Source organism: Octopus bimaculoides, chromosome 9 (genome assembly GCF_046866305.1).
Source record: "Octopus bimaculoides isolate indiv1 chromosome 9, ASM4686630v1, whole genome shotgun sequence".
NCBI lineage: Eukaryota > Metazoa > Mollusca > Cephalopoda > Octopoda > Octopodidae > Octopus > Octopus bimaculoides.
In genome coordinates, this window is record NC_142936.1 from 16,187,842 (window position 1) to 16,259,930 (window position 72,089).

Sequence of the window (72,089 nt, forward strand, 5' to 3'; positions counted from 1 at the left end):
GACATGCTATATCTTATGATCCAGCATGGTTTGCTTCCTTTCTCAATTAACACTATATCTGGTTTCTTATTCTCTATCTCATGGTTGCACTGAATTATAAAATCCCAAAGGATCTTTGCATTATCATTTTCGATGATGCCTCCGGGTTTATGTTCGTGGACAATCCTTGCTATGTTGTCATGACGTCTCTTATATTCTTTCTGGGATAGTGGCGTACATACTACTACTACTACTACTACTGCTACTACTACTACTACTGCTGCTGCTGCTGCTACTACTACTATTATTATTATTACAAAATCTTCCAAATGTGATATTGTATGATATAAATCTGAGATGGTAGGATGCCAATAAATGTTTTATTATTGTTCTCTTCAGTTTTGGACCGAACGCCCAATTAGCGCTCCACAGGAGCTAGCCTAAAAGTCCGCATGGAGTTCAGCTTTTACGCTAGTATTGTATAAAGCCTAAAAAACAATAAGCAGTTGATCGATACAGATTGAAATGTGTCTGGTCTTTAAAACAAATTGGTGAAAATAATCATTTACGGTCTCACTTGATCCCTTCAGCGAAACATTCTGTTCTGCTCGGTTGGTAAGATTTTATGGGTGGACAATATAACGGTTTCGAATTTTGGAACAAGGCCAACAATTTCAGTGGGGGGGGGGGGTTAAGTCGATTACATTGATCCCAGTGTTCAACTGGTACTTATTTTATTGATCCCCAAAGGATGAACGGCAAAGTCGATTTTGACAGAATTTGAACTCAGAACGTAAAGGCAGATGAAATGCCGCTAAGCATTTTGTCCAGCGGGCTTACCTCGCCGCCTTAAGAGTGATCAATATAACGACAGCGTCTAAGGTAAGTAATATAAGGATTTTTCACAGAGAACTGCTTGGATTTTCGTTGTGACTTCTTTTTGGGGTGTAGTATACGTTCTCCATTGTCATTAGGCAAACCAGCTAAGTGGAGCTTCTTAGAGCCGGACTGTCTGCAAACTGTACTTATTAAATGTCTTCAACTCAGCGCTGCAATTTAACCAGTCAATATTATTATACGTGACAAATAAAAGATCCTCACATATTTTGTGGTATCTTGATTTACTAGTTATAGCAGTCAAATCAAACTACGTTGTCTTGAACAAGGAAGACATTGAATACATCTATAAACAGTGAATTGGCGAAGCCATAACCTCGAATAGAGTGCATTTGTTCCAGTTCCTAACGGACTGAGTTCAAATCCAGCCGAGGTCCACTTTGCATTTAATCCTTCCGTGGGCATTAGTAATAACTGAAGTTTCTATCTATCTATCTATCTATCTATCTATCTATCTGTCTGTCTATTCTCTGCTCAGTTTTCCCTCTCTCTCTTTAGTAATCAACTACGTCACGAGAGAGAATGGTTGTTGTGTGTGTGTGTGTGTGTGTACGTACTACGTATCTGTCATTGTCCAGTTTTATTTCAAGATTTCTTGCCAATAGAAAAAGACGGTTTCATTGGAAATTCAACATCAACAACAGTGTATTTTTGCTTGTATATATGTATGTATGTATGTATGTATGTATGTATGTATGTATATGCTACTGAAACCGTCTGGGGTGGACCGATCTCCAGCATAGAACGGAAATAAAGAAGAGATGGATTGCTTATGGCAGAAATACTTTTTGATGTATTTATGCTAGATCAAGGTCGATATGAGCCTAAACAACAACAAGAAACCAAGCAATCACAGAAGCAAGCAAAGGAACCTCAAACCAAACCAGATAATGGGTTACAGAAGGATAAGAAATGAATAGTTTCTCTGAAGATGCCATGTGACCAAGAAGCTCCATAGTAGTGGTAAAAAGGGTGAAATAAGGAGACAGTACGTCTGACATGCCTAGTTATACTATATGCAATGAATTCTCTCGTCGACGTCGACAAATGTGAATCTAAGAAAGATTTGTCTGGTTTCTTAAGCAAGTGCAACAGCCATGTCATGGTTCTTACTATTTATCTGCAGCATTTTTTATTTACATTTCTAGTTTTTTTCTTCAATTTTTTCCCCCATTTTTGTGATTAGCGAGAGAAAATAAAGTTATCAATCAAAATGAACATGCACTCGTTGACTTGCAAATTGCATGCCCGGTCATAAATTGGTTTAAGTGCATTTATGATAAATTTACTGAATAAATTCTTTATGAATGCTGCCTAATGCTGAATAAATTCTTTATGAATGCTGCCTAATGCTGAGCTTAGAATACATATTTTCGATGCATTATGTGTATTTTTTTTTCTTTACAGAAAGGACTGTATATTTTTTATTGATTGATTGCAGTGACTCAACTGTTTTATTTAATTTTTGAATAAAATGCTATATTTAACAGCTAAAAGTGGAGGGATCAAATACAGATAGATTGCCATGATAAATTAAAATGTGATGTTCTCTCGGTCAAGAAAACATTCACTAAATAAATAGTTATATAAATAAATATCATAAATTTTGTTTTCGCTCATTATGAATTTATTCCATATCACATTTTGTGAAGAGCGTCGTTGGTTACAAGTTTCGAACGGGGAAATCACTGATTTACTACATTGCTGATAGCGTGAATGACCAGGGAACATCTGGTCAACTCGGGCGGAACAGATATCATGTGAAACCTCGATCGAAAAGTCCAGCTGTTTGGCTTTCAAACCGAAGATTGTATGTATGTATGTATGTATGTATGTATGTATGTATGTATGTATGTAATACAGAACCGTATTTTACCCCCATTTAAGAAATTTATTATCAATTCAGTTAATCAACATATAACTGAGAACCAAAAATGCAAGTCATATGCTTCCATTTGAGCAGCAGACATTTTCTCTTCAGATTTAATCACCAATAGAAATATTGGTGTGCGATTACAAACTCAATTAAAAAGGGGAAAAAAATCGAAAAATGGTAGCGCAGTATATGAGATCAGGATTGATTTGCATTAGTTTTATTTTCCAAAGTTTCATATAATATTGAATTGTAGGAGTATTATATGAAGATTTCTTCCCTCTAACAATATATATAGTGGAAACTGATATTACCTAGAAATACATCACTTTCCAAAATATAGCATTTTTTATCTGGATCACCTCACATTCAGCTAAATTTTGTTTAGCTACAAATGGACACATTCCCCTGCGTCTTCATGGTACTTTGCAAGACTGGTAAAACTACATGGTTATTACATTAGAGACCATCCCAACAAATAATGCATAATGTAACTCATGGTTCTGACACGTTGTTCTTTTTGAGAAGCTGTCTTTCCATTTGCTAGGTGGTTTTCGGCTTGTATCCGCACCAGAAGGTAGCTGATCATATTTTCGCCACTGTGTTTCTTTCATCTCATAAGTTAATTGTTCCTATGTCGAAAGTTAATTCTGGATTTGATTGCATCAAACAAAGAAGTGATGAACATCCTACTGTAGAGGATGCACGTCATTATTTGGTGACAAAAGTATGCCTACATGATTCAGATATTCTTTTTGCAGTCATTGAGATCCAGGTTCAATCCCACTGCTCAGCATCTGGGAAAAGTATCTTCCATCAGAGACTCAGATCGACCAAAGTTTTAAGTGAAAATGAATAGACATTGATTAGACTATACCTGTTTATGTGTGGTAGACTTGATGCTCCGATCAGTTTAGCAGCGTCACCAGACCCCTGGGTGACCTATAGCAGAGGCACATAGACCAGATCACGTCTGAGGACAAATATGGAGATGCAGTTTCTTCCACTAGACCTAACACAACAATCAGTCTCAAAGATCTTTTAACTATCGTCATGGGCATTGCTCTTCCTCCGCTGACCAGGCCATCGTTTTTATATTTTTAATGGTAACATTGTCATGGGAAGAATTTAAAATTGCACATTCTTCAACAAGTAAAACAAAATGCTTCGAACTTATTAGTAGATTTAGTTAGGATCTTAAATCGATAACTGATCCCCGTCGTTGGAATCGTAACTGGTAGATGATCGCTATGTCGGTTACCTGTGATCGTCGGGCGTGATCATCTGTTTGTGATGCGGTTGATTCACTAATTGCAGCTGTCTCTACTCATCTCGGGTAAATGCCAACTTAAGTACAAAACTAAAGTGTTGTCTATATACACCGAGACTTTTTTTATCACCTGGTCAGCTTTATAAACAGACATTCCAGTTGTGAACAACCCACCTTTTTTTTCTAAACATGATGCGTCTCCGTTTATAGAGCATTGTCGGTTAATACTGACCATGCATCTACACGTGTTTCTTTTATCTTTTACTCGTTTCAATAATTTGAACTGTGGCCATGCTCGGGCACCGCCTTGAAGGCTTTAGTCGAATTCGATCCCAGTAGTTAGTTTTAAGTCTGGTGTTTATTCTATGGATATCTCTAGCTGAACCGCTAAGTTACGAGATCATAAACAAACCAGCACCGGTTCTCAAGCAGTGACACACACGCACGCACGCACACACACACATACACATCTTCTCGGCTTGGCTTCACAAGCGAAGATTTACAGAAAGGGATGTCCATGTCTGTTGTAGGTTTACTGATGCCCAACAAGTCTGATTCGGGAGAAACAAATTGATCACAGAAGCTGCGTGGGAAGGTAGGCTGCTCAGGATTGGTTGTTTCGACAAAGATCCTCATCAATCAAGGAAGAAGAATCGCTCAGAAGATAAAAAAAAAGAGCAAAGGGAAAGGACAAGAGACAGAAGAGACAACTGATTTTAAAAGCATGCCTATCTAGCGTTTCCGTTTTGTGAAGAGGAATGGTCTTAGTCTAAGGACTAGAACCAAGTTTGCTCAGAAGATGCTTGATGCTTATGAAGAAAAGATTCTTAAGTTTCCTCCCCTGCGCAATGATGACACGCAAATTTGTGAAGCGTTCCATATTTTTCAGGCGCAGGAGTGGCTGAATGGTAAGTAGCTTGCTTTCCAGCCACATGGTTCCAGGTTCAGTCCCACTGTGAGGCACCTTGGGCAAGTGTCTTCTACTATAGCCTCGGGCCGACCAAAGACTTGTGGGTGGATTTCGTAGACGGAAACTGAAAGAAGCCTGTCGTGTATAAATATGTATGTATGTATGTATGTATATGTTTTCTGTCCAGAAAACGGAGGTTGGGGTACGGTGGAACCCACAGAAATTTCACCCCCACCCCCAACATTTTATAGAAATACGTTTTTGAGAGTGGGAATTACATAAGATTGAAAATTCAAACAACTTTAAAAAGAAGAGGACATACTAAAGTTATAGAAATTAGCGGTAACAACAAGAATGTATCTCTTGGAGAATTTTGTGTTTGTGTGAAACAAGTAAAAGTATAATTTTAAAACAAAATATTTTACGTTTAGTTCAAATTCCGCCGAGGTCAACTTTGCCGTTCATCCTTTCAGGGCCGATAAACTAAGTACCAGTTGCATGGTGGAATTGATCTAATCGACTAGCCCCCTCCCTCAAAATTTTGGGTCTTGTGCCTGGAGTAGAACAGAATTTTAAAACAAAATATCTTTTTCATACCTCTTAAAATCACTGGATATATTAATCCCAGATTGTAGAATAGATTCAAATGGTATTGAGTGTTTTAGATAAAAAAAAAAAAAAGCTTCACTTTCCCTTTGCGACTCTAATCGAAATTGAGAGAATCAGTTTTCTCTATGTACAAAGAATCGATTTAAAATAACTATATCTTAAATGTTATGTGAGAAAAGAAATATATTCTAATGGGAAAATATTGTATCTTTTAAAAGCATCCTTAATTTACATATTATATCTTGGGTGTTTAACAAAATAAAAAAGAAAAGAAAACATTTATCTTCCCTTCATAGTACTATGCATTTGTTTGTGTGTGCATGAGAGAGAAAGAGAGAAAGAGAGAGAGAGAGATGAAAAACATATCGTAAGCATCATCATCGTCGTTTAATGTCCGCTTTCCATGCTAGCATGGGTTGGACGATTTGACTGAGGACTGGTGAAACCAGATGGCTACACCAGGCTCCAATCTGATTTGGCTGAGTTTCTACAGCTGGATGCCCTTCCTAACGCCAACCGTTTAAGATATTTTTAATTTCATTTATGTCTCCCCTCTCTTTCATAGAAGGCCTTTTCTTTCTTACTATATCCATAGTCTCATCTCTTTCTCCACACAAAAATTAAAAGCATTACCCGATACGTGCGGGTGCACCTATCAAAATTTACCATATCCATTACAAAACCTTTTTCCCAAATTTTAAGCTCCAAAAAGTAGGGGGTTCCTTATACACGTTAAAATATGGTATTTATTACTGTTTACCATCAAATCAAATTTGATGCAACATACCTCAATGACCAAAAGCGTTAGTTGTGATTTGGGTTTTATAATAATAGAGATGCAGAAAGTACATCGTACTTAAGCCCTGAAACTTTCTGCATCTTAGTAAATGTTTGCATATATTCAAGACAAACATTTATAAAAAGTAACTTTGTTCCCATTAATAAAATTCCTCTCAGTATATCTTGTTCCACTTTTTAGTAAAAGAGCAGTGTGTGTTTTGAGGGAGATTTCACTATTGTTTCTTGCTTAGTTGAGTGAACGTCTAGAGTGGCCGTGGACAACCTGCAAACCGCAGGACTTTCTGAATGGTACACCTAACGAAAAGTTAATTTGAACTTCTTTGGTTGTGCAGACCATATAATGATGCATTATGTTTCATGTGGCCCACTTCTCAAAAAGGTTGACTCTTGAGATTCCTCCTTCACATAGATGTACATATACATAGTCAACTCCAGTTACCAGAAGTTTTAGTTTTGTATTCCTTGTTTAGACTTAACAGATTTATAAAACTAAAGGCAATTCAATCATGATTATCCTGCATTACATTAAGAGATATATCCAGATCTACATCATCCTATATGTTCTTAAGACAATAGAGTGATTTGAAGATTTGATTGTCATTTGTAGCAACTTGGGAAAATATGTAGAGATCCCCTCATTCGTTCATATCTACTATGGTAATGAAAGATTCAACGTTTGTGTCATAGATGCAGTGCCCCACTAGAAACCAGATACATTATCATCATCTAATATCCATGTTCCTTGCTAGCATGGGTGGGATGGTACCACACGAGCCGGCCAGGCTGAAGTCTGCACCAGACTTCTGTGACTTATGGCAGGATGCCCTTCCTAACACCAACCCCTCAGCAGACTGGATTTAGTGCTTTTATGTGGCACAAGCACAAGCGAGGTCAGTTTTGGTAAGGTTTTTACAGCTGGATGCCCTTCCGAACACCAACCACTTTACAATGTGGCCTGATACAAATTGCTTGTATGAAATACTCCATCTCCTCAGACACATGGTGTACAGTCGAAAATTTTCCAATTTATGGCACATGGCCAGCAATTTTGAGGAGGAGGGAAGTTGATTACATTGACCCCAGTACTCAACTGGTACTTATTTTTTGAATACAGGAGTTAAATGCAAAAACAACCTCAGCAGTATTTGAACTCAGAACATGAAACTGTAAGAGAGGCTGCTAATCATTTTGGCTAGCATGCTAACAACTCTGCCAGCTCACAGCCTTTCCGAGGTAGAAAATATTTAATTCACATTTTTGTTACAATAATTTTATTGAAATACACTCCCTTGCCTTTGCTTCAATTGAGAATAATGAAGAATTGATTAAAACAACTTGGTCAATATTAAGCTAATGTTTGGAATATAAATTAACATGAAATTCTGATAAAAGATTTTAATTTAGATCACATTAAAAAATAAATTTGTATTGGAGAAGCAAAAGTGGCCTCAAACAGATTGGTATCAAAAGATTTCAATCAAGGGGTACCGACATGGCATGTACTTAAAAATGCATCTCAGAACTATGTGATTTTTGGGCCCTGACCAACCTCACAGTACATTGGCTAAATGGCTTCTCTACTGGAAATGAAATGCAATGAGCTAATAAAGAGCCCATTAAAAACTCATAAACCAACAACAATATTATTTTGAAAAGAAAAAAAAAAAAAACACAAACTGAATTGCATTTTTATTCATTGTTTTTTATTTATCATTTTTTTAATTTCATTTTTTTTTCTTCTTTTTTTTTAAATTTATATTACAAGAAAATAGAAACATTTTCTGAAATTGGAGCATTAAAAATCCAGGATGAACCAGCAAATGGGAAAGTAAATATGATTTTAAAAAAACAATTCTATAATATTAGTATGAGTATTACTACTACTATTGAGAGAACAATGGATTTGTAGAATGGTTTGAATGTCGGATAAAATGCCTTGCAGTATTTCTTCCAACTCTTTACATTTTGAGTTCAAATCCTGCTAAGGTCAACTTTGCCATCCACCCTTTTGGGGCCTATAAAAGGTTGATGTAATTGACTTACTTCTGACCATCCCCTCAAATTTGCTGGCCTTGTGCCAAAATCAGAAATAAAAGTTTAAGAAAAGGGTAAGTCGATTACACTAACCCCAGGGATCAAATGCCACTTTTATCAAACCCAAAAGGATGAAAGGCAAAGTGGACCTTTGGCAGAATTTGAACTAAGAATGTAAAGAGGAGGGAAAATGTAACTAAGCATTTTGTCTGACATGCTGATGCCATAACAACAATTAATAATTATTATTATTGGCAGAAGACCACAAAATACCAGGCAATATCTCGTCTGGTATTTATTGTTGTTGCTCTCTAAGAACTATGCTGGCTTTGTCAGACCTAAGTTTTCCAGCCATAACCATCCAGCCTTTCAGACATTTTGTTTTGTCTTTTTTTTTTTTCCCCCCCAGACAACATAAAATTGGTTGCTATTTTCGACATATTGAATGCCACACAAAGGCCCTAACCAGAGAATCTTGGTAGTTGAGCCAGAGATGAGATGACGTCAGTGGCAATTGAAATGAAAGCTTTTGCATTCACAGCAGCAATTAGTAATATTAATTGAGAAATGAAATGAAATGAAATGGGAATTTAACTGAAGAATGAAAGTAACAAATGGAAAACAACCTTGGCTTGCAAGGAATTTCAACTACACCACATTTCTGCTGCACAACATTTCTAATAAATTAATAAAGTAAGAAAGAAAGAAAGAATATATATATATATATATATATATATATATATATATATATACACACACATATATATATATGACTGCATATATAAAATTATATACAATGTGACTAATAAACATACATTTAGTCTGGATGTGAAGGAGTGATTCAAAGTTTCCTTTAGCATTAAAACAATATATAAAATTTATATTTTTTTTGCATTTTTAATACTATCTTTGTTGGGAATATCTTTTGATATATATATATATATATATATATATATATATATATATATATATATATAAATATATAAATATATATCAGAGTAAGCACATAAAATGTGCAACAGGGTGGAAAAAAGAGTACTCAAATACCAGAGGTAGAGTAATATGCTTTATTTAAAAGCAGCAGAAATATAACAAAAGACTGTTACTTGGAGTTTCACGTTCCCGTTCATCGGACAGTTTTGTTAGAAAACTGTTCGATGAACGGGAACATGAAACTCCGAGTAACAGTCTTTTGCTATATTTCTGCTGCTTTTAAATAAAGTATATATATATATATATATCAAATGATGAAAGAATGATGTCCTAAAAATGGCACCACAAAATGGTAACCCTGTCCAATTGTCCAGGTATACCTAGTTCAACTGCCAGGGTGATTTGGACGGCTGGCTGTTTGAACAGCAGGGTAGTAGACCAGCTATCATGAAATCCCTGAGCCGTGGTGGAGTAAGGGTTGGGGGGCAATGAATGCAGTAGGGAAGTGAATGAAAGCAGTGGCAAACAAATAAGAGGTGTTTGGGAGGACAGAAACATATATAGTTCAGCTGACCCCAGATTATATTAATGCTAAAAGGATTTTCAAATCTCCTTTGTAGCAAAAATTCTGTAATTGGTTCACAGTGAGACTAAACAGGTTTTTGTAAACATTATGTATATGAATTCATATATGCAAGTATTGAAAACAACACTGTGTTGAAACTTTAGTATATATATATATATATATATATATATATATATATATATATATATATATACATATATATATATATGCCATCAAAATATCTCTAATATAAATAAATACTATAAAAAACTGAGGTGAAGTCATTGTTTTTTGGGCTTTTTTTGTATTTCCATTATTTTTGTGATTTTTTAAAAAATTATTAATTTCTTTTAACATTTTTATAGTAATTAAATAGAAATTTTTCATTTTTTCTTTTTTTTTTTTCAAAAATCATTTGTTTTTGCCCTCACACAATTTTCTCACTTATATAATAATACTGGTTTCTTGCATGCATGCATGCACACACATATATATATATATATATATATATATATATATATATATATATATATATATATATATATATATATATATATATATATATATATATATATATATATATATATATATATATCTTAGCATATGGTTGAAAATTTGTAGATCATCTAAATCAATATCTATGTTCCTTTTGCTTTCCACTATCCATTCCACACATCAACAATATATTTTGTAGAAACAAAAGTGAAAGTATTTTAAGACATTTACCCAGGAATTCTACCATATCTGTTAAATCCACAGACCTCGTTATTATATATTATTTTGATATCATTAAACAGTTGTTACTGTGGTAGAAACAATAATTGCAGTACACTAAACATCTTTAAGTATTTAATTCCACTCCTTTGATTCAAAGCTCAAATTTGATGTATGTCAAGGTCAAATGGTTGAATTTGACCCCCACATGTAAATTCAAATTTAACTTCTAGGTCAAGGCCAAATATGACTTTCCTAACTATGTTTCACTGAATCTGACTTTCATGTCAGGGTAACATTGAACATTCATATTGAAATTAAATTTGCCTCATGTTGAGATCAAAATCAATTTTGATATCAAAGTCAATTTTGAGCTTGGTACCAAGATTCAAATTTGACAATTACACTTGAAGGTAAATAAAATGGAAGTTACAAGCATGAACTGGTATAGATTCAAACAACTATGCATCCATTAGCACAAATTTTCTAGCCATATGCCAATATAATAATATAAAATATTTTACATACAGTTCTTCCCTTCCAATTCTGACATGCCAGAGAAGGAAAATATTTTAATTAAAATGGATTTTTTTCTCTTTCAATTTTTTTTTTAACTCTTTTCTTCTGCTAAAACTAAGCAAGGCTTGTGGTTGATGATGACCAAAATTAAAGCAAATTTTAGTTCAGGGTGACACAAACCAGGGTAGAGAAAACATCAGAAGATTCAGACTAACTTCAAGCAAGACTTAATAACAATGCTGAGTGTAAGTCAGTGTGCGTGAGATTTATATATACCCATATCTATGCGTATGTATGTTTCTATATATATATATATATATATATATATATACATATATATACACACACTTACATAACTATATACATAAATATATATACACAATGTATGTATACATATGTATGTATACATAAGTGCTCATGTTAGTGTGAATATATAAATATATAAAATTACATACATATACACAGTCATGTATATATAAATAGGCAAAATATGTGTATGTGCATATATATATATATATATATATATATATATATATACACACACACATACATATGTATGTATGCATACTTTTTTTATGAATTTGTTTGAATGTGTGTGTGTGTGTGTGTGTGTGTGTGTGTGTGTAGAGGGTACACCTCAATTGCAACACAATCCTCAACCATGCACAGATACACACACTCCCTCACACATACTCGCCCATCTACAGTCACATACAAAGCAATCACTCAGGCATCACCTTTCATGTTTCCATCTCCTGTTTAACATTAATGTCGCTGTCATCGGCCAAGAGATTCGCAGCTGCCACAGCAGCTTCTTCAGACTGTTTACGCACCAATTCTTCATTTGTTTCTTGACTGGAATACTTGTTGCTGTTTGGTATTGGTTCCTTCACTCTTTCATACATGTCATAGTATACCTGTTATTTTGGTTTTTTAATAAGAAGCATAAAAGATTGTCTTTTTAATAAACAAAGTCCAAGAACCACAAAACTATGCAAAAGAGAAATACCAATATACACAAAAATTCAAAATTGTATGGATCTTTCTCTAACCCTCATCACCGTTTCAGTTATTCCAGGTCTCATAGTAAATATTTGTTGTTCCTATTTTTTCCCCTCAGAACTTTCCACTTACATAACCACTCCCACACACAACACCAGCGTTTATGCTCAGAAGTGCAAACTAAACATCAGCTACACCAGTCAAACAGTTCATCATCATCATCATCGCTTAACGTCCGCTTTCCATGCTAGCATGGGTTGGACGATTTGACTGAGGACTGGTGAAACCGGATGGCAACACCAGGCTCCAATCTAAATTTGGCAGAGTTTCTACAGCTGGATGCCCTTCCTAACGCCAACCACTCAGAGAGTTGGCAAAGGAAAACATAAGGGAAAAAAAATGTAGTCTTCCCTTATTCCTTCAGTTTATTAATAAAGACAAAGACAACGAGCTGGCAGAAACGTTAGCACGCCGATAAATTGAGTACCAGTTACACACTGGGGTCGATGTAATTAACTTAATCCCTTTGTCTATCCCATCTGTGTTTAGCTCCTTGTGGGCAATAAAGAAATAAGAAACGTTAGCACGCCGGGCGAAATGCTTAGCGGTATTTCGTCTGCTGCTACGTTATGAGCTCAAATTTCGCCAAGGTAGACTTTGCCTTTCATCCTTTCGGGGTCGATTAAATAAGTACCAGTTATGCACTGGGGTTGATATAATTGACTTAATCCATTTGTCTGTCCTTGTTTGTCCCCTCTGTGTGTAGCCCCTTGTGGGCAGTAAAGAAATAAGCAACGTTAGCACACAAAGCAAAATGCTTATTGGCATTTCATCTGTCTTTATGTTCTGAGTTCAAATTCTACCAAGGTCAACTTTGCCTTTTGTTCTTTGGGTGGGGTCGATAAAGTAAGTACCCAATTGCATTGAACCCCAGTGGTCAATGCAATCGATTTACCCTTTTACCCCCAAATTGCTGGCCTTGGGCCAAAATTTGAAATCAATAAAAAGAAAGACAGTATGAATGTCATACAAAGACTGAAGTTGTTTCTGCTGTAAATGCTGTTATAGAAATGATAATAGTAGTAGGTGGTTAAGCCTAGGTTGAGCTTGATTCAGCAGAGCTATGATCAAATGCATTCCTGCTGTTATTCTAGCTTTCCCTTTACACAATGCATTGCAAATCACATCATACAAGGTGTCCTTGCTTTAGTTTTCAAAACAGTAAGGAGTGATTTAATGGGGGATTTAGCTGCTATACATAGCAAGTCAGGTAAGCACACAGGAACTCCTTCCTTGGTGCACATAATATGAAATTTTCACAACTCTGTAAATATCTAATACCTGTGAGGCCTAAAGTGTCGTGAAATGTATACCATTCAAGAGAATATTATTAACTGAGAAAAATAAAATAGCTATTAAAACCAGAGGAAAGAGTGGTGTTAAAAAACTTGATTAAGGAGTGCTTATCACTGACACTACAGTACCTCATACTGAAAAATGTATTCACTCGATAGGCTGTGTCAGTAAGAAATTCACTTTACAACCACATAATTTCTGGTTCAGTCCCACTGCACAACACCTTGAGCAAGTATTTTCTACTACAGCTCTAAATCAACCGATGCCTTGTGACTGCCTCCAGTTGACAGAAACAGCGTGAAAGCCTGTTCTACATGTGTGTGTGTACGTATGTACACACACATCATACATATGGGGCCTGGCATCTTTGTGTTCATCCTACAGTGACTGAAAACTGTTCACCACAACAGTTATGTAAAAAGAGAACGATAGACTACTATCAGGTTTTTAAAAAGTATTGTAGCTGATTTGCCCAACTAAATTCTTCAGTGCATGGTTGGAGTCCAATGACTGAAACAAGTAAAATGAAAGAATATTTCATACATACAACGTATACTATATCACCTATGACTAAAGTACTTCACGTACAAAATACAGAGTACTTCACACACCCACTGTATTGTATTTTATGTACTTCATAGTTAAAAATGACTTGTTAATGAAACAAATAAAACACAGGGGAGATAATTTGAAAATGTAAAAGGTTGCTGGTATACTGTACAGTTTTAAGACATTCAATTTGTAACCATGATTCCAGGTTTGATTCCAAAGTGCAACGTCTTCGGCAAAAGTTTACTACCCATAATATTGGTCAATGAAGTCCTAGCGAATGATGGAAACTGGTTGATGGAATTTGGCAGATAGAATCTGCAAAATTCTTTTGAGTGTCTACAAATCAACATTGATGTGAAAAAACAAAATGCACATTTAGTTCCATCTGAGTTATGTCCCTTTATGAGAAGATTGAAACTGTACCAAAGTATTCAGATCGATATTTAATCAACTAAACACCCAGGAATGAATAGACCCAACATGGCTGCAAGACCAATGAGATAATGTAGTACAAGAAATATAAATAAAATCAAATTAGAAATTTACCTGTTTCTTCTCTGGCGTCAGATTATGCCAGTTATCTGTAACTTTTGCGATTAGTACATGATGTGGAATTTCTTCACCAGTCCTCTGTAGAATAGCAATTTGGTTAAATTAAAATAAAAAAATAAATAATAAATAAATTATTAAGATTATTATTATTGCTCATTATTGTTGGTAGAATAGTTTGAGTCTTAGACTTGCGTTGTAGCATTTGTTCTGGCTCTCACAATGTCACCATCATATAATAATAATAATAATAATAATAATAATAATAATAATAATAATTAATTCGTTTTATTGGCCACAAGGGCTAATATCAATTAAAAACATAAGGACAAAGACAGGACGAAGGTTACAAAAGGTTTTGTCCGAAAAGGTAGGAAAGTTCGTCTAAACAGAGGAAGAAAACGGAGAAAAGATATGATAAATAAATAGATAAATAAATAAGTAGAACTCCCAAAGGGGGAGGCGCTTCGAAAAAGGAAAGGTTACACGTGGAAAAACCCATAAAACCACGGGAGCCTGGTCAGAAAAAATAAGAAAGGGGTATAGAGCCCTTTCTCCTTTTACATTACCTTTTTTTTTCTACAGGTGTATTCTCAGAATTGGTCCGTTTATACTGGCCATTCTTCCAACAGTCACCCATCTTTCAACGGATTTGCTATGAGACAGCACTTCCCTCTCTACTCTCATCTTCCTTTTCAAGTGGAACTTGAAAAAGTTGATGAGGCCTTGGCCAAAGAGGAAAGTGTCTGTCTTTAGCCCTTTCAAACGGGTCCACCATATCACCTCTTTCGCTACAGCCAAATAATAATAATAATAATAAGAGCCCTCAGAGAGCACAAGCCTCTGCAAAGGCAACACCAACATCCTCTCAACGATTAGCCAGAGATGATTTTTAAAATGAGAATATCTGAAATAAACTTGACTGCTCTCACAAACAAGAATACTAAAAATGAACCTGACCACTCTCAAAAATTTTTTAAAAACAGGAAAAATAATCCAGAATCTTTGTCCGTTATCAGATCAATCCCAAAATCTAATCAGTTTGTGCCAGTCATGAGACCAAACAACCCTGAAAGTTTCATTCGAATCCATCCAGCAGTTCTTGAGCTATCTTGTCTATGGACAAACAAACAAGCACGACTAGAAGCAATGCCTCTACCTTTGCTAAGGTGGAGGTAGTAATAAATTGTCTATGTAATCTCAAATTTTAAAACAAACTTATAATTTTCTTGTTTTCTTAAACATTCTCTAGAACAATACTATGTGCAAAACCAAATATATGACACCCTAGGCATAACACCAACTTGAACTTTTAACGTGTTGTCTCTTGATGCTCCTGAGTGAGACTTGGAGTCAAAAGTCAAACATAATAACAATAATAATAAAACCCCGTTTTTACTGTAAGAAACTCAAATATATCTTAAATGGATTCAGAAGTTAAATTAATAGACCACTAAATGAGGATAGCTGCGTGAAAAAGTGTCACACCCTAACAGTTGAGGGAACCCGTGGAAGAGGTAGGCCCAGGAAGACCTGGGCTGAGGTGGTGAGGCAAGACCTTCGAACATTGGGCCTCACCGAGGCGATGACTACTGACCGAGACCTTTGGAAATGTGCTGTGCGTGAGAAGACCCGGCAAGCCAAGTGAGATCGTTGCCAGTGCCCCTGGACTAGCTCTTGTGCGGGTGACACATAAGATGTTCCATCTTGAGCGTGAGCGTTGCCAGTACCGCCTGACTGGCCTTTGTAGGGTTTTCGAGCGAGATCGTTGCCAGTGCCCCTGGACTGGCTCTTGTGCGGGTGGCACATAAGATGTTCCATCTTGAGCGTGACCGTTGCCAGTACCGCCTGACTGGCCTTTGTAGGGTTTTCGAGCGAGATCGTTGCCAGTGCCCCTGGACTGGCTCTTGTGCGGGTGGCACATAAAAGACACCATTTCGAGCGTGGCCTTTTCGTGCGGGTGGCACGTAAAAGCACCCACTACACTCTCTGAGTGATTGGCGTTAGGAAGGGCATCCAGCTGTAGAAACTCTGCCAAATTAGATTGGAGCCTGGTGTTGCCATCCGGTTTCACCAGTCCTCAGTCAAATCGTCCAACCCATGCTAGCATGGAAACCGGACGTTAAACGATGATGATGATGACGACTACTACTTGCACTATTATTCTCACTGCACGAGTCAATGAGAAAGCCTCTACATGATCAACTGATAAGAAATAACAACCAAATATTACTAAGATATTAAATAGCTATTTTATCACAAAAAAGAAGGACATCTTACAAAATATAATTGTGTGTGTGTGTATCACTTATATCTTAATGTCTTGTTCTTCCTTCCAAGGTATACAGGTGGAACTTTGCTTGACAAGTGCATCCTGTCAATAGTGAGCTGGTTATCATTCCACCATGATATGTATAACCAACCTCCGTTATTTCAATTACAACAACCTACAAGTGAGCTTCCTCATTCCCACTCCATTTCTTGGAATTCAGGGCACAGCAAATAAACCCAGCCACAAGAAGAGTATCCAGCCAGTAAATCATATCAAAATCATGAGCCACAAGTGTAAAGATAAATCCTAAAAGTGTATACTGGACTAACACATATCTTGATAGTACTGCAAAACACCAGTGGGTTGGTCAGTCAAGAATATCTCGCTGGCCATTTGTGAAAGCCTCTCATCTATCAGCAAACAATAGCACGAGCTCTTTCTTTCATCATCATCATCGTTTAACGTTCGCTTTCCATGCTAGCATGGGTTGGACGATTTGACTGAGGACTAGTGAACCAGGTGGCTACACCAGGCTCCAATCTGATTTGGCAGAGTTTCTACAGCTGGATGCCCTTCCTAACGCCAACCACTCCGACAGTGTAGTTCAGATGCAGAAAACAGCATGTCTACTCTAGTATACAGGGAGGCTATAGATATGATATGAGGAATGAAGATAGACTAAGGCTCTTGGAATTCTGAGGCACAAAATGTAAAATGGACAGACCTTTTATTTATTTGCAGTATTAAGATACATTACAGTGTCACTTGAAAAGGTGATGGTGGTAGTGGTGGGGATTGTTGTTGTTGGCACTCCGTCGCTTACAACGTCGAGGGTTCCAGTTGATCCGATCAACGGAACAGCCTGTTCGTGAAATTAATGTGCAAGTGGCTGAGCACTCCAGACACGTGTACCCTTAACGTAGTTCTCGGGGATATTCAGTGTGACACAGTGTGACAAGGCTGGCCCTTTGAAATACAGGTACAACAGAAACAGGAAGAAAGAGTGAGAGAAAGTTGTGGTGAAAGAGTACAGCAGGGTTCGCCACCATCCCCTGCTGGAGCCTCGTGGAGCTTTAGGTGTTTTCGCTCAATAAACATTCACAACGCCCGGTCTGGGAATCAAGACCGCAGCCCTAACCACTGGGCCATTGCACCTCCACGATGGTGGGGATAATGCCCAGCTAATTTGCTTGATGTGATTAAAGCAGAAATGTCATAAAAAACAAATATTGCTTAACCCTTTAACATTCAAGATTATTGTCACAAGTAATGCTTATTTATTCACATTGTTTTGAATTAATCATGCATCATCTTACAGCTTTGAGATTTTCATGACGTGATTGCTTGTTTTTAGAAGGACATTGTAGGGTAGGAGTGAGAGGTTGCATCTGGCTGGCTTGAACATAAAACTGGTAGAATATTTAGGTTGGATATGGCCGGTTTGAATGCTAAAAGGTTAATTCAAGATGTAAGTCTGACAAGTTTCACAGCCCTAAGAAATCTCCTATTTGACTGAAAGGGGAAAAAAGAAAGAACAAATCTTTATAAAAAAACATACAAACCTGGAAATACTCATCCTGAACAATATTTTTATGATGCTCATAGAATGTCAGAAATGCATTTTTCGATGGGTGCTTCTTGCTGCTGTCAGCAACACCATCTTTCTTGTCAGCCTTCATTTTACGCACTTTAGCAAGTGCTGAGGGCAGTGGACCTTTGCCCGTCGTCTCTAGTAGACTACTGAAACCGAACGACCCTTTAGCAACTCTGGAAGGAGGCTCCTCTTCACATGATTCCGGTGGACTCTTTACCTTTGTTTGGTTAGCATTGAGGTATATCTGGTCTTCCTGTAATGGAGGAATAAGATAAGAGAAACAATGCCACACCAACAGTGGGAAAAAAAGGTGCAGAAAGATGACTATGATATATATATATATATATATAGAAAAATAATAAATGCGCCCTTTTAAAGCCTAGCCAGGCTCATGGGCCCGGTTTCCTGGTTTCAATGGCGTATGTGCTCCCCAGCTGGATGGGACGTCAGTAAATCACAGCGTTATTCATTTTTGCCAGCTGAGTGGACTGAAACAACGTGAAATGAAGTGTTTTGCTCAAGAACACAATGCATCGCCCGGTCCAGGAATCGAAACCACAATCTTACGATCATGGTGCTGACACCCTAACCACTAAGCCACGCACCTCCACATATATACATATATATTAGACAAAATGAGATAACAAAGCCAAGGCTGTGAGGAGTTTTCAGGACATTTATAAGTAAAAAAGATATGGATATAGTCTTACAGCTGTTTCTGGGATATTATGGATATCCCTTCATCAGAGACGATGTGAGATGGTTAAATAGAGGTTAATGTTTGAGTAAGAAATAAGGAATTATGATGGAAAAGGAGGAGATAGGGAATACAGAGGAAAATAAGAGAATGAAAATAGAAATAAAAATATAAAATATATAAAGATATTGTAGTTGCAGTTCCATTATTCAAGGAAAGTGGTGTATAGAAGGGGTAAAAAGTTTCCTATACAATTTATGTAAGTTCCAATAGTAGTTCATGTTTAGTCATTTCAAAGTATGGAGCCTATATATATATATATATATATATCTTCGAAACGTCTAGTTAGAATAAAGGCAGCTGACGAAGGATTAATTCCAAGTGGCTCTCTGTTTTCCTATGTGTTCGTTCCGTTGTCTGTAGTTCATTTTTCTAACGTCCTGTACCCTGATATGCATCTATATACACATGTAGATGTAAGTATGTACATATATGTGTGTATACATGCATACATATTCTTTGTATTATTTATTTATATATATATATATATATATATATATACACACACACACACATACATATATATGTGTATATTACCGTCATTATTTAATGTCTATCATCTATGCTAGCATGGGTTGGGCAATTCAGCAAGATCTAAGAAGCCAGAGTATTGTGTCATATTCCAGTATCTCCTTTGGGATGTTTCTATGACTGGTTGCCCTTCTTGATGCCAACCACTTTATATTAAAAGAAAAAAAAAAACAACAAAAAATGGAAATACCCATTAGATAATGAATGTTTAGTTACACTATAATGAAACAGTACAATCCTAGGAGACTAATGATGGTCTGTTTCAGTAAATGGTTACACCAATTGTCCAAACGGTGGAGTAAATGTTATGCCATGAGGAAGAACAGAAGTTTGTTTCGGACAGAATTCTTCGCCAGAAAGTGCAAAGTGTTTACTGGTTTGGTAGGATAAATAAAGTGGAAGAAGTGAGAGAGAAGAAAATTATTACAACAGGAGGAATGGAGAGGGAGTAAGTTTTGATGGAAAGCAGAGGTTTAGGAGTAGCATCAAAAAGAGAGGAAAAAAAAAAAAAAAAGAACACCAGCAGATATGGAGGATATTGAAAAAAGGTAACAACAGGGGAACACTGTACAAACTCACACGCACAAACCTGCACATATATACTCATATATACAAATACAAACGTCATCTCCTTCATTGGGACATGAAACTCAGCTTGCGAAGACCTGTTGGGGCAAGCAAAAGCGAAATCGTCATGGCACCTGTGCCCAGCGTAGCCTTCCTGGCACGTGTGAAGGCATTCGAGCGAGATCGTTGCCAGTGCCGCTGGACTGGCTCCTATGCAGGTGGCACGTAAAATACACCATTTTGAGCGTGGCCGTTGCCAGTACCGCCTGACTGACCTTCGTGGGTGGCACGTAAAAGCACCCACTAGACTACTCTCAAAGTGGTTGACGTTAGGAAGGGCATCCAGCTGTAGAAACTCTGTCAAATCAGATTGGGGCCTGGTGTAGCCATCTGGTTTCACCAGTCCTCAGTCAAATCGTCCAACCCATGCTAGCATGGAAAGCGGACGTTAAACGATGATGATGATGATGACAAATATACACAATACAGACACGATTGTACAAACACATCATCATCATTGTTTTAATCACTTTTCCTTGCTTCATTCGGTCAAACAGATTTGAGGCAGATTTCTGACAGCCTTCCTGTTGTCAACTCTTGCTTGTTTCCTAGCAAAGTAATATTTTCCCATGGCCAGACATGCTTTTTGCAGAATATATTGGAAAGGAATAGCATTTATATGCAATGTCAAGCTAGGGTGACAAGCATAAGCACACTCAAATACACATTTGTTGTTGGCACTCCGTCGCTTACGACGTCGAGGGTTCCAGTTGATCCAATCAACGGAACAGCCTGCTCGTGAAATTAACATGCAAGTGGCTGCGCACTCCACAGACACGTGTACCCTTAACGTAGCTCTCGGGGATATTCAGCGTGACACATTGTGAAAAGGCTGGCCCCTTTGAATTACAGGCACAACAGAAACAGGAAGTAAGAGTGAGAGAAAGTTGTGGTGAAAGAGTACAGCAGGGTTCGCGACCATCTCCTGCTAGAGCCTCGTGGAGCTTTAGGTGTTTTTCGCTAAATAAACACTCACAACGCCCGGTCTGGGAATCGAAACCGCAATCCTATGACTGCGAGTCCGCTAACCTAACCACTGGGCCATTGCGCCTTTGTATGTGTTTACAATGTATGTGTTTACAATTGTATGTGTTTACAATGTATGTAAACACATACATTGTGTTTAAATATAGCAAGAGTTGGTCACAGTTTCAATGCTCTTGATTGAGGCCTGCTCAATCAAGGGTGACCAAGGGCTACACAACTCAATAGATTAGAAAGAAAGTGGAAGTTTTATGCTTTGTTTCAGTGGTTACAAGTGCTAGAAGACCAAGTCCTGCTTTTACAGAAGAAAAATAATGAATGAATACAACCACATCATAGAAACATACCTCCCACATAACAGGAACAGATGCCTCTCTGTAGTTATCACCATGTTCGTCCAGTTTATTGGATAAAAACCTAAAATATATAAATATAAAGTAATAATTAAATAAAGACTGGGAGGAGATGAAATCATTAATAAAAAGCTACAGAGTAAGTAATTAAGAAATGAACACTGGTCATGGATGTGTAGATAAGAAGTAAAACTTCATAACTGCAAGGCTCCTGGTTCAATCCCACTGCACAGCATTACTTTGAGTATCTTCCACCATGGCCTTTGATGGGCCAATGTTATGTAAGTGGAATCTGAGTTATGAAAACTCTGCAAAAGCTAATTAGATGCCTGTATGTATGCATGTAAAGTAGTTTCACAAACAATCAAGGTATGAATAATTTTTACAATGCAGTAATTAGAGGACTTCTAAGTTTCATGCCAACAGAGGCAATGATCACACAAATTTTTGGTGAAGAATTTTATTTGATAAATTTTATTGATTATATAATTCTGAAAAATCATCTGCTGTTTGCCTTTGTCTGTATAAATCTTAGTCATCTACAACCAATATATTATAATATATGAGTCTGTATTTGAATGTTATCAACCATTAACATCATCATCTTCACACTGGCACAGGTTGCACCTGTTTTCTGAGGTAATGTTTTATGGCTGGAAGTCCTTCCTGTCACCAACCCTTTTAGCTGCCTTTTATAAGACAGCATGAAGTATGATGTGCCTATTCTAAAACTAGGATGCATACAGTATCTTAACATCTGTTTTCCATGATGGCATTAATTGAGCAGTTTGACAGGATCCGACATTGGAACATGATGCAGTTGAAGGACCACATCATGCTCCAGTGGTCGCTTTGGCATGGTCCCTATATAGCTGAATCTCATAATATTAGTGGTGGAAGGGCAGATATAAAAATTTTTATTTTAATGTTGGTTAATTCTCAATAATCACAAATTTCCTGCATGTTTATCAAGGCCACAAGATATGTTTCTCACTGAACCTGTGCTCAATTGCCACAGGTCACTAACTTCCAAGGAAAATACCATAATAGCTGGAGGGTAAATAAACTGTGGAAAGAAGTGTATAGCCTGTTGAACACCTGCAGCAGATATGAATTAATGAGTTACTTTAAATGTGAAATTAAAACATAGTTCTGTATAAAATACAAACTAGAGACACAGATTCTCTAATCAAAATTATTATTACCACAACCAATAATACACTCTTCCCAGAAATATACAGAAACTCACCGTCTTTCTTTCTTGAATCTTTTTATGAGTTTTTTCACATGTTGAATGCGGTTTACTATCCTTTCATTTGACTGAAAAGAGATAACGATATTATAAAAGTTGAGATGAAGAGTGATGAAGAGGGTTTTTTTTTTTTTCTTTTGCTGTATGAGTAGTTAATGAATTCCCTGTTACTTATGTCAAAATTTCATCCTGTGACCATCATTCCAGGTGTGAGCATATCTATCATACCATAATATATTTGATATAAATGTATCCTGAATATTTAGCCATTTTGAAAAGGATGTATTTCAGGAAGATTTGGCTCCAATTTGTTACAGATCAAGCAATGTAATGCTGAAAAATACTTGGTAAGAGCATTGGTTTTGTGTTGCAATGTGAGCTAGCTTCCTCACAACAAAAGAAAACAAAAATACAAAAATGAAAAATATGCACCTTCCAACAAGACTATTATTTTGACCCTTCCTTTCCTAAGACACTAAAAACAGTCAATAGGGAAATCTAAGATTTCAAAAGTTTTAAAACCAAACAAAATCACAAACATACATACAACTAAATTCCCAAGAGCCTGAACCACTTACCCATGTCTACATTTTAGATTCTAGAAAGCAAGGTAAAATCATAAAATTTTTAAAGCAAGTGAAATAACATTAGTACCCTCTTACATACAAACCAGAAAATTTTCAACATCACTAATCCATGTATTCTTGTCTCCGAACTGCAACATGGATTCAACCTATTTCACTCAATCACTATTCATAGGATATACAAAAATCAACAACATAAGCGTCAGTAGTGGTGTGCAAGAGAGACGATTGCGCTGGTTTGGACATGTGGTGAGAATGAATGAGGATAGCTGCGTGAAAAAGTGCCACTCCCCAACAGTTGAGGGAACCCGTGGAAGAGGTAGACCCAGGAAGACCTGGGCTGAGGTGGTGAGGCAAGACCTTCGAACATTGGGCCTCACCGAGGCGATGACTACTGACCGAGACCTTTGGAAATGTGCTGTGCGTGAGAAGACCCGGCAAGCCAAGTGAGATCGTTGCCAGTACCCCTGGATTGACTCTTGTGCGGGTGGCACATAAGATGTACCATCCTGAGCGTGACCGTTGCCAGTACCGCCTGACTGGCCTTGTAGGGTTTTCGAGCGAGATCGTTGCCAGTGCCCCTGGACTGGCTCTTGTGCGGGTGGCACATAAAAGACACCATTTCAAGCGTGGCCGTTTTCGTGCGGGTGACACGTAAAAGCACCCACTACACTCTCTGAGTGGTTGGCGTTAGGAAGGGCATCCAGCTGTAGAAACTCTGCCAAATTAGATTGGAGCCTGGTGTAGCCATCCGGTTGCACCAGTCCTCAGTCAAATCGTCCAACCCATGCTAGCATGGAAAGCGGACGGTAAACGATGATGATGATGATGATAAATCTGCCCACATTTATCGTTCTGACTGCCATCAACAAAGCTTTTAACTTAATTCCTCACTATCCACTTACACAAAAAAATTCTCAAAACCATCTAAAGAAACAATACCAAGCATTGGCTAGTCAAGCTTATGAAGTGTACAATAAAAACATTTCCAAAACTTGCAAATTCCCACCCAAATGAAATAACAAATTGATGCGTTGTCTCACTATTCTTTTCAAGTTTTACCTACAAGACCTTCCCAGATTAAACAGACAACCTTTTATGTAGAGGACATTACACACACAAACCTTCCCTGACTCTCTAGACACAGCTAAAGAACAACATCCTGACTTCAATCACATTGAAATTTGTCCAACATACTTAAAGTAGCACCTACCAAATTCACTGTCTGTAAGAATACTAACAATAACAGACAACAACTAATACAACCAATCAATAACATCAAAATATCACACACACACAGAAAACAAATATACTAGACGTTATATGCAACTCCTCTAAAATATTCTCAACACACAGATGACAATAAAGAAAGCAGAATTTCACACTAACAGACTTAGAGCAATCACAGGTACCACATTTGGCCAAATAGAAAACACCAGCTGCATACAAAGCAATAGATTAGATCCATCATGGAGAAGGCTTTAACCACCTTTAACTCCAATCTTTCTATTTTGTACCATAACAGGCTGTACATAAAATACTTACAGACCACTTGCACAGCAAAACACAAATAAAAGACATAACCACCTGAACATGTGAAAAGTACAGTTTGTGTGATTGCTGAATGTTTCAACTTCTTGAGTCCCGTCACTACATGTTAAGTCACTTCCAAACACACAACACTCCAGAGCATCGCTACAACAACATTCTAAAAACATTCTCAAACAAATGTACAAGAACACACACACAAACAATTGCAAATTCATCAAATACTGTTTGGGATGGTACAAATAAGTGCAGAAGAACAGCAACAGTCATATTTCAACCATGTCCATTTTATCGGTCTCCAGTGTGGCACTATCAGAATCTGTGGAAGACCAGACAGTAAGAGTACAATGTAGTCCTAGAATATTTGTAGTTATATGATGAACATTGTAAGTACAGTTAACTTCTTTACCTCATTAGGCTCTGTTCATATATTTCAGCAGTATACTGTAATGAACCAGTGTTTGGCGAATCACCACACAAGTGTTGTGTATGCAAGTATTATCAAAGTACTAGACAAGTTACTTCTTTGAGTCTCATATCCCACTGTCAAATCTTGTAGAGCTTATGCACTGGTGAGCCTCAAACAATGTTATGGAACAGGCTAGTGTCAGAATAGTGTGCTGGGTACTTTTAACGTGGCACCAGTACGGGTGCTATATATAAATCTCACACAAATACACAATTTCAGTCTACCAAATCCACTCACAAGGATTTGATTGTCCTGAGGCTATAGTAGTGGACTTACCAAAATCCTCTCTACTACAGCCTCCAGGTTCAGTCCCACTATGTGGTTAGGAAGCAAACTTCTTAACCATACAGCCATGCCTCGACTTATAACAGATTGCCAGCATGCCTGTTAACAGTTACCTATCACGGTCAGTCTTTATTCTGTAGATCCAAGCGATCAATCTATCTATCTACATAAATACAATAAGGGATATAGAGCAAACATAAAAAGTAAACATGAGGCTACGCATAGCACTTTAGCGCTTTCTCAATTTGCAGGAATTTATTTCATGACGATCGCACAAAGAAATTTAAATTCTACAGAATTTGTTAAATACCTTGAGGGTCTAATTCTTAAATTTTAGTTTATTGTCTTAAAAAATTATAAAATAAAAGCATTTTACGAAAACAAATCGGTTTACATTAAGTTTGCGTCGCTTTTATTTTATTCCAAAGAAAACAATTCTTTCACTGCAAAGTTCTGGAAAATGACGATCTCTGCCGACTTTAGTTTCACTTTCTGCACCATTAATTTATTTCTTAAACGCAAAAAGCAAATAACAGAACATGCGAGCGATATATTATCACCCCCAACGACTAAAAGGACATTAACTATTGGGACCATAACGACTTCTCCAACCAATGTCAACGAAGAAATGCGGACATACACACATACACAATAAAATTGCGTGAGTATATAAACTATGCAAAAGTTCACATGCTTGTTGGAGATATTTTTGTCACGCTGTATAAACACTATAAACACTATCTCTCTGCATACAAGATGAATATAAACGTTCATTTATATTCTCAATAAGGCTGCAATAAATAGAGGAAACTCATCGAGGTGTTCGCGAGTCCAGCCTGGCTTAACAACAGGGATCTATTTTCACAAGGACGCTAAATCTGCTTATTAGACATAAGCAGGTGAATTTACTCACAATTTATTTGTGTATGCGTGTGTGTGTGTATATATAACACGTTTCATTGAGTGGTAAAGCAACAAAAGAAATTCGAAACAAGTTATGCAGAAGTGAAAATATCATACCACATGTAAAAGTAATAGAATAACAAAGATCTAGGTGTGTGTATATATACTTATATATACATATATATATATATATACACACACACACACACACATACTAGTATGCTTGTAGGTAGCACAGGTGTTGTGTAGGTATTTGTTTACAGTCAGACCGTCTTCTTACCTGCTGAAGTGTGTCGCATTTCTTCTTTAAGATGCAGTATTTATGCAGAAAAACGTTTTCTTGAGAATATTTCTCAATCTTAGCTTCCAGGCTCTCCGCCATTCTTGCACTTGTTCTCTCTGTCTTCCTCTTTTAGTCTTTTAGTCTCTCTCAACTACCTTGTAGAACTTTCGTTCCTGCTTTTTGGTTTGGCTTTCACGGATGTCGTATTCCTTCTTTCTTTCTTTTCTTTCTGTGGTTTGTATTACTTTTAATAGCTATTAACTAATAATAAATAATATTTCTGTAATTATTTTCTTATGTCCTTTTACTTTATACTTAATTTAGAATTTCTGGAAATTATTTTCTCTTCGTCGTATGTATTGTGAGGTTTACTTTTTTCTTTTCCTTTTTTTTTTCGGATTTTTGTTGTTTTTCTTTCTTTTTTTGCTTTTTCGTTGTTTTTCTTTTCTTTCGCTGCTTTTTCTTTTAGTTTAAAATTGTTAAATGTTTTTTGTTTGTTTTACAGAACCTCTTTTCTTTTAGAGCTTTCTGTTACTTGTGAAGATAAAAAGATGAATAGGACAAACACGAAAATTAGGAGCCGTTGGGTTGTTGTGGTCTAAATTACTTTTAAGGATGATCTGGACACATCCAAGCGACACACCGTTAGGCCCAAGTTGTCAGCCTGAAGAATTTCTGTTTTTGAAAAAGAGGTTTGGCTGCGAATCCACCGAACAAAAATCAATTCGTGCCAACAGGGGCAGATAACTACGAACCAACTTCCGCTAAGAAGAGAGCCTCTACAGGATCGTTCAACCTGCTAGAAACACCAACGTAATCACCTTCATATCATACAGGGAAAATACTAAGAGATACTGCTCTATACAGTCATTTGACCTGAGTCAGATTGTAACGGTTATTGATAGAACGATGAAGATCATTTTTTATAAGAAAATATTTATTTTTGCCGTTACATTCTATGTTGCCATACCACGACGGGTAGGCCAGTGTAATAGTATATAAAACATGCAAGGTTAAGGATTTAGGCCTGTATCTGTATGTACCTTTTTTCTAGCAGTAATTATATATAGAGAGAGACGGTAGGGTCATAGAGATAAAGAATTGCTAGCTCGTATGCCTGCTTGTGTCCATGGCTTCAGCTGCCCAGTCGCCACGACCAGCGACCAAGCTGTCGAGGCGTCACTGCTGGTGACTAATGAGAGAGAGAGAGGAAGTTTTCTTGGTGGTCCCCTGTTTTTATAGCCATGAATCCGGGCAGTGAGTGCAAACGATTTAGCTTGTTTATCTCTATTCTAGATAGAGTAGAAGAGGTCAGGAAAAGGTCAAATGGTGGAGACACCGATTCGGCCTAGCTATTCAAATTTGGGTAAAGTGGATCGAATCCACTTCACGCCTGCCAGGTTCCTACAAGATTAACTAGGAGAATGACATGTAATTTTAGAAGTTCTGCATCCGTTGTCAATACTGAATTTAAGCGTAATTAAGACAGTATTTTTGAAACGGTGTGCAGTAAGTTTTTTTGTTTTTTTTAAGTAACTGAAGGATTTAGAAAACTAATAGCTGCAGGCATGGCTATGTGGTAAGACACTTCTTTCACAACCACATGGTTCCGGGTTCAGTTGCACTGCGTGATATTCGACCTTGACGAGTGTCTTCTACCACAGCCCTGGATCCACCAGAGCGTTGTGAGTGGAGATTTGGTAGGCGGAAACTGAAAAAAGTGCTTCGTATGTGTATATATATATATATATATATATATATATATATATATGTATATATATATATATGTATATGTATATATATATATATATATATATGTATATATATATATATGTATATGTATATATATATATATATATATATGTATATATATATATGTATATATATATATATATATATATATATATATATATGTATATGTATATATATATATATATATATATATATATATATATGTATATGTATATATATATATATATATATATATATCTACTAGCAGAGATACTCAGCGTTGCTCGGGATTAAAATGGCACAGTTTGTATATAATATATTACATTTATGTTGAAACAGGTGATATGGGAAAGTGCAGCATTGACAACAAAACATTTGTGGAATAAGTGATGGGCTGAGTTGACTAAGCAGCATGCTATGCATCTGTTTGGAGTATTTCAGGCCCTAACCTGTCGTGGAAATTGGGGGTGGGGGTTATGTGAGTTTTTAACGCACCGAAAAACTGTCAGTGGATGTATTCTCTTTTGCAGCAGTCGGCGCAGTATCTAACACGACCCATCATCTGAAATTTTAACACCTCCTTCGGGTTTGTTGTCCTACAACATCCATAAAGTAAATTTGGAGGAACTGTGGCTGTTCATTTTTGGGTAACAGGGAACCAATGAGGTGATACACTTGACTTTGAACTTTGACGTCGGCGTAAATTCATGTTTATCTTCTTAGATACACCAAACGATATCATTTGAAATGCAGAGTTGTATTGGCTGATAGTGTTCAGAAAATTCTTTGATTGGATAGAAGTGCCTTCTAGAAGATCCTAAGAGGTTAAGAAGGAGCCGGTAGTGCTGGCAATGTTACCTGACCGCCTGAGCAGCACATACCATTTGTTTCAGAAACGACAATTTGTGTTTAGCACACCAATTTGGACAGAGTTATTATTTTTATAAGAATGGGATGGATCATATCTGAAAACAGCTTCAGGAGTTGTGAAGACGAATTTGTACGAAGTCTGTTTCTGAGAGCTATTTTATTGGACCTCTGTCTAATCATTAAAATATTGATTAATGATCCAGCATTAAGTGCTGCAACATGCATTTGCTGATCTTGAGAAAATCTCATCTTGCTTCTCTCTTCAGACTCTCGCCTTCAGTTTTCTACAATCCTCCTTGCTTTATACTTCTTTCTGGAGAGATTACGTCTTTTCATCTGTAGCATATTTTTTTCAATATCGTAAACAAAAACATTATGAATATAGAAAGAAATTATACATTAATCCCTATTTTTGTAAGCAGTTGTATCCGTAAAAATTTATTTGAAGAGAGCAGAAATTGAAAGAGAAAGCGAAAAGGACAGAGAAAGAAAGTGAAAGATGCAATGAAAGACTGCAATGAGAACTACTGAAACAGAGATTGATTTCTTATCTCAGTAAAAAGACGAAAATTTTGAAAGAGAGAACAAACACATCGACTCTGGTACTTCACTGGAAACTTATTTTACCGTTCCCGGAATAATTTTTTCAGCTAAAGGCACAAGGCTTGTAATTCTGGGGGAGTGAGCTAGTCGATCACATACGATCCTAGTGCTCGACTAATGCTTATTTTATCGATCCCTAGAGGATGAAAGGTAAAATCGACCTCGGTGGCATTTGAACTCAGAACGTAAAACTAGAAGGAATACCTCTAAACATTTTGTTTGTAAAAACGCCTTCTTTGATAGAGGAATAATGAAAGGATAAATCTCACGAGGTGAGATAATTTCGTATCAGGGGAGTTAACTCTAAATTTTAACACAGGAAGCTTTCTTGTAAAAGAGATATGAAAGTATAACGATTGTTAATCTGTTGTCTGATGCAACGTGCGATCAATTCTACAACAAAGATCTACAAAAGTATATAAAAAGGCAAAAGTCAGAAGGATGGCATCTGAATCTGCGATCCAGCACTTAAGTCAACGGGCTACTCTTGCCGAGGAAATCCTGGCTAAGTTGAAACACCAACTAGAAGACGTGAAACGTACAGCAATGAAAAATATTGTGAAAAAAGAAGAACAACAAATCCGTCGGGAAAACGAACGACTGAAAGTCGAGGTGAATGAATACAAAAAGAAGTTAATGCTTGCTGAAATTGGTAACGGGATAAGACAGATACCTATTCCGAACAAAAGAAATTTAGATCAAATAACTACAGACCAGAGAGTTTCACCAACGAAAGAAGTCGAAGTTAAAAAAGTGAAAGCTGGTCCTAAGCCTGCTGATTCCGTTAATCCCGACAAGACTTCTGAGGTGGATGTATCCAAATTATATATCCGGGTAGGATTTGTTAAGTCTGCACAAAAGCACCCTGATGCTGACAAGATGTACGTTGAAGAAGTCGATATGGGAGAAGAGAAACCAAGAACTGTGGTTTCCGGTCTCGTTGGTGCCGTTCCGTTATCGGAAATTGAGGGCCATTTGTGTGTTTTCTTAAGTAACCTGAAACCTGCTAAGCTGCGTGGTGTCTTATCTGAAGGAATGATTCTTGGTGCCAACAACGGAGAGAAAGTTGAACTGTTGAGACCACCGCCAGGAAGTGTTCCGGGTGACCGTGTCGTGTGTGCCAAATACCCCGGCGAACCGGAACGCGTCATCACTTCCAAAAACAAAATTTGGGACCTCGTTAAAGCAGACGTAAAAACCAACAACAGCTGCGTTGCTACTTATAAAGGTGAACCACTTATAATCGAGGGCAAAGGACAGGTGACAGTACCATCAGTAGGTGACAGTCAGATTTGTTAATCAGAACTATAACAACTGGAGAAAATGTTTGTGAAACCAGATTGAAAGTTTTTGACTTTTCCATCTTCCTTCCTTTTGACTTTTTTAAACTGTTTTTTTTTCTCGCTCTAACTTTTCAGTATCAACACACAAGTATTAATAAATACTGAATTATTATGGTAATTATGTCTTTATTTTTGCTAGAGGGCTAAGTGTAGAAATGTGTCAACTGTAATTTGCTATAGTTATGTTTCATGTAATTATTGACAGTGAACAAAAAAATGAAAGTGAATTAAATATACATTTAAAAGATATAAAAGAATTTATTTTCCCCACCCCATTAAAATATTTCTTACATAATTTTTAAGTAATCATTTTTTCTTACGATCCTTGAATTGTCTGTAAAAACGTGTATTTTCGTACAGATATTATTGTTTAACCCGAAGTTGGCTATTCTGTAGCAGACAGATCAAAGCCATTACAGCCATGACCATCCCATTTTATTTTCAGGAATAGTGTACCCCAGACACTATTATCCAACATGTCTCATTTAAGATGCAGAGGAACCAGCTGTAAAAACCCTGCCAAAACAGACAGTGACACTGGCTGCAGTTTTCTGCCTAATGAAAAACAAATATACACATATACATCATCATTTACTGTCCGTTTTCCATGCTAGTATGGGTTGGACAGTTTCAACCCATACTAGCATGGAAAACGGACGTTAAATGATGATGATGTATGTGTATATATTTGTGTGTTTCATTCAGAATGGGCTGGAGCAAGATCAGATTATTCAATGTCCATAATGTGCCACTTGTGCATGTATGTACTGGACTAGTTGAGTTACTGATGTCTGGGAAAATGGCAGTCACAGAGAGGTAACAAACTAGATTTACGGTTTCAATTCTCTTGCGTACAGACAAGATTTGATGTTGAGACTAGAGTCGCGACATCATATTTTGGCCTGCTAGAAATAGTAACTAAATCTTCTAGATGTGCCTGAAGAAAAGAAAAATGTGATGGTCATGGCTGTAACATTTCTGATGATAAGTCTGCTCTGTCAGAAACAAGTTAAAAGTAATGGTCATTACATAATTACAATTTTTTTCCTTTATTGCAGCAATAAAGGAAAAAAATTGTAATTATGTAATGACCATTACTTTTAACTTGTTTCTTAGATATCACTCTGTGTAAAAACCAGTTTGTTTGGAGCCCATCCATGGATTTACAATATAGAGTTGTGATGAACTGTAACCTTGGATCCTACCACTAGATTACCTAGAGTTCTTCACTAGTCTAAGTAATATTGTTAGCTTGGTGTACCAACAGAGAGCTTAATTATTTTATCTGGATTGATAATCCCTCTCTATTTGTTCCATATATATATATATATATATTTGACAGGAAGGACCACAAAAGAAAGAAAGAGACCTCGATATTATGCAAATAGAGGAATTCATCTGTAAAAATATGTGACACTTATTCAGTAGCCATGATAAAACTCCGAGTTTCGGATGCCAGGGTGGGAGGAATTTTCAATTGACCAGATAACTGAAGAGATGTTGGCATGGGCTCCCACCCTGGCATCCGAAACTCAGAGTTTTATCATGGCTACTGAATAAGTGTCACATATTTTTACAGATATATATATATATATATATGTGTGTGTGTGACATTTTAAATGCACAGATGATTCACTAGAAGCATCTGATAGCTTTTGTTACCTGGAAGATGTGTTTAGCAGGGCAGGTGATTGCTCTGAAAGTATAGCACCCGGGCTAAGAAGTAAGAACAGGCTGGAGGAAGTTCAGGGAGCTAATATTACTACTGACAACAAAGGATCAGGACTACAGGACCTTCCTACATGAACAGGAATTGGTAGATAGGTAGAATGAAAAAGAAATCAAAGAAGCTGAGAGCAAGGTGAAAGGAAAAGAGGAAGAGAATTGAAGAATAAGAAAGTGTTTAAGGAATTAAGCAGAGGTGAAGGAGTAGAAGGGAAAACATTTAAACTTGTTAGTAACATGGTGCCAAGCTTGAATATAAAACATTGTTCCTTCCATTTCTTTGAGATGTGGATCCTTGGTGGATGGTGACACCACCCACTGGTAAGTGAGTGATGGAATGGACTGAGGTGTTGGAGTGGGTGGCAACGGATTGGCAAGTTGTTGGCCTGTTTCCTACTGTAAAGGGTGGCACAAAGTTTGCATATGACATGTGATCAGTTATGCTAGCAATACATGGACTATATTATCATCATTTATATTCACCCTTCCATGCTGGTATGGGTTGTGCAATTTATTATGGTCTGATTCATGTCTTATTCAGAGTTATATGTTACAACTGCAGGTGTGATTTCTTGAGTTGGGTGCTTTTCATATCTTCAATTATCTTATAGAATATACTGGGTGTTTTTATCATGACACAAGTTCCTGAGAAATCATCTTGCTACTGGGATTACTTAAAGGTTCTCTCCATCCTATACTGTCTCTGTTCACTCATCAGTACAAAGAGGTTTTCACACTACTGGTTTGGAAAAGAACCAGAGTAAGAATGTGATAGAAGCTGAAAGCAATACTAAGCAGTACACTTCACAAATGTAACAAAGAAATTTATCATTTGCTAAATTATGCACTGAAAATGCAGCAAGTCAAGTATGTTCTTTGAAGGACAGTTATATTTTCTGGCATCATCAGTTAACATCCGCTTTCCATCTAGCATGGGTTGGACGATTTGACTGAGGACTGGCGAACCAGATGGCTGCACCAGGCTCCAATCTGATCTGGCAGTGTTTCTACAGCTGAATGCCCTTCCTAATGCCAACCACTCCGAGAGTGTAGTAGGTGCTTTTTATGTGTCACTGGCAATGGCCACGCTCAAAATGGTGTTTTTTATGCGCCACCTGCACAGGAGCCAGTCCAGCCATATATATGTTTGTGTGTCTGTGTTTGTCTCCCACCATTGCTTGACAACTGATGCTGGTGTGTTCACATAGCGGTTCAGCAAAAGGAAACGACAGAATAAGTACTAGGCTTACAAAGAATAAGTCCTGGGTTGATTTGTTCAACTAAAGGTGGTGCTCCAGTATGGCCACAGTCAAATGACCAAAACAAATAAGAGTACATGGGAGGTGTGGACCACTTAAACTGGCTTATCCAAAGGTATTGCTTCTCTGTTACATCTAAGAAGTGGTGCTTTAGTCTATTCACAAATTTCCTTGATACTATAATGGTTAATTCCTGGATTGCATATTGTTTTGTAAATAGAAATACTTTGACATTACTAGATTTCAAGAGGTCAGTTACACAAGCTTGTTTGGAGTTTTTCTCTGATTCCGATCCCAAAAATTTGGGATAGCCAAAGGTATTTTCTTCAAAAGTAATACTAGAAATTAGATTTTCTACTACTAGACATATATTCTTGATAGAACAGAGGGAGAGAAACAAAGAAAATGTGCCATTAAAAAAGAAAAGTTTCAGAACAAAGTGTAAAATGTGATGTTGGTCTTCACATGGGTGAATATTTCAACAAATGGCATTCACAGTAATCTGTACTTAGGTTGTTCAGAAAAAAATTACTTTCTATTCTTTTTTTCAAGTAATATGCAATTCATTTGAATAAATGAATAAATAAAAGTGCTTTTTTATTTTTTTTCCTTTTTGAAATCAAGTATCTTACTTTAAAAATACTGTTTTTTTTAACAAAAGTACCCCATATGCCCATGGTCCTAAAAAAAGGACCAAACTAAAAATGTACTTTTGTCCCCCACCCTATTTTCTCCCAAATTTGTTTATTAAAAAAATTTTTTTGGCCAACCCCCCCCCCCCCCCGTTTTCGGATACGGAGGTTCCGGAAAATTGCCAAAAATCGGCATTGTTAAATTTTTTCCCCCTTCCCCACCAAATTCTTTAATTTTGACTTATTTCCCCAACTCTGACCCTTACCCTAAAACACTAATCCTAACCCTGAAACCCCAACCCTAATCCTAAATCCTAACCCTAAAACCCTAACCGTAACTACAGAAATGTTTTGAAATTTTTGTCCGTATTAGGAAAAAATAAAATTCTTAATAAAAAATTTTACAAAAATTTTCGTAAATTTTTTTCAGAATCATAATTAAATAAAAATATCTGATATACGTAAACAACTAAAATGTTGCAAAATATAAACAACTTGATTTTCGGCAGTAAAAGAGTTAATTATTCGGTGTTTTACTTCACACCTGGAATAACAACATTCAATTGTTTTTCATTTTTTGACACGTTTATCTTCTAAACAATAACATTTTTTACCAAAAACATGACGACCGTATCAGCGATGCAGCACCTTAGTCAACGGGCATTATACGCCGAGGAAATCCTAACTAATTTAAAACAGCAATTAGAAGAAGTGAAACGTACAGAAATGAAAAATATCATGAACAAGGAAGAAAAACGAATTCGTCGGGAAAATGAACGATTGAAAAGAGAGGTGGATGAGTACAAAAAGAAGTTAATACTCGCTGAAATTGCTCATGGGATAAAGCAGGTACCTCTTCCGAACAAAAGAAATTTAGATCAAATAACTTCAGACCAGAGAGTTTCACCAACGAAAGAAATCGAAGTTAATAATGTGAAAGCTGCTCCTAAGCCTGTGGCTACTATTAACCCCGACAACAAGACCTCCGATGTGGACGTATCAAAGTTAAATATTCGGGTAGGATTTGTTAAATCTGCTAAAAAGCACCCTGATGCTGACACAATGTACGTGATTGAAACTGACATGGGAGAGGAGAAACCGCGAAACGTGTTGTCCGGTCTGGTCGGTTCCCTTGCGTTATCGGAAATCGAGGGTCGCATGTGTGTTTTCCTATGCAACCTGAAACCCGCTAAGCTGCGAGGTATCTTATCTGAAGGAATGATTCTCGAAGCCAACGGGGGAGACAAAGTGGAACTGTTGAAACCACCGCCAGGTAGTGTTCCGGGAGACCGTGTCGTGTGTGCTAAGTACCCTGGTGAACCGGAACGCGTAATCAATTCAAAAAACAAAATTTGGGACCTCGTCAAACCGCATATGAAAACTGACAACGACTGCGTTGCTACGTATAAAGGTGAACCGCTTATAATCGTGGACAAAGGACAAGTAACAGTACCATCACTTGCAAACAAACAGCTTCGTTGAATATAAACATGACGAAGTGGACAGAAGTGTGAGAAAACTGACAGGGGTTATTAAGATTTTAGTCTCCTCCACCCTCATACTATTTGTTATCGCTAAAAATGTTTTTCTTTTGATTTTTTTTCCATGTTAACACACACACACAAGCACTACAAGAATTATTCTTTTCTACTCTAGACACAACACCCGAAATTTTGTGGGAGGGAGGCAGTCGATTAGATCAACATATATATATATATATATATATATATATATATATATATATATATATATATATATATATAAATTGTGTCTATATATAATTTCACTAAAAAAAGGCACTATCATACTATTTGCTGTCAGAAGTGAAAGTGCTCACTGCCTGCTAGTGAAGGATCTGTCTGGCTGCCTGTCTGCCTGTTGCTGGCCTGTCGATTCTTTGGCTACTGACAGCTAATACCATGACTGGCCGGAGCGAGCTATATGTCTGTCTGTCTGTCTCTCTCTCTCTATCTATCTATCTATTACTCGAAAGTTCGCGCGTCCGCGCTAGCTAGTCTTGAGTAGAAAACACAAATTTAATATAAAAACATATTTCCTGAAATTGCAAATTATTTAAAATATAAAAATATAATTTTCAACAGAGAGAATTTATCAAAATAGAAAACAAATGAAGTTTGAAGTTTTAAAATAATAGGATCGACCACTCACGACTAGCTACCTCGGACGCGCGAACTTTCGAGTAATAGATAGAGAGAGAGACAGACAGACAGACAGACAGACATATAGCTCGCTCCGGCCAGTCATGGTATTAGCTGTCAGTAGCCAAAGAATCGACAGGCCAGCAACAGGCAGACAGGCAGACAGACAGATACTTCACTAGCAGTGAGCACTTTCACTTCTGACAGCTAAATAGCATGATAGTGCCTAAAAAAAAAATAATTTCGAAGGTTTGTTTTTTGTTTTTTTTGCCCCATTTTTGAGTCATAATATCTAGGCAAATCAAAAGCAAAAACAGGAAAAAGAGAAGTCAAAGGACCATTCACAATTAATGTATTTGATTGACACACAGAAAGTTCTATAATACACACAAAGCTTGAAATTTTATGGAAAGGAGTTTATCGATTACATTGACCCCAGTGTTCATCTGATACTTTATTTTATCAACCCCAAAAGGATGAAAAGCAAATGACCTTGGTGACATTTGAACCTAGAACATGAATCTGGAAGAAATACTGCTAAATATTTTGGCCAGCATGATAATGATTCTGCCAGCTGACCACCTTATTTGAGTTTCTAATAATCCTTTCTATTATAGGCACAAGGCCTGCAATTTTGAGGGAAGGGGACTAGACAATTACATCAAATCAGTACTTAACTGGTACTTATTTTTTTATAGACTTGAAATGGTGAAAGGCAAAGTCGACCTCAGTAGAATTTCTAAGAAATAAAGGTAATCTGATTAATGGAAGATTCAAATAAGCTTATTAAAAAATATACAGGGATATTTTTCAAAAAAGGAGGATTTTGACAAAATTTATTTTTCTATAATAGTAATTTCCAGTACTTAAATTACAATGTAAAACAAAATTATTTTTGAAAAAAGAAGTCTAAAATGCAAAAATTATCGAAATGGGGCAAAAAATTTTGAATTCTTTTTTATTTTTTTCAGATTCCTAATCTCTAATGTTTAAACATTAGAGATTAGGAATCTGAAAAAACTACAAATCATTCAAAATTTTTGACAAACTGATTAATTACTGACTCTAGCTGTCTTTTCCTTAATGGCGTGCAAATTTTAGAGAATGCTCGATTTTTGCAATTATCTACCCTTTTCATCTGGAGTTGATACAAGATGCTTCAAAGCAATTAGTTTACCTACTCTCTAGAATTGGCGATAATTTCAGTAAATTAAGAATTCATCTTGTCTTTTATTAAACATACCCCTATTCATTTTTATTGTTCAAATACATGATGCTGGCCACTTTACTGCAAATTATCTTGGCCATAAATGTGTTATCATTTTCTCTCTCTTCTTTGTATATGTCTATATGCCTTGTTTGCTGAACTAAGGCAGGACAATTGCTGTGCTGATGACACCTATTGAGTCAGAAACATGTACTGACAGCTGTTCTCTTGTCTTTGCACAATCAGACTGTCTTTTCCTTAATTGCATGTAAATTTTGGAGAATACTTAACTTTTGCATTTGTCTCTCTTTTCCCATTTGGTGTTGATACCAACTGCCATCAAGTGATTGATCTAGCCTCCTTGGAAGAGGATATAATTCAATAATCAAAACTTTACATCATATATATATATATGGCAACGGCCACAGGCACTTTTTACCTGTGGCCGTTGCCAGTACCGCCTGACTGGCCCTCGTGCCGGTAGCACGTAAAAGCACCCACTACACTCTCTGAGTGGTTGGTGTTAGGAAGGGCATCCAGCTGTAGAAACTCTGCCAAATCAGATTGGATCCTGGTGTAGCCATCTGGTTTCACCAGTCCTCAGTCAAATCGTCCAACCCATGCTAGCATGGAAAGCGGACGTTAAACGACGACGATGATGATGATGATGATTCCATGATGGAGACAAGTTACCAATGTCCAATATGACAAGCTTGATGATTGCTAAGAATTTTCAGCAAGAAACCAATGGTAGACTCGTTAACACACAAATAAAGAATATTTATGCATCAATGCAGTGTTGAGCACTCATTCTCACTGCTTGATATCTGCACACTCCCGTCAGTTATGACGACAAGGGTTCCAGTTGATCCGATCAACGGAACAGCCTGCTCGTGAAATTAACGTGCAAGTGGCTGAGCACTCCACAGACACGTGTACCCTTAACATAGTTCTCAGGGAGATTCAGCGTGACACAGTGTGTGACAAGGCTGACCCTTTGAACTACAAGCACAACAGAAACAGGAAGTAAGAGTGAGAGAAAGTTGTGGTGGAAGAGTACAGCAGAGTTTGCCACCATCCCCTGCCAGAGCCTCGTGGAGCTTTAGGTGTTTTTGCTCAATAAACACTCACAACACCCAGTCTGGGAATCAAGACCACGATCCTATGACCGCGAGTCCGTTGCCCTAACCACTGGACCATTGCACCTCCACTCAATATCTGTATTTATATATATATATATATATATATATATATATATATACATACACACACACACACACACACACATATATATATATATATACATATATAAACAAAAATGAGCTAAGAGAAATAACTCAAAGTGGCCAGTGGCATGTATTTGAAAATCATAGAGAAATACTTGTATGTTAAATTGTTTACAACAAATATTCTTGATTCATTAAAATTATTACCACCTCCAGATGATGTATCATAATTACCAAACAACATTTATAATCAGCTCTACTTGAGGAGGGGAGATAATCTTAAGATTCAAGAATTTCTCCAAAATTGACGTCTTAAAGGAAAGGAATAGGCTTATTGCCTGAAGATTAGAGGGTAGTTGTAGACACATGTTACTGGCTCAGTAGCCTTCACCTGCATTGGGATTGTCCAACTGTATCTTCAGTTGTGAAAGGACTTAGACTGATACAAAACAGAAAAAAAACAGTAATGGTCTACACACATACATTTACATATATACATGCTCTCATATATATATATATATATATATATATATATATATATATATATATATATATATATAGATAGATAGATATAGATATATAATTTCGTATACATACATACATACATATATATATAGGATATCCGATCAATGGAACAGCCTGCTAATGAAATCAATATGCAAGAGACTCTACTCCACAGACATGTGTACCTTTAATGTAGTTCTCTTCAGTTTGACACAGAATATGATAAGGTTGGCCCTTTGAAATACAGACACTCCTAATTTTTGCCAGCTGAGTGGACTGGAGCAACATCAAATAAAGTGCCTTGTTCAAAGACACAATGCATTGCCTGGAATTGAACACATAACCTTACAATCATGAGCCAAATACCTGAAACACTAAGCCACATGCCTTCTCTTACACATACACAAACACACATTCTCTGAAGTATTAAAGTTATAACGATATATATAGTTGATTTTTAAAAAATTTGTACACTAAATGGAAAATCTCAGGTAACTAAATACTCTTTCAAATGATTTAAAAGTATTTTTATATTTTTCATGAAAATATTTTGCAAAATAAAGATATCAATTTTATCCAGAATTATATTTCTATGTGTGTTTTCATACTGCTGTTATTATTAATTAGCCCTAATCGGCCTTTGTTGCTCAAACCTATAATCAAAGGCTCCCATGTTTCAATTGCAAGTGTAGTGTACATGAGATTACTCTATCCTATGTCTATTTTTTTAAGAGTGAAGGAGATTTGTGGGTAATCTATTTGGAAATGTATGTCAAATTTGAGGTTGGAAATTATTATAAAATGAAAGAAACTGAAATGAAAAGTACCTACATTCTCTCTAAACTCTGTGAGAGTGTATATATATATATATATATATATATATATATATATATATATATAACATAAGTTCATTTTTACACCATTGTCCCTCCAGAAATGGCTGTCGGATGTGTACTCCTCGATGTTATACTTCTAAATGGATTTATTTTTATATACCTAGATTTTAAATGAGTTAGAAAACTTTTGCACTTACAATATGTTATATTTTAATTTTGTATTTTAATATCATTTTTAAAGGTAAGTGTGACTATGCATTTTCATACAGTTTTAATATATTTTTAATATATATTTATATCTATATATTTTTAATGTATTTTTAATATATTTTAAGTGTGTATATATATATATATATATATATATATATATATATATTATTAAAAAATATGGCAAAAAATCATATATTAATTAATATCGATTAATTACCAGGAAGCTAGCACATTTAAAGAATCAAAGAGATTCAGAAACAGTATCTGCAATCTCAGGGGATTAAAGTACATTTTTATATATGACGTTGACCACTAACGTGGACATTCAATGTGCTAGAAATAGATCACATCTTGTGTCTAATAAGGCCTAAATTGTTCTCAACATGAAATATAGCGTGATACCAAAACGTAAGCGGGCAAGACATTTAAAATCACCGAAAAGAAACATTATTAAACAGGGACCGGTTTCAAAATTTAACAATCTTACCGACTGTCTATTTCTCTTCAGCCTGATTTGTAATGGAACCATAATCATCAGAACCCCATATATAGCACATAATCTGGTGCATATAATTTTAAAACTGAATATATTTTGATAACTTATGCTTTATCTCTCGTTTAGTATTTCTCTCTCTCTCTCTCACTGTATATATATATATATATATATATATATATAGAGAGAGAGAGAGAGAGAGAGAGAGAGAGAAAGAGAAAGAGAGGGAGAAAGACAGAAATAGATAGATAGATAGACAGATACATAGTATAGGTGTGGCTGTGTGGTAAGATGTTTACTTCCCAGCCACCTGGTTCCAGGTTCAGTCCCACTGCATGACATCATGGGCAAGTCTCTTCTACAATGGCCCTGGTCTGAACAAAGCCTTTTGAATGGATTTGATTGACTGGAATTCAAAGAAGCCCATCATATACATAAGCTTTATTTATATTTTTCATCATCATCATCATCATCCTCCTCATTATTTAGCGTCCGCTTTCCATGCTGGCATGGGTTAGATGGCTTAACTAAAACTGGGGAAACTGGAGAGTTGCAACAAATTTCAGTCTGATTTGGCATGGTTTCTAATGGTTAGATGCTCTTCCTAATGTCAACCACTGCAAAAGTGTAATGGTTGCTTTTTACATGTCATTTTATGTGACACTGGCATCGGCTGATTTCACTTGGCTTGATGATTCTTCTGAAGCATGGCATATTGCCAACAGTCTCAGTCACTTGTCATCATCTCCATGGAGTCCAACGTTCAAAGGGTGCTTTTTACATACCTCCATCATGGGTGTGAGTTATGTGACACCAGCGTCATGTATATATATATATATATATATATATATATATATATATATATATATATATATATAAGTTCAAAAAAACAACAAAGTGAGGACATGATACGGATAGTGTTATTGGACGCTCGGGAAAGGAAAAAGAGAGTATATATATATATATATATATATAAAGAATAAGATAAAGAGACCAATGATGGCATAAATAAATTTATATTAGTCTCTTTATCTCATTCTTTTTATATATACACACGCTAATACACGACCCATGTTAAATTCTCCATTCTGTTGCAACCACATCTGGGGCAAAACTAGTCGGTATACAGCACTTACTCGGTATTACCTGTAACATTCGGGTCTGGTTGACTCCATTACCCATCATAACCTATATATATATATATATATATATATATATATATATATATATATATATACATATATATACATATATATATATATATATATATATATATATATATATATATATATTATATTATATATAGGGTCATCCCTTAAATAATATGGTTTTTCCAATTGCATGAACCAAAAGTCGAAGGGGAATGGGATAAACTACCTGCATCTACTTGCTATAAAAGCATGTAGTAATTTTACCTTGTACTTATTCTTAGTGCAAGTTTTGAAGAGTGTAGTTCGATTCTAACTGTTATTTCTTTCAAAGCTATAATGGAAGTGACAAAGGACCATATTCAGTATACATTGCTTTGAGTTCAATAAAGGCAACAATACAATAGAAAGTGTGAGGAATATTAATGCAGTATGTGGGGATCGGACAATAAGCGTAAGCCAGTGTCAAAGGTGGTTCCAGAAATTCCGGCCGGAAACTACAGTCAAGATGAGCCTTATCCTGGCAGATCTGTAGAGCTCGAAGAGGACATCCTTCTAACCCTGGTGGAACAAAATCCCATCATAACTGTTGAGCGACTAGCAGAGAAACTTGGATTTGGTCATTCAACCATTCACGGACACCTGTGCTAAAAAAAATATGACCATCCTTTGTTCTAAGATAATAGGTATTCTACCATCAGGATAATGCTTGACCACATACGGTGAGGATGACATTCCAAGGACTAGAGCAGTTTGAATGGGAAACAATGCCCCACCCACCATATTTGTTGGACATTGCCTCATTTGATGATTATCATTTATTCCGCAGTCTTCAAAATCATTTGGATGGAAAAAATTATGAATTCTGTAGACGAGGTCAGAACAGTACTGGAGGAGTATTTTTTGTCACAGACAAGTGAATTTTAGAAGAGCGACCTTGCAAGTCTACCAGATAGATGGAAGAACATTGTACAAAATGAAGGAGAGTATATTTTAGATTAAAAAGGAACTTTGTTTCTCTTAATTTTGAAAAATAAAAGAAGTATATAAAAAAAATGCATTATTTATGGGATTCTTTTGCTTTTTAAAAATCTGATAAAATGTAAAAATGTTCTCTACTATATTTATTGTAAAGAATAACTGAGGAATATTTCTTCAATATTTTCTTATTCTAATATAATTGGAAAAGAGTTCTTTACATGAAGGAATTGTTGACAACGGTGAATGCTTTGAAATCGCAGAATATAGACACGGTTTGGCTGCTATTTTTAGCAATTTGGGAGACTGTCAATTCCGGTGATAGCATTGCCTTTGCACGCAATATTACGGCTATTTTGATTAGCTGATAGGATATTGCTTCGTGATGTTTGTTAAAGTCATTGTAATTGGTCGGTTTGTAACACGTCATAAAGCCACTATATAACCAGAGATTTCGTCGTCTCAGTCTCTTATTTCCTGCTTCTCTTAGCTGTTTGAACCTTTATTATTTTTTTCTCTTGGCTGTCACCACGTGCCGGGTATACCTTTACATTTTAATTATAACTTTTTCTTTTCAGTATATGAAGCGTGATGGTTTGTATGTATATTTATACTGTCGTTTTAATTCTCTTTTTAGTTGAGTCGGTTCAGTAGCCTTTTCTGTTTCTTTGACTTCGCTATTGCAGTTTTAGATTTCTTAAGGATGTATTTATTTGTCGATTTTTCTTATATAAATATGTCCTATATTTTAGCTCATAAAAGTCCGACCAAAATTGACGGTGATGACTACAAAATTCTTTCCCCGTCTTATCGATATATGAAGACATTACTTGTCTTTTCAAGCCAATTTTTTTTGTCTGAGACAATTTTGGAAGGCTTTGAGCTTATGTTAAGTTTTTCAAAGCAGATTCGATCTTAAATATATTTAAAATCATTTCACGTTCAGCTTGTTACACCTTCCCATCGTTTCTTTATAAAACTTCTGTAGGATTTTGATCAGGCGATGACTTCGACAATTTCTTGGGTCCTCCTGTTTTTGTCCCTCCCCATGGGAAAAGGTATTTTCTGTAATTTCTTAATATTAGTTTTCCTTTTCGTAGATTTTGTCTATCCAAAATTGGCAGTGATGATTGCTAATTTCTTTCCCCGTCTTATCGATATATGAAGACATACCTTGTCTTTTCAAGCCAATTTTTTTGTCTGAGACAATTTTGGAAGACTGATTGTGCATATTATCCTATTTCGTTTTACAGGTCAGCTTGTTACAACTTTCTTCTCATCGTTTCTTTTTGAAACTTGTGTGTAGGATTTTGATCAGAGAATGACTTCAATATATTTTAATATTTGTAAATCCGTTGGTCACTTTGCAGCTGCCCTCCACAGCACGTGTGAATTCCCCCGTTATTCTTTTTATGAGGTTTGTATTTTCTGTGTAGGTTTTCCTTTCTCTTGCATCGTTCACAAGTGTACTGGACATGTGTGAAATCTCCGGGTACTCCATTTCCTCGTTTCTTAATAGTTTTTATTTTAATAGAAAACAGTCGTTTTTAAATTACCAGTTTCACTATCCCGTCTCATCTGTATGTGAAAACAACCCTCTTTCGATTCATTTCCTTGTCTGCGACGGTTTTACAGGGTATATTCAGGTTAAATTTGAGGTATTATCCTTACGTTAAGGTAATTTCTTTGGTCCTATTGGTTTTAGTCCCTCCTGGGAAAAGGTAGTACTTGTTTGATATTAGTTTTGTACTGTATACAAACATGCATCTTTGTGTTTCCTTTTTTCATGGATTTTGTCTATCCAAAATTGTCTGTGATGATTACAAATTTCTTTCCCCGTCTTATCGATATATGAAGACATACCTTGTCTTTACAAGCCAATTTTTTTGTCTGAGACAATTTTGGAAGACTAGTTGTGCGTTTCCTCTTTGGTTTTACCGGTCAGCTTGTTACGACTTTCTACCCATCGTTTCTTTTCAAAACTTGTATAGGATTTATATTTTAATATTTGTAAATCCGTTGATCGCTTTGCAGCTGCCCTCCGCGTCTCGTGAGTTCCTCCGATATTCCGTTTATGAGGATGTGTATTTTCTGTGTAGCTTTTCCTTTCTCTAACATAGTTCACAAGTGTGTGAAATATCCCGGTGCTCGATTCTTAACAGTTCTTTTTATAGAAGATAGTCGGCGATCTTACGATACAAGTCCTCGTAATGAAACACGTGGTCTAACTGGCATTTCTAGGACTTGTATCGTGAGATCTCGCCCTGGGCAAGGGTAGTTACTTGTAATTTGATATTACTTTTGTACTGTATAACAAACGTATGCATCTTAGTGTTTCCTTTCTTTTTCATGGATTTTGTCTATCCAAAATTGGCAGTGATGATTACAAATTTCTTTCCCCGTCTTATCGATATATGAAGACATACCTTGTCTTTACAAGCCAATTTTTTTGTCTGAGACAATTTTGGAGGACGTACTAACCGTGTTTTTGTGATTTAACTGTTGCCCGAAATACAGCTTTGGTAGAGATGGACTATATGTAATCTGAACCTTTCCCCCCTTATTTGTTAATTTTTTTTTACGGAATCCCACGTTTTAGGCTATGGAGATTCCGATTCTGAAATTTTTTGAAAAATTTCATTCCCCCCCCCCCCAAGCAGGCTATTTACATGCTAGAAATAACAGCCAAATCTAAAAAAACTAGGGTTAGGGTTAGGTTTACCCTGTGGATCTATATAAAAACCGTGGGGGGGGGGGATCGAAATTTTGAAATTGAGATTTTTGAATAATTTTTTCCAGAATCGGATTCTCCATGATCTGAAATATAGGATTGTGTAAAGAAAAACAATTTAAAAGTGGGGGTATACCCAGATTACATATACTCCATCTCCACCACAGCTTTTATAGTTTAAATTTGGGATTTTTTTTCCTGTGCACCTTATTTCGTTTTGTATGTATCGATCTTGTAAGTCTGGTTAGAATTCAGGCTGATTGTATCTTTCCCCGTCTTATCGATGTATGAAGACTTCTGTCGAGTAAATTCCTTGCCTGAAACAATTTCGGAAGACTTTTCATGGACAGGTAGTGTATATTATGGGCATGTTTCGGTTTCGTCTGTATCATTCTTGGTATGTGGAGATATTTCATGACTGCGATTAAGGACAGTGCACTTCAGGGTGCGTGGTGACGAAACAAAATCGTTTCTTTTTTCTCTGGGATTTATCCATTTTTTTTTTATATCCTGCATATGCAAATTGAAGCTAATAAATATATTTCTTGGTCCGTGGATGTTAAATGATAAATATGTGAATTAAATTTGTATTAGGGTAGGGAATTTGTCTGGGTTTTCGGAATGTTAATCCTGCAAAGTACGATGCATATAGATTACCATTTGTTTGTGGGTTATAAAACGTTATGAAAATAGTCGTGGTTGCTACTTCCTAAGGTTTGAGGCAGTGCTAGGACATCTCTTAACTTAATTGATATATAGGAATTCGATTCTGATTTTGTGTTACAGGTATTCCTGAGTAAGATGCTCTTGATCACAATTTAGCTGGAGCGAGACAGTGCGACACTTGTATGTTTTGCAATCATAACGTTTTCATTGCGGTGAAGGTAAAGAATATGCATACCCGGTGTTTAGGCTTTTTACGCCGTAAAACGGGTGTTGTGTGTATTCTTTACCTCCACCCTGGATAGCTTATTTTTCAATAAATTTCGTTGTGGTAGAGATTTGTGTGAAATATTTGCATTAAGACATTACAAATGCTTCAGCTAGGTGCTATTTTGGATCTTTTTTTAAAACGGGGGCCACATTTTTCATTAACGAAACGCTTTGAAACTGGGAGAATGTGTCATATGAAACATCTTTTTCTCTTAGTCTTCTTAAAAAAAAAAGAAATCCATAAGTTGTTCCATGTGAAAGTTGTATTTCTGTAATTTCAACCAATCACTGGCGTCCATTCAGCCGATATACATTAAGTACCGACTACATAAACAAACGATTAACCCTAACCTTACGGTTAGGGTTAATGCAAATTTAAAATGAAAACAAATAAAACGAAGTTATGGAGATTAAATACGCTTTACATCGCTTAATCAGCCAAAGGAGTAAATGTAAACAACTGAATACTTGTCAGTGATTGGTTGAAATTATCGAAATAAGACAATTTTTTACATGAAATAAATTCGAATACAAAAATATTTTTCTGTTCTATAACACAAAATAGATAAGTATACGAAGTTTGAAAGTCTTTCCGTACCAAAAACACTACGTAAAACATTAATGAAAAATGTGGCCCCCGTTTTAAAATAGATCCGCTATTTTTATTTGCAAAAAGGAAGATGTGGCTGGAATGCCTTTTTCCTGTGCTATCCTGACCAAAGCAGTAGGCTCGATTCGCCGTAAACGTGTGTGTATAAGCAGGTCAATATGTATATAATATATACGTGTGTATATGTACAATGGGTATAACTTTTGATTGGTGCCCCTTAGTATTTTTTGAAAGTGATTTTGCAGGAATGTTTTCACATGTAGGTTAATGTTGATGATTCAAGCTTATTTGTGAAAGAAAGTGCTGAAGTTAGTGAAATGGGTGAAAATAAAGATTGTGAGCATGTAGGAAGAAAGATCTAAAAGCCCTCATTTTCTAAATTTGGTATTCTTTAAGTTCCTGTAAAGTACCAGTGTAAAGAACAAATTAGCATGGAATTCTGGTTTTTAAACGGAGTCCAGCTTTATTTTCGGCATATTACTCGTAGCTTTTTTAGTTTAGAATATTCAGAAAAAATTTTCGAACCGGAAATCGTACAACTATGCAAAAATTGAAAAGTGATTTAAGGGGTATTGAGCTGTTATTTTTAGCAGATTTCACGACTACCTTATGCCGTCCTTGTTTGATACTAGCGTGTGAGTGCTTTTTCATAGCTTTCTTCCTATAAACATTTAATTGCTGGAATTTAAAACAAAATCGAACTGTCCGTATTTTAAATCGATTGTAAAAGTTCGAATGATTAAATTTTTTTCTTTTTGCATAGTCGTGAGTTCCCGTGCATAGAATACATTCGCAAACCTATTCTGAAAATTCGAGGCTTTATGCTGTGCGTAAAGCAGAATTCCGCCGGAATTTGTATTGTGGAGTCGGGGGTGGGTTATCAAAACGGTTGAGACGGTATAACTGTTACACACGCCCAACCTCCTAGAACTAGAGCTATATTATGTAAAACTAGAAATTCCATTGCTAAAGGGCGTGCTTTAGGAAATTTAGTGCTGCGACTTCGTAACTTGAACGTACTTCGAGGTAACACACCCAAGAAAGTAAATGGAGTGTGGTAACAAGAATAGGAAAGGGTGGTAGAATGTTGCGCGAGTTCCTGAGGGTGAGCTGTCCGTAGATGTAGCTCAGGAAGAGGGAGTGATTATTGACATGAAAGGTTAATGGTATGTAAGTAATGAGCCCTTAATTGCTGATAAAATAATACAATTAAAAGAGGGAGCAGGTAGATGTACAATGGTAGAAATATGAGAGTAAGGAGGATATCAATTTCCTATGCTTGTTTATTTTTAGGTGGAACAAACACTAATTGAATAGAGCTAGTGGTTGAAGGGAGGTAACTCTTGCCTCCTTAGAATCACTCTTATTACAGATTTTTTTTTTCTCTGCGCTCATAGGTTTTTGCACATGTACTTTCGTGTTCTCCAATATTCAGGGTGTCCACAAAGTCTGGGTACATGGGGATTAACACATACTTTAAGAAATTATTATTTCTTATATTTGTTTATATGATTTTATTTACTCCACGTACCCAGAGTTTGTGGACACACTGTAGAAGTGAGCGCTGTACTTGTTACATTAGTTTTTTCGAAAACGTCTGATACATTTGTGCATGCACGGAGGCACGAAAACATCTTTTAAGCACTTTCTAAACGTGAGCATCGTCCCTTTAGAAGCATTTGAATTGTGACAATTTCGTAATCTTTTGAAAGCGTTCCAAGCATGACCATATCTTTTTAAAGTCAAGATCTGTTTTGTAGTAACCTGTTTTTAAACTTTTTTTTTTTAAGGATGCATAAGAAATACTCGAAACATGAAAAGTAAAAACGGTATCGTCTTTAATGGCCGGTTGGCTAGATCAGCTGGTTAAGCACCAATAACTTGAAACAGATTCGTGTGTGTGTGTGTGTGTATATATATATACGTTTTTATTAAAGCTGAATAAACATCACAAAAAATTTAGTTTCACGTTCCTGTCCGTCGGACAGTTGTGATCAGACTGGAATAAAATTATGGTACATGTAATATATAATTTGATATAATCCAAATTAGCGAATAAGCATTTGGACTTGATTGGTTAACTTAAACGCAAATGTATACAAATGCATGAACATTTACTCCTAACTACACTTGTTAGTATAAATTTTGCTCTAGAAATTTAGAGAAATGACAATATTTTAAATAACACCTGAAAAATAAGATGGAGGAGAGTCATGGGTGAAGTGCCTTTGGTCATAGGTGTGGTTTACTAGAGCTGAGTGGAGTCGCAATGGCCCAGTGGTTAGGGCAGCGGACTCGCGGTTTCGATTCCCAGACCGGGCGTTGTGTTTATTCAGCAAAAACGCCTAAAGCTCCACGAGGCACCTGCTCTTCTCCTTCACCACAACTTTTTCACACTCCTTCTTGTTTCTGTTGTACCTGTATTTCAAAGGGCCAGCCTTGTCACGCTGAACATCCCCGAGAACTACGTTAAGGGTACACGTGTCTGTGGAGTGCTTAGCCACTTACACGTTAATTTCATGAGCAGGCTGTTCCGTTGATCGGATCAACTGGTACCCGCGACGGAGTGCCAACAACAACTAGATCTGAATAACAATAACTGCTAATAACAGTAACTGCTAATAAGGAATCCTCTGTGCACTTACACATTCTGCTAGAAGTAGCACACAATTCTACTGTCTTCTGAACATCTTTTGCAATCGTGCTTGTTTTCAGATTTTCACGAAGCAAGAACTTTTCCCTCACAGGCATTGTCATTGATGTACTCCACACCATTAAAGTCACCTCGTTATGAAGATGTAACTTATGAAAGACTTGTCAAACATTAAAACCATGGGTTTTGTGCTCTCTGATGGAGCAACAGCAATACTTGAAAAAAGTTTGTATTTCAACATTGATTAACAAAAAAAAAAAAAAAAAAAATCCATGCCTAACCCTAAGTCATAGCAAGGTCTGGGTGTGATGTACTTCTCATTTGGGGAATGTTCACACACAACCCACCACATTTTCTCACTGTTGTAATATGGCCTCTTCTACATTACTGCATCTGTAGCAACACTTTGTCATTGGGTCTCAATTCCACTCCAAGCACCTGAATCTACAAGACCTACCATGATTTGGTATAAAAGGGTGGTTTGGCTTGACTCGCCCTTTGTTGGCAACAAGTGAGATTAGTGTCAGTGTCTCAGCTTGCTGGATCTTGATCAGTTGACTTGTCCAATTGAATAGAGATTTTCAAATGACTAGCTCTGCTGTCTGAGAGGATTTGGTTCAAAATATTCACACTGATTCAGTTGTTAGGGACACTTGTTAAATTTTATTCTTGGTTCTTTTCTCTTTCCAGTGCACATGACTTTGACAAAATCTGCAGCTATAGTGTTTCTTTGATTTGGCCACTTTATATGCCACATGGTATGAAGCAAAGATTAATGGTTTTTCAACAAAAAGGCCACCCGACTTCAGAAACCTTTTAGAATTAAAACTAGTACTTGTGATTTTCAGTGATTCAGCAATGACTTTTAGCATTAACTTAGCCATGCTTGTTTTTGAAGAATTTTTGAGGCTTAGATGGCTTCAGATTTGAGTTGGAAAACAACACTACAATGAATATATAGGGCCTTTTGTAAGCTATCATTTCTTGTGAAAAGCACACGTTTGTTATCCCATTTTCTACTTTTTACATGAAAGGTTAAAATGCAGAACAAAAATAAAAATATAAACCTAACTTTATAAAAGCCTGTCATGATAAATTTTATGCGCATGCAATGCTAAATAAATAAAATCCAAATGATATATTGTGATGTAGTACAGATTTGTAGCAGGTCAGATTTGAACTTAGCACCTATGATTTCAAGCAGGCGCTGTTCGCATTGCCTGTCATTTGGTTATATGACAAATTCCACAGCAAAAGTAGTTTTTATCTTTCAAAAGCACCTTTCTGCCATATTTGCCTTGTTATCACTACATCCACCCATAAGATGAACCAAAAATATGTAAAAAAAAAAAAAAAAAGGCTTAGAAACCACAGCATACATACAAGGGTGCAAAGATATTGAACAAGACTGAATCAATATACAGGACTCACCACTTTACACACACAGCCACACACACACACACACGCAACACTACACTTAGGCATACTTTGAATTAGAGCCACAATCCATCCAACTAGCATTCCGTTTCCAGTTAAGCTAAGCTCTCTCAGAATACTGAGGCTGACACTTTGGCTTGTGTAATGTGTTGAAACTATCAGATATATTTACAGGAGTCTGTCTATCTCTGTTTCACAATCTGTCTGTCTATATGTATCAGTTTCTATCTGTGGAGAAGCAAGCCCATGCCGTCAAGTAGCGCCTCCGTCGTGGGACGTTGGACTGACGGTCCGGTTGAGTTGCTCGGGGTCTGGTTTGGTCCAGACCTCCAAACGGAGAAGAACTGGGACGAGATAACGAGAAGGGTGGCCACGCTAGCCCGGCAATGGGCCGAGAAGAAGCTTTCCCTGAAAGGTCGGGCGGAGGTGGCGAACACGTACATCGCGTCCGTCATCTACTACCGCCTGACCGTCGTTCCTTGTCCCGACCCTACCATCACCAAACTGGAGCGCATCCTCTTCCGCTTCTTGTGGAAAGGAAGCGATCCGTTTGCTGCCAACACCCGTTAAAAGGAGGACTGGGCATGCCGTGGTTGATGATGCGCAGACACGCGCTGAGACTGCGACATCTCCGGCTCTACGTAGACAGTGGTGAACAGGTGTGGTCACCGTTTGTGCGGCGCGCTTTCCCGCAGCTCGTCTCCATGACCGAACTGCAGTCATGGATCAAGAAGAGGCCGAGGAAGGGCGAATGGCACCGCGAGTGTCGCGCTGCCCTTCGGCAATTCCAACAACCCGGGTCAACCTTGAGCGACTGCATCACAACTAACGCATTCTATAGTGGATTAGTGGAGGGAAGGTACGACGACGATCTCGGGGCGAACCAGGGCGTCGACGAGGAATACCTGACCCGCCTGTTTAAGACGACCTTCGGGCCGGGACCTATGGACAACTTCCAGAGATCCCTGGCCTGGCAGTGCTATCGAGAAGCACTACCCGTTCGGGATAAGCTCTACAGGCATGGCTCGAGAAACACGGGGCCGACCTGTCCGAGATGCCGACAGAGCGACGAAACCGTTCTGCACGCACTCGTACAGTGTCCCACCATTTCCGAGCTGTGGGCTTACGTCGAACAACTGCTATCGCGTGTGGGACGAGTCGGTCTATCAGCCGAGTCTATCGTGAATATTGTCGCGCCTCCTTCCTTTAAACGGGAAGGAAGAGCTATTTTCATCGTACTTGTGGCTATGGCGAAAGAATGTGTATGGTGGACGCGTCTGAAAGGTCTAGAGACAAAGACTTTCCTCTCTGGGCAATCTCTCATCAACTTCTTCAAGTATCACCTGAAGAGGAAGGTGAGAGTAGAAAGGGAAGTCTTGTCTAGTGAATGCTTCAAAAAAAGATGGGTGAATGTAGCAAGGATGGCACGTGTGAACGACGGAGCCATCTTGAGCATAACCCTATGAACAAGAAAAAAAAAAAAAGAAAGGCAAAAGAGAGTCACTTACTGTTATAGTTTCTTCAATGAGAATATTGACCAAGGTTACCGTGGTCTTTTCCGTAGGCTTTTCCTTCCACGGCTAAACCTAAACTGTCCTCCCCTCTTTTACACGAGAATATTACTGTGTGATACACGATCCCTATTGATCGGCCTTTCCTTTTTTTTTTTTTTTCCGATCCCTTTTGATCGAACTCCCCCTTTTTCCCTTCCTACGATCCCTTTTGATCGACACCACCAATTTTTTTTTTTTTTTTTTTTTTCCGATCCCTTTTGATCGAACTCCCCCTTTTTCCCTTCCTACGATCCCTTTTGATCGACACCACCACTTTTTTTTTTTTCCTTCCTTCCCCCTCCCAAAAAGAAAAGCTCTATATTGTATTTGTCCCATCTTCGTTGAGCCCTGTGTGGCTAATAAAAGAAATGTATCTGTGGGGTGTGCATGTGTATGCCCTCATATATGTAAAAGTTAGCTTGTTAAATTATGAAGTTATACATGGCAAAATAATTTACTAATAAAAAAATTCAGTACTTTTAGTAGAGTAACCTACATAATACCTATAAGGCTGACAGACTTTCACATGAGGTAACTTTATTCAATCACCTGGAACCATGTGGTTGGTAAGCAAGCTACTTACCACGCAGCCACTCCTCTGCTTGTATACATATTCATATACAGAAACACATACCTATGTGGCTAGTGGGTAAGAAGTTTGTTTCCTAACCATAGGGTTTCAGATTCAGTCTCACTGTGTGCCGTTGCCTTCTATTGAAGACACTGTGTGTCTTCTATTGCCACAGGACAATCAAAGCCTTGCAAGTAGATTTGGTACACGGAAACTGAATGGGTTTTTTTCACGCTGACTACTTGATAAACTCTTATAAAGATTTTATCCTATATTATATTTTATATATATATATATATATATATCTAAGGTTTTTAAACTTTTAAATTTTCATATTCAAAAGAGACAGAGACTTCAAATTCGATATATCGATTTATAAATCGATATATCGAATTTGAAGTCTCTGTCTCTTTTGAATATGAAAATTTAAAAGTTTGAAAACCTTATGATATAAATATAAACTGTGAGAACGACCCTTAAGGAATCTAGTTAATGATCTCCTAAGGTAAGTTCTTATGCTATATTGGTAACGGTTGCTACATCCTCTGGGAAAATTATTATATATATATATATAATATAATATAGGATAAAATCTTTATAAGAGTTTATCAAGTAGTCAGCGTGAAAAAACCCCATAAGGAAAAAACTCATCGTTTTTTTCCCCATAAATATAATTTATATAAGGGCATTAACTATATAGTAATGCCTCACGCTTAGAGGGACTAAATAAGTCAAAAACTGCCAAAAAATAAGCAACATATTTACCAAAAGCGAGGGAAATGCAACTTTCAAAAATTAATCTCCTAAAAACATTTAACTTAACGGCAAACCACTGGTTTCTCAATTAATACAGCAAAACTGTGAAGTAAGCTGCATTTTTTGTTCATCAGTACACGTATGGTCGAGACACATAAAAAATAAACAAAAATCAACATAGCACGATGACTTCTGTTCATCATTATATATCCGTGAAAGAGGTTAGAATTTATCCAATTTATCGCTTTCGGTAAATATGTTGCTTATTTTTTGGTAGTTTTTTACTTATTTAGTCCCTCTAAGCGTGAGGCATTACTATATAGTTAATGCCCTTATATAAATTATATATATATATATTTGTGTCTGTGTTTGTCCCCCACCACTGCTTGACAACCAGTGCTGGTGTGATGTCCCCATAACTTAGCTGTTCAGAAAAAGAGACCAATAGAATAAGTCCTAGTGTTGATTTATTTGACTAAAACCCTCCAAGGCGGTGCCCCAGCATGGCTGCAGTCAAATGACAAACAAATAAAACAAAATAGTTAAAGATACGTAGAGAGAAAGTATTTGATTTGCATCTGTTATGATGTATATTTTTTCTGCCCTATTTCCTTTTCGTTCAGTTTCTTTTTACCTGTTAGATCTTATTTCATAAAATTATTCATTCTCAGTTCTTTTTCCAGCTGAAAAGTGATGCTATCATTTGTGACATACATTATTTGAGATACAGGATATTTGCTTTAAGAAATATTTTGACACCAGAGAATTCTTGTATGGCTTCTGTGTATGAATATATATAATATGCATGTGTGTGTGTGTGTACATACGTATGTATGTATGTTATAAATATAGATATTTATACATACGTATATTATGAATTAAATATAGTGAAGTTTATATGCCAACAGAATGTGGCAGTGTTATGAAGCAGTGCTTCTCAAACTATGATGTAGTGTACTGGCAGTTTTGTTTTTCCAATGTGCCAAGGGCCAGTAATATTTACTCCTTGTTTTTACTCTTTCACTTGTTTCAGTCATTTGACTGCGGCCATGCTGAAGCACCGCCTTTAGTCGAGCAGATCGACCCCAGGACTTATTCTTTGCAAGCCTACTACTTATTCTATTGGTCTCTTTTGCCGAACCGCTAGGTTACGGGGACGTAAACACACCAGCATCGGTTGTCAAGCGATGTTGGGGGGACAAACACACACACACATATATAAATATATATATATATATATATATATATATATATATATATATATATATATATATATATATATATATATATGGGAGAATTTACGAAAAAAACAACAACAGATGAGGACAGGTGATGTAGACAACAAAAGGATGTATTAGTTTAATGCTCGGGAATACAGAAAGTCTTTAACGTTTCGAGCTACGCTCTTCAACAGAAAGAACACAGAGAAAAAGAACTGAATATTTTGGTCAGCGATTAATCATATATCTCACGGGCTTCTTTCAGTTTCCGTCTACCAAATCCACTCACAAGGCTTTGGTCGGGCCGTGGCTATAGTAGAAGACACTAGCCCAAGGTGCCACGCAGTGGGACTGAACCTGGAACTATGTGGTTGGTAAGCAAGCTACTTACCACACAGCCACTCCTACGCTTATATTTCTTAGTAATATTAATTTATATCGGAAACAATATATATAATGAATATAAAAAAAGTTGACAATTTTTTTTATCTTATATTTATTTTGTAAACAAAAAATACAATATTACTTAAGCATTTTATAATGTTTCTTTTCTGGAAACATGCTGCGTACTGGTAGCTGATGGCTCGCGGACCGGTGCCAGTGTGCAGACCACCACTTTGAGTAGCACTGCTATAAAGGACGACGTTACTGTTGTTTTATCCTCAACACCTGATAGGTATAATCTGATTCGTAATAACAGTGAAGTACTCCAGAAGGTGGGGGGGGGGATTGACGAGTCCAATTTGTCAATTCCCTGGTTTGATGTCAAAGATACGTGCGGTTGTGCATTGTTATGGCGAATGTAAATCATTTTCAAATTCTTGATCGGTTACTTCCTCCTAATGACACATCTAAGCTTTTTCAATATCTCAATACACCGTTCACAGTTCACGGTATAGCCACGTACCAGATGATCAAGAAAATCCTTATCTTTCCCGCCAGTGACCAAAACTTTAACTGCTAATCGGTAGCTCTTGAACGTCTTAAGCTTTGAAGAAGAGGTGTGATACCATTCCATGAATCGAACCTTCGTTTTCGGATCACTAAGATAAGCCTACGTTTAATCTCCTGCCACTAGCCTACGTTTCATCCCCTGCCACTAGCCTACGTTTAAACCCTGTGTTGTGTCGACGCCCCCAGGCGAAGAAGTAGGATCTCCCAAGACATATAAATAGAGGTAGTCTGGCCGTGGTAGGAGAGTTGAGTAGCAGTCGAGTAGCAGTTGTGTAGCGGTTGAGTAAAGATCATCCGAAGGTGCTAGATGGCAGTAGTTTCAGAAATAACACCCTGTCACCAGTCTACGTTTAATCCCTGTCACTAGATACCCTGTCAAAATATATAAGAAAAACGTGTTTTCATCAGCTCCAAGCGCTTCTAGCAGATCAGAGCAGACGTCTTCTTCTTCAAATCGGGTTTCCACTACTATTAAACATACTTTTCGATACCTAAAGTCTTCTGCCATATTCTGTAATACATTGTGACCACTGTTAAGTTGAGCATCATGCTCATCGATTGTGACTCGTGTGTCGTTGTGAATCGATTCCACCATTCATTAGCGAATAATGCCAATGGTCACAGTAGATGGTCTCCTACTGCGTAGTTTGTCTTCAATGCTGTTTTCCCTTTCTTTAAACTCCATCCATTCTGTCCACATGTCAGATGTGTCCTTTCCATCGACATTTAGTTTTCTGAGAATGTCAGACACGCTGCAACCCACCTTCGTCAAGAACTCAATGACTGCATATTGCTTCTGCTTCGAATTCTTTATTTGTCTGCAATAAAGAAGAAAAAGAATTACTCTAGAGGAAACATTACTCTAATAATTATATGTGTGTGTTTGTCTGTGTGCAAGTGTGTGTGTGTAATAATGGCGCCGAAAATTGAAGACGTGACTTCAAGCGCTGCATCTCATATTGCTTCTAATCCATGTATATTACTCGAATAAAAGTGAAATACTAGCAAATTAACCTAAGATTACACCATTCATCCGTAAATAATTTATTTCATTTCATTCTGCAGCCATACATCGGAGTTCTGGATGAACCATGAATAATTTACTCTAACGTAAACAAAATTGAAACTTTTATCCATCCATCCATCCATCCATCCATCCATCCATCCATCCATACATACATACGTACGTACGTTGTGTGTATGTATGTAGCATGTATGTATGTGTGTAACGTATGTATGTACGCATATGTGTGTGCGCGTATGGATGGATGTTTGCTTGTATGTATGTATGTATATATGTATGTATATGTGTATATATATCTATATATACATATACATATATACATACATACACACACACACATATATATATATATACATGCATACACACACACACACACACACACACACACACACTCACATACATATATATTTATATATATTCAAACACTCTTATACATATAAAAAATAATTGCATTTTACTGTTTCGCGTACTTTTTTCTTTTGTTCTTGAATTTCAAATGTATACACATTCACGCTTCACACACGAAGTATACATACATACGTGTGTGTGTGCACGCGTACATCCTTGTGTATATATTCGCGCGCGCACACAGCCACACACAAATACGAAATCATCGCCACTCACCAGCTCACAATATATTTATGAAGAAATCTATCGTCCAATTCTTGCTTGCTTCTTTTTTTTATATCATTTTAATTCTAACATTAATATATATCTATATTTCATCTACCGTCTTTGCTTTGCACAAAAGACATTCGTGACGCAATCTACGATGTTTACAATAGTAAATCTTTTGTTCAATAAATTTGGTAATTCCATTCTGTTTTTTGTTCAATATATTTTATTTTGCAGCATTATTATTGTGTTCGACAAGTATTCAGTCTTTAATTATATACTTCAAAGGTTAGTTCCTTCTTCTGAATTATTATCTATACTATATATAAAACAGAGATGCGTGTGTAATCGCTTATCACGTGAAAACGGCTTCACTATTTACTTCCATACTTGTGATACATAAATAATTTGACCTCGGATAAATCTTAGGCTCTTCATTTGATTTTTTTTTTATCTCTAATTAAAAATTGCTTTATATTTAAGATTCACTTCTTTAAAAAGGTTTCTCAATGTCAACTTCCGGTACGGACGTGAAAAAACGGCAAACAGAGATGTGTGTGTAATCGCTTATCACGTGAAAACGGCTTCACTATTTACTTCCATACTTGTGATACATAAATAATTTGACCTCGGATAAATCTTAGGCTCTTCATTTGATTTTTTTCTTTATCTCTAATTAAAAATAAATAATATTGCTTTATATTTAAGATTCACTTCTTTAAAAAGGTTTCTCAATGTCAACTTCCGGTACGGACGTGAAAAAACGGCGACGTCTCTCACTCTCTACTTTTAATGTTCGCTTTCTGTAAACAACTACGATCAATTACTGAAATATATTTACGAAGCTCATAAATTTAAATATTCCGTACAAGATAGTTTTTAACGTGCTTCTATTTATACGATTTTTGGCCGTTCCATGTTCATCTCATTCATTCTTTGCAATGTTCTCTCTCTCCCTCTCTCTGTCTGTCTGTCTCTCTCTCTCTCTCTCTCTCTCTCTCTCTCTCTCTCTCTCTCTCTCTCTCTCTCTCATTCACACACTCCAGGTTTAATTTCGTTCCGAATTCGCACACTTCGTTAATTTCCGTAAATAAATTTTCTATTATTTTTTTTTTTGGCACGCCGTGTTCAGCTCTATGTATTCGTAGTGAATCACACACTCACATGTGTGTTTCTGTATGTGTGTGAGTGAAGGGGTGTGTTGTGATGTCAACGTACATACATAAATACATATGCATACATCTTTTCTGTGTGTATATCTGCACGTGTGTGTGTGAGAGAGAGAGAGAGACAGACAGACAGAGAGATGTTTCAGTGACTCTCTCTCTCTCTCTCTCTCTCTCACACACACACTCACACATACGTACAAGAAATGTATGACTATGTACGTACGTATAATTGTCGACACACCCCTTCACTGGCTCTGTCTCTATCTCTCTGTCTCTCTCTGTCTGTCTGTCTCTCTCTCTCTCACACACACACAGCACACACGCGCACGTGCGCATACACACGTGTGTCTTTGTAAATATGTTTGTATATATTTATGTATGTGTGTGTTTGTAAGAGACAGAGTGTGAGTGAGTCAAGGGGTGTGTTGTCATATGCATCCATCATTTTTGGATGTATGTGTGCGTGTGTATGTGTGTGAGACATAGTGAGAGAGCGGTGTGTATGTAGTACAAGCAGAGGCACCCGGCGTTGCTCGGGAATGAAATTGTTGCTTATATACTTGAAGAAAAAGAAGCAAAATATGCTGTATAGAAATTTGAGAGGACATTCTGTAGATGGACTCTCAGATGAATGATGGCTGGGCGCCTCTCATGAATGGGGAAAATTGAAGATGTGCCAAAAAGCCTCATTGGTACTTGGAAACTTTTACGAAAATTAAAATGGGGATTAAATGAAAAAAATGATTTACGTGAATATCCTCACAAGAGTAATTGAAATAAATGGCGATTGTGGAACCCCTCACGCACGCGCGCGCATACACACGTGTGTCTTTGTAAATATGTTTGTATACATTTATGTATGTGTGTGTTTGTAAGAGACAGAGTGTGAGTGAGAGAGAGAGGTGTTTTGCCTTTTTTTCTTCAAGTATATAAGCAACAATTTCATTCCCGAGCAACGCCGGGTGCCTCTGCTAGTGTTATATAACTTAATGGTATCAATAATATTTACCGATAATTAACGAAGTATTACAGTTGTTACGCGAGTGAAGTATCATGTATATGTATGTATGTATGTATGTATGTATGTATGTATGTATGTATGTGCGCATGCATGTATGTATGTGCAAATTTGTATGTTTTATCTATTCTCATGCATATAGTTGCATATCTAGACATGCTCATATGTATTTAAATGTTAAACTTCTGGAAAGTTTTACAGATTTTTACAGTTCCAGTGATGGATTGGGTCTGTAGCCTTCGCATTAGCTTTCTCCTTTCTGGTTTTGAGAAGCCTAATTTCTCATGATTGGTATTTAGGCAGTGTGTTACATATCTCAGGGCCCCAATAATTACAGGTATAAATCTGAACTTGTAATCTGGATAGTGTATATATATATATATATATATATATATATATATATATATATATATTGATGTTTTCTTCAATAGCTTTCTACGGACTGTTGTTTCAAAATGTTTCTAAGTTGAATATTTTCCACAGTATGTATGTATGTCATTATTCAGTTTATTTCAAGATTTCTTGCCAATAGAGAAAGAACCAGTTTCTAACCTAGATCCAAGGCTCCTTCATTGGAATGTCAACAACATCAACATCTATGTACATGTGAAGTATTTGGAGTCAGCGCATGTGTAGATTTGTATGTTTTGTTTCATGTATGTATTCTCCTGCATATAGTTGCATGCCTAGTTCAAATCAGTTCAAATTTAAACATGCACACAAAGTAATGACAACGAAGAGTGGATCTATCAGGTATATTTGATACAGTAATTTGTTTATGTCAATGATGCTACACTGCCAAGACCAAGTTTAAAAAAAGAAATAACTATATTTACCATAATTTATTATCCCAATTATCATCACTCTTTATAACAAAATTCTAATTTCTTTTGTCTTTGGTCAGTAAGTGTTATTTCCTAATTGCTTCTGTCCGGAAATCAAAGGAAATGACTACTATTCCTTTCCCGCTTTACTTCTGTGACCTGGGCGTCAATGTTTTGAAACTGACCTATTTTCCATTACATTTCAGACAGATTCAGTGCTGAGTTGCTGAAGCAGAAATATCGTTATAGCAAATATTCTGCTCAATACCACAGAGTTGTTTGTCAGTTGCTTGACCATAGCCACTTGAGCATCTCCCTTAATGGCTGACAATATGTGCATCTCACCATGAGCAGAAATAATGGGGGAGCACCATAGTCATGAGTTGAGTAGGATTCTTTGGAGTTTGAAGGAAATATTAGCCATTTTTCATACTTTCTCGGGGTAAACTAATAAGACAAAAATCGTGACACACAGTATTATTGTTCTGTTTTATTGTGCTACATTCATCATTCTTGTTGCAATGCTTATTAAGAAATATTTGTCCAAACTATCAAACTGGAACCTATACGATTATGATGGGCTAACAAAGGAGTCCTCTACGTTCTATCCCATTCTGTTAGAAATAGCTCCCTATTCTTTCTCACATAGCACCATACTGTTTTAAAACAGCATGACACATATAACGAGATGAGACACTGTTATCATGATTGTAAGACCTCTTTTAAGTTTTCATACGTCAGCTCGATCTTGGTTGACCTACAGCTGCACAATAACGATATCATCGTATTTGCTTTGCTGTTTCTCTCAATTCTTAATGCATCTGAAAGTAGGCATTGCATAATAGTTACCATTTATTTTAACTTACTGGAATTTCCTCTTTTCATCTGTCTATCTTACAGCCACACACATGCGTGTATGTGTGGCGTATGCGTGTATAGTGTGTGCGTGTGAATGAGACAGATAGATAGATAGGATGATAGTATAGTTAATATGAAGCACTGTAGGATAAATTTTAATTGTCTGGGAAAGACATGACAATGCAAGCTGGAAATAAAGGAGTGTTTTCTTCTTTTATTTTGATTTGTTTCTGTTTTACTCTTGTTTCCAACACGAGATTTACTGGTTTTTCCAACTCGAAATTTACTAGTTTACAGATAATCTAAAATATAGATATTTGCTTACGACTCATCCAGTCTTATCATAGCTCAACTTTACCTTATATATTATATATTATATTATACTATATTCTATATATACACACACACACACACACACACACACACACACACACACACACACACACACACACACACACACACACACACACACACACACACACACACATATATATATGCGCAGACTTATTGTTCGAAGACAACTGAGCACAGAACGCCGCCACTGAGATCCAGGTGCCAGCAGAGCAGGAACTGCCTTTCCACTGCCTGCAACAATTTCGGTCACTCAGTCAGAATCCCAGAAGACAGAGGTCATGTACCAACTTGTCTCGCAGAAGCCGTATGTGGAACCTACTATCATTACTGAAGGGGAAACCCGGAAGGCAGTCGATAAGTTCACGTACCTCGATAGCACACTCTCCAGTTCTATTAAGTATGAACATTGACGATGGGGTCGACGACAGAAGCTCAGCACTCGGGCAGCTACGTGAACCAGTGTGGAACAGGAGAGGTGTTAAATTGGCCACAGCTCTAAAGGCACCTTCTTCTTCTTCTTCAGTGAAGTGATGATGACACTCCGTTAGTTACGACGACGAGGGTTTCTGTTGATTCAATCAACGGAACAGCCTGCTCGTAAAATTAACGTGCAAGTGGCTGAGTACTCAACAGACACGCGTACTCTTAACATAGTTCTCAGGGAAATTCAGCGTGACACAGAATGTGACAAGGCTGGCCCTTTGAATTACTGGTACAACTTATTTTTGCCAGCTGAGTGGACTGGAACAGCGTGAATAAAGAAGGAAACATACACTCGAGCGTGTATGAATGTACATGCAGGTATATATGGCTTTATATCACAAATGCAAAATGTTTCATAAATGCAACCACAGATTATGTGGCGAGGAGGAAAATAGAATCCTTCATAAACCTTTACGGCTTTTTAAAAAATACAGAGGTTTGTTAATGTAATAATGGTTATTACGCAACCGAGTGTGTATACCGACGCAATAGTATACAACGAATAAGTTGAAATTATTATCAACATGTAAATGTCATGGATTAATATGATTAAGCAGAAAGCATCGACGAAGTTTGCATTTTGCCAGTTTTCCTTCTGAAGGAAAATGTAGGACTTCAATGCGCCTGTCTTAATCAAATTAGTATATCATGTTTACATGTCAATAATAACTTCTATTTGTTCAATTATTGCATCAGTGTGCACTCATGTTTGCATAATACAGTTTATTACATCAACAAATCAGTGAAATTTTGAAATAGCTGTGTAAGACAATCTTTTTCCATCGCCATTTATATTTACGATTTGGTTATGTTTATGTAACATCTTTTATAAGTGATATAAATAACATAATGCCACATAGACTTGTCCACCATTTTATTCTTTCTCTCTTTCCCCACCACTTTCCACATGTATGCATGTATATCTGTATATATACATACATATAGAAAATATATACATACATACATACATATAGAAAATATGCATGCATAAATACACACACAAACATACACATATACATAAATATATATACACACACATACATACACACATATATATATGCATATGTATATATGTATATATATCTATGTCTATATCTATATGAATCTATCTATCTATCTATCTATCTATCTATCTATCTATCTATCTATCTATCTATCTATCTGTCTTTGTCTGTCTGTATGTATGTATGTATATATATATGTAAGAACGACCGTGCGAACCCAAAAGGAGAAATGGTGACGAATGGGCTCCTTCTTTAAACGCGTCACACGGTCGAACACAAATATATATAAAATGATAAATATGTTATAATTCTATAACATAGAGAATTCGTAAATGCCAGTAAGGAAGACGATAGGAACACAACCGTATGAGATGAATAACAGTAAGATTTATTGTAGCATTAAATTGTATGTCTGTGTGTGAGTGAATGCGACATAATGAAACACAATAAAAGACAGGCCGTCATGTAAAGAAAAGAGTGTGTGCGAGTAATACATGTATGTGAATGCGTGAGATACAGAGTTAGATTAGAGTCAGTAACACGGATTAGAATTTAAGATACCAGTTCTTTGTTAGAGTACACAGTAGTAAGAGTCTGTATATAAGAAGTTAAGGCGTGTGGGGAAGAGCGATCACTAGTTTTGATGTTAGGGCTTCTATGCCAAGCCGAGTTCTTGAATACAGATGTTCTTCGCAGGCTGGGTTCTTGGCTGTTATTTTTCGTGGTGAAGAAATCACACAAACAGGATCGAAGAGAAGTGCTGCAGTTAGCTGTTGGTAGCTTGTGTACGTGTAGAGTCATGTTGACGCTGGCGGGGACGATGCTGGTAGTCGTAGTGTCGTGTTGACGCTGGCGGCGATGCTGGTAGTCTTAGTTGGACGATGGTGTCGATGTCGTCGCTGGAAACTGGCTGGTTGGTTGATGCTGTGTTACGCGTGTGTGGTCAGCGCCGGCCAGATCTAAGATCTGAGGCGCGACTATTTGCTGGGTATCTAGCAGGGTATTTATAGCTGAAGGTAGGCTCCAGAGAAGCATTAGAAAAACACTATCACGTGACCTTATTAGGGGCTACGGTTGGTCAGTTTGCGTTCTGGCGGGAACGGTACGAGGCAGTTGCCGCTTCAAATAATAGTCAGTCATGCGATGGATACAGCAAGCTGCTCTGCTACGCCCGCGCTTGTTTATATTTATAACAGTGGGAAAGAGTGGTGTTCACTATATATATATATATATATATATATATGTATGTATATAGGCGCAGGCGGGGCTGTTTGCTTCCCAACCACATGGTTCCTGATTCTGTCCCACTTCGTTGGACCTGCGGTGGGTGTCTTCTACTTTAGCCTCGGGCCAACCAAAGCCTAGTGAGTGGATTTGGTATGCAGACACCGAAACAAGCCCAACGTATATATATATATATATATATATATATATATATATATATAAATGAAATTTATAGAAAAACAAACACAAAGACAGGTGTATGAACAACAAGCAAGTGTATTAGTTTGACTCTCGTGAAAATGAAAATGTCTTTTAAGTTTCGAGCCTATGCTCTTCAACAGAAAGGAATAAGAGGAAAAAATGGAGAGAGAAAGCTGGTAGATTTAGTGATATTCTTTTATTCTTTTACTTGTTTCAGTCATTTTGACTGCGGCCATGCAGGACTCATTCTTTGTAAGCCTAGTGCTTATTCTATCGGTCTCTTTTGACGAACCGCTAGGTTACGGGGACGTAAACACACCAACATCGATTGTCAAGCGATGGTGGAGGACAAACACACACTCACACACATATGTATGACGGGATTCTTTTAGTGTTTATCTACCAAGTCCACTCACAAGGCTTTGGTCGGCCCGAGGCTATAGTAGAAGATACAATGGGACTGAACCCGGAACCATGTGGTAAGGAAGCAAGCTTCTTACCACACTGCCACTCCTGTGCCTAATCAAGGAGAAAAGAATAGGTAAATCATTTTGGCGCATTAATTTACATTTGATTCAGTTTTATGAGTATTGTGATATTATGTAATAATATATGCAATGATTCTTTTCTACTCAAGGCACAAGGCCCGAAATTTTGGGGGAGGGGCCAGTCGATTAGATCGACCTCAGTACGCAACTGGTACTTAATTTATCGACTCCTAAAGGACGAGAGGGAAAGTTGACCTCGGCGGAATTTGAACTCAGAACGTAACGGTAGACAAAATATCGCAAAGCATTTCGCCCAGTGTGCTAACGTTTCTGCCAGCTCGCCGCCTTATATATGAAGCTATTGATTCATGCAGTATCATTGACACAAATCGAAATTCAACACTCCAGAATCTTAAATTAGTAGTTGCATATATTATTGCGTAATATAGCAAAACTCATGAGCTCAATATTTGATGAAACAATTGTAAATTAATGTGTTAAAAGTACTTATTCACCCCATTCTCTTTGCTTATAATTGCAGAATCTCTACAAAAATTTGTGGATTTTCAGGCACGTATTCAATAAAGCAATCTCCGGATTACTATCTGTTTGATTGCCTGGACCTGTGGATGAACGTAATAGAGAAAACTCTAGGTGTTAACATCGGAATGAAATTGTATGTATGTACGTATGTATGTATGTATGTATGTATGTATGTATGTTCTTGTATATATATATATATATATATATATATATACATATATATATATATATATATATATATATATATATATATATATATATATATATATATATATATATATATATATATATATATATATATATATATATATATATATATATATGGGAGAATTTATGAAAAAAACAACAGACGAAGGCAGGTGGTGTAAACAACAAATGGATGTATTAGTTTAACGCTCGGGAATAGAGAAAGTCTTTGACGTTTCGAGCTACGCTCTTCAACTGAAAGGAACACAAAAAGAAATAAGGAGAGAAACAAGGATAAAGAAAAAAAATTATATATGTATGTATGTATATATGTTTACATATGTATATATGTATATATAGTAGAATAAGATATAGAAAGTCATTGTTACAGTATTATATATTTGAAAAAAATGAAAAGAAATGGATTTTCTTATAATTCTTCCACTTTAATAATTAGATGTTTATAAGTTTATCTAATTATTAAAGTGGTAAAATTATCAGAAAAACCATTTCTATACATTTTTTCACATATATACACACATATATATATGTGTGTGTGTGTGTGTGTGTGTGTGTTTGTATGTATGTACAAATGAATAAAATATCCTCAGAATCAACTGTTTTAACACCCTCACCTCGTCGTGAACTTCGATATTGCAAATGATTCTATATAAAGGACAAAAATTAAGCAATATCGATCTTTACATCATGTGGATCGACATTTGCTGATTTAAAAGGAAAGTGTTGATTTAAAGTAATGTTTATCAGCCGAAGTGGTAGCATCCCCTTGATTGGCTGAGGCAGTGTGAGCTATCAAAGGGGGCGATATTAGAGGTGCTGCGTGTTTAGAGACGTCAAGATTTTCCTTTGAAATAAAAGGCTAAACCTTTGATACCAACTCAGTTGAAACTGCCCCTAGCTCTGTAGTATAAATGTCTTGTTTTCATAAGTTTTGAATTAAAATCTTCCACCAAACCTTTGTCGCAGTTTATGTTTCTAACATTAGCTTGATGATAACTAAGTTATAATCAAGCTATATTTATTCTGGGTTAGTACGAGACTGGAATACTAGATTAAACATATGCGAGGACTGTGTGGTTATGCCAATAAGAAAGGGGAATATAAAAATCTTATAAAACTTCTCGAAAGTTCTCTCTAACATGTACTGACTAGACTACTCCATTGCACCAGTGTGGACATGGAGCAGCCATTTCCGCAGAATAAATACTTTGTTAGATAGTATTAATAATGAAAAATACATTCAAAAGCAAAAAATTTCATTCTGCGATTTGAAAATTTTCAGAAATCTTCAAAATGCAATAATCAAGAAAGAAGTGATTAGTGGACATTACGTCTCAAAAACAAATATAAAGCTAGTGCCACAAGAACTTGATAGATTGTCTATGAGTATCAAACTCGTAAAGACCGCATTACTCAAGAGAATTACTTATGATTTGTCTTTTTAGAAGTTATTTTTGTTCTTCCTTTCTTCTTTCATTACTCCGTTATTTCAATATAAAATAATATCTTTTTTGATACTATTTTTTTTTGTGATTCAACTTTTAAAATTAACTTTGTTTTTTTTCATGTTGTATCTTGAATAAATTTGATATCAAGTTTTTTTCGTCTTTGATTTTTATTTTCATTCCTAATGAAATGCCTACCACATCTTTACTCTGCAAATAAAATCTTTAAATATTATTTGTTGATGTGTTTTTAAACAGTTTAAATTATATTCAGCAATGGATTTACACTGCAGATAAAAATCATGAAGACGAATTCAACCGACGATGTATAAGGGTCGTGAGTAATTATGTTGCGATGAAATTGCATCGACTGGCTATGTATTATAGGAAAGAGACCTAAGCGACATCAGTAATTGAATTTCAATATACAAGACCGTTAGATTATTACCGACATTTTCCGTGACGCGTACAATAGCAGAGTTCTAACTCCCAACATAAATAAAAATAATAGTTCTTCCATTAATAAACATCTAAGAATCATTGATACCTAACATTCAGATATATAGACAGATGGTGGAAAAGGTAGAGTATTTCCAAGATTTGGATAGTCACTTGTTGCAGTATGCAAATTTTGATGAGAGGATCCAACAGGGAATAAAATTTGCCAGCGTAATCTTTGGTTGTCTCAGAAGAGGGGCAAAAGGAAATCCTGCTCTGAGGCAAACAACGAAACATGGTATGTGAAGCATTTATTGTATTCGCTCTCTTGTGTGACTCTGAAACCTGGACAAGTTAGAGGCAATAACCTCATAAGTTGGGAATATACCACCAGTTGTATATGAGGAAAAGCATGCACATTCAATAGCAGAACAGATGAAGGATTACCAGCATGCTCGACGAGTAAGCCAATATTGTTTACAAGGAAGACATGATTACGTGATATCACCTTCGATGGATATATTGGAAAAAAAAAAAGATGAAATGTTCATAGCTGATATACCTTTGGTCGCAGGTCCTCAGTTAGGGCTGACAAAACGTTAAACGACAACGAAAACAACATTATAACTAAGACCAATTTCGTCACGAATATCCACAATCATAATCTAAGCAAGCGACGAATGAACCTCTTTATTTGCTATAAATAGCAACCAAATCGCCCCTGCCGTCTGAAGAAGACGAAGAACAAAATTGGGTAATGTAGCAACAGATACTGAAAAAATAAAGCTCAAGATGGGCAGAACAGACATGTTTTGGTTATGGACCTGCTTGATCATTATTGATGTGGAGTTATACAATGTAGCAGCAATGGCAGCACCGACAAAGACTAAAATCATTACGTTAGGCTGCAAGACTTAACAGATAAGTCTTCCTCAAACCCTACCCTGTCATTTAAAAAAAAACAACAAAGACCCAAATACTCGACATAATTTAGTTCGTGACATACTCTCTTTACTCTATTTACTCATTTACTTGTTTCAGTCTTTTGACTGCGGCCATGCTGGAGCACCGCCTTTAGTCGAGCAAATCGACCCCAGGACTTATTCTTTTGTAATCCTAATACTTATTCTATCGGTCTCTTTTGCCGAACCGCTAAGTTACGGGGATGTAAACACACCAGCATCGGTTGTCAAGCGATGTTGGGGGGACAAACACAGACACACAAACTTATACACACACATACATATATACGACGGTCTTATTTCAGTTTCCGTCTACCAAATCCACTCATAAGGCTTTGGTCGGCCCGAGGCTATAGTAGAAGATACTTGTCTAAAGTGCCACGCAGTGAGACTGAACCCGGAACCATGTGGTTGGTAAGCAAGCTACTTACCACACAGCCACTCCAGTCTAAAAAATAAATAAATAAGAATAAAAATAAAGGAAAAAAATCTCATGATCACTACTGAAACACATTAAGTCATAGATATACTTTACTAGAAGCTAATGAACAGCCAAACACACACACACACACACACACACACACACACACACACACACACACACACACACACCAGAAATAGGTTATGTCAGACTCCAAAAATAAAACAAGTAAAAAGATCTCGTAGCAAGTTACCTTTGTAGATATATGAAAAGTCATGTTACTGTATAGTCCCAATGGAGTAAACTTGTGATCAAAGATGACTAGCCATCACCATACTGTCGATTCTTTAGACATAGTATATCCAGAAAGACATCATTCAATGCATCTTTCCTGATTCAAGACAATGCGGATATGATTTAAGAAGATTTAGCTGCTATTTCTGGAAAACGTTATGATTTTTTAATAGATAGAAAGTGGGGGAAGGTGAGGAGAAAAATCAGTGGAAATGATCAGAAAATAATTACTGATTCAATTTTTCCAGAAGAAATAAAAAGAGGAAGGAAGGATTGCTCGTAATTAAAAATGAAAACTATTCAGCCAACAGAACTAGCTTAATTTTGTTTTAAAGTTATTTCATAAAATTTATGAAATGAAAGAGAAAAAAAAATATTACGATTAGCAAGATTTATCTCTGTACCGTTCTATTACATACACACACACACACACACACACACACACACACACACACACACACACACACACACACACACACACAGAGGTGTATGTTTTTGCTAAATATTTTCTTTTGATTGATGAAAGTGATAAAGTTATAATGCGTAAAAAAAATAATATTACCAAATCCAATAATTCAGCAGAGTTAGCTCAATCTTATTAAAAATAAAATTATCATTATAGTAATTAATGTTCTAATTTTCAGATTGATTACTACGCAAATTTACAACTGCACTAGTTATCTTAACTTACTGTTAATTTTGTCCATGTATTGATTTTGTTGTTGTTGTTGTTGTTTAACCACGGGTAATCCTTGATTAAGTAGCTTTACATTTTTCAGGATGTCCTTTGATTTCCCAAAACAGCAGAGTCCGACTACTATGTCTAACAGGTCGAACGGCCACAAAGAAACAAAACTAGAGGCATTGATAATAATTTCTCCATTCTCCTCGCTTTTTTTTTTCATTTAGGAATATCCACAGCAGCCTGTTACCTCCTTCTGAGATTTTATTGCGTGGACATGAAGGCAGCTCCCTGTTTAGTTAACAGCCCCGTCTAAGGGGACGAAGCTGTTATATCTTTTATCATTCACTGGCTTCAAGTGATTGGACAGTGGTCAAACAAATCGACACCAGTTCTAATTTTTTTTCGGTCTGGTACTTATTATATCAGTTTTCTTTGCCGAACCGCCAAGTTTCCTTAAAGATGGGTGGGTTGTGGATTAAATAGCT

At 36.6% G+C, this 72,089-nt stretch overlaps 2 protein-coding genes and 1 pseudogene across 2 annotated transcripts; 2 read left to right on the forward strand and 1 right to left on the reverse strand.

The window, feature by feature from the left end:
* Positions 1-11,171: 11,171 nt before the first annotated feature.
* Positions 11,172-27,756, reverse strand: LOC106876901 (uncharacterized). The gene is made up of 6 exons (XM_014925651.3): positions 27,003-27,756; positions 22,931-23,001; positions 21,676-21,745; positions 18,398-18,682; positions 14,561-14,644; positions 11,172-12,021 (listed from the first exon to the last, which is right to left on the reverse strand). The coding sequence occupies exons 1-6, from the start codon at positions 27,102-27,104 to the stop codon at positions 11,845-11,847; spliced, it is 789 nt and encodes a 262-aa protein (XP_014781137.2). The 5' UTR covers positions 27,105-27,756; the 3' UTR covers positions 11,172-11,844.
* A 1,473-nt stretch (positions 27,757-29,229) lies between these two features.
* LOC106876903 (aminoacyl tRNA synthase complex-interacting multifunctional protein 1) lies at positions 29,230-31,670 on the forward strand. Its single transcript, XM_014925652.3, has one exon. It carries the CDS (start codon positions 30,651-30,653, stop codon positions 31,506-31,508), a length of 858 nt encoding a protein of 285 aa, XP_014781138.1. The 5' UTR covers positions 29,230-30,650; the 3' UTR covers positions 31,509-31,670.
* Positions 31,671-35,658: 3,988 nt separating this feature from the next.
* LOC106876904 (aminoacyl tRNA synthase complex-interacting multifunctional protein 1 pseudogene) lies at positions 35,659-40,851 on the forward strand (annotated as a pseudogene).
* The last annotated feature ends 31,238 nt before the right edge of the window (positions 40,852-72,089 follow it).

Bases quoted from the DNA above. Each gene is read 5' to 3' on its own strand.
- LOC106876901 (XM_014925651.3), bottom strand. From the start codon at position 27,104: ATGGCGGAGAGCCTGGAAGCTAAGATTGAGAAATATTCTCAAGAAAAC. The intron at 23,002-27,002 runs GTAAGAAGACGG...ATCTCTTTTCAG, and splicing joins AATGCGACACACTTCAGCAG to TCAAATGAAAGGATAGTAAA. The intron at 21,746-22,930 runs GTGAGTTTCTGT...TATATATTTTAG, and splicing joins AGATTCAAGAAAGAAAGACG to GTTTTTATCCAATAAACTGG.
- LOC106876903 (XM_014925652.3), top strand. From the start codon at position 30,651: ATGGCATCTGAATCTGCGATCCAGCACTTAAGTCAACGGGCTACTCTT.